At 38.4% G+C, this 72089-nt stretch overlaps 3 protein-coding genes and 1 long non-coding RNA gene across 9 annotated transcripts in view; 3 read left to right on the forward strand and 1 right to left on the reverse strand.

Moving 5' to 3' along the window:
- Window positions 1-9305, reverse strand: part of LOC125263514 (SLAM family member 5-like) — a 20511-nt gene extending 11206 nt beyond the window's left edge. The window contains exons 1-2 of one of the 2 annotated variants that reach the window (XM_048182510.1): window positions 9063-9305; window positions 2315-2653 (exon numbers count right to left, since the gene is read on the reverse strand). In XM_048182510.1, the coding sequence (XP_048038467.1) occupies window positions 2315-2653; window positions 9063-9096 (373 nt within the window). In that variant the 5' untranslated portion in view covers window positions 9097-9305. The remainder of the gene's footprint in view (window positions 1-2314; window positions 2654-9062) is intronic. The other variant, XM_048182511.1, reaches the window with a different exon arrangement.
- A 14215-nt stretch (window positions 9306-23520) lies between these two features.
- LOC125262823 lies at window positions 23521-24431 on the forward strand. Its single transcript, XR_007183622.1, has 2 exons — window positions 23521-23947; window positions 24220-24431. It is a non-coding gene; the product is annotated as an uncharacterized LOC125262823 (long non-coding RNA).
- A 494-nt stretch (window positions 24432-24925) lies between these two features.
- Window positions 24926-55544, forward strand: LOC125263517 (E3 ubiquitin-protein ligase TRIM39-like). Of its 4 annotated transcripts, XM_048182518.1 has the most exons (9): window positions 25109-25236; window positions 25956-26033; window positions 28052-28593; window positions 28708-28800; window positions 44902-45088; window positions 45125-45171; window positions 49535-49673; window positions 52037-52072; window positions 52640-55533. In XM_048182518.1, exons 2-9 carry the CDS (start codon window positions 25967-25969, stop codon window positions 53185-53187), a joined length of 1659 nt encoding a protein of 552 aa, XP_048038475.1. In that variant the 5' UTR covers window positions 25109-25236; window positions 25956-25966; the 3' UTR covers window positions 53188-55533. The 4 variants fall into 4 exon arrangements, with proteins under 4 accessions (XP_048038473.1, XP_048038476.1, XP_048038475.1 ...); XM_048182516.1 differs by having other exon boundaries at window positions 24926-25236; window positions 44902-45171; window positions 52640-55541; XM_048182517.1 differs by having other exon boundaries at window positions 25136-25236; window positions 25915-26033; window positions 44902-45171; window positions 52640-55541.
- Window positions 55545-59805: 4261 nt separating this feature from the next.
- Window positions 59806-72089, forward strand: part of LOC125263516 (E3 ubiquitin-protein ligase TRIM39-like) — a 14399-nt gene continuing 2115 nt past the window's right edge. Inside the window, exons 1-8 of one of the 2 annotated variants that reach the window (XM_048182514.1) lie at window positions 59806-59923; window positions 60787-60872; window positions 61220-61770; window positions 61876-61971; window positions 63679-63954; window positions 68475-68616; window positions 69933-69959; window positions 70886-70912. In XM_048182514.1, the coding sequence (XP_048038471.1) occupies window positions 60806-60872; window positions 61220-61770; window positions 61876-61971; window positions 63679-63954; window positions 68475-68616; window positions 69933-69959; window positions 70886-70912 (1186 nt within the window). In that variant the 5' untranslated portion in view covers window positions 59806-59923; window positions 60787-60805. The remainder of the gene's footprint in view (window positions 59924-60786; window positions 60873-61219; window positions 61771-61875; window positions 61972-63678; window positions 63955-68474; window positions 68617-69932; window positions 69960-70885; window positions 70913-72089) is intronic. The other variant, XM_048182515.1, reaches the window with a different exon arrangement.

The following is a 72089-nucleotide window of genomic DNA, read 5'->3' on the forward strand; positions in this document are numbered from 1 at the left end:
GATTATATTGATAAAGCTGATCTTCTGCAGAATCACAGTGCTGCTGTAATCAATAATGTAAATCTAACTCAGAGATTGGGCTCTAAATGAGTTCAGTGATTCAGATCAAATAATTAGTGATGGCGAGATGAAGCCTCATGAAGCATTGAAGCTTTTCAGCCAAGTGGTTCACAAAAGGGTTCATTTCTCGAGGCTTCATTTGCTCACAATTCCACCTGGTGGTCAAAGTGTGTAAAACAAGTAGACACATTACAGATGACCTGATGTGATCTGATACACTTTATTTTGCGGCAGTTATGGCTTAGAAATAATGGTGAAGAAAAAAACACACATTTCCACAAAGACTTAAATATTTATTTTAATGTAATGTGTATTTTCTGGTTGTATATAATGATTGTATAACATAACTGTGTAATAATTTATTGGTTTTAAATTAATGGGGCTATTAAATGTGTGTAATAAATTCTTTGGTCATAACAGGCAGAAGGGGAGATATTATTATTCTAAAACCACACAATCTGTGGTGATCTCATGGGTTTATATATCTGTCAAAATGTCGCGCCAAGATTTGAACCGCATCCAGTCGAACCATTCGAACCAGTCAGGCAAAAGCGAGGCTTCGAACGTCATCAATGACGTCACTGATCTAAAGCGATACAAGCCTCGATAAGCGCTTCACTGAAAGCTTCCTGGGATTTCTCGACACAGACTGTAACGTCACTACAAATAATGATTATGTAAAAACATAACCAACACCTGATCATCTTTTCTCTTTGCTTGTCTGTCTGTTATAACTCAGTTACAACAGCCCAAACTAAATCTAATGTTAAAAAGTCAAGGGCCAAGAGCTCAACTAAAGAAAACACAGATCTCCATGATGGTGGCTTAAAATTAGGAATTTCTCCTTTAGTGATTCTGCTTGTTAAAAGATCACCTTTCTGGCACATTTAATGTGTTAAAATCATTACACAATGAATGTGTCAAAATTAACACAACGAGTGTTGTCCCTAAACTCACACACTGATGTGTAAGAATTTGAGTCGGTTTTTAACAAACGCTTTTTTACACATTCTGAATGTCTGTGTTTGACACAGTGAATTTGTCAAAATGAACACAAGTGTTGTCCCAAAACACAAGCACTGATGTGTAAGTGATGTTTTTTGACTGGACTTGACAAAGATTATTGCACCTCTGGTCTTCATGTTCAGAAGTAGCACAGGTGTTTTATTTTGTTGTTGTTTTCCATTTCCTTCAATGATTCTGCTTGTTAACAGCAGGTGTTCATCACTACACCTCTGGTTATCCTTCCTGACACATTTACTGTTAAAATCATTGACTCAGTGAATGTGTCAAAATAAACACAACGAGTGTTGTCCCTAAAATCACCCACTGATGTGTAAGAATTTAACACAGTTTGAGTCAGTTTTAACACATCCCTTCTAATCTTCTAACACATCCCTGAACTACTCAGACTACTGCAGAAATGGGATATCAGGAGAAGAGTCACTACTGTGAAATTTTACATTATTGGCAAACATGTTTTACTTCCATCATGTGACGCATTTTTGACTGAAACAAGATAAGTGAATACTCAGCTAACAGAATTTTGTTATAAGAACGTTCTTTAAATATTTACGTTCTGGGAACGTAAAAATATGTCCAGTTTTCTTGACGTTAGAGGAATGTTTTTATAAGGTATGATGTTCCTCAAATGTTTTTTTAACTTAATTTTGATTTAAAATTCAACATTGTAGGAACGTTGATTTGTAACATTCCAAGAACATAACAATGTCCAGTTTCCTTAATGTTAGTAGAATGTTATTTAAAGGTTAGTATGTTGTTCCTGAAACATTCTTTCAGAGGTGCTGCTGATATTAGTACTTTTTTTGAATAAAAAAGGTACAAAAATGTCCCTTTAAAGGTACTGCGCAGCGACAAGCTGCTGTACCCCTAAAGGTACAATTTTAACCCTTTTTTCTTCTGTGTGTATGACACACTGCATGAGATAAAACAATCAAATCTTGTGCCCCGATGCACATTATCATTTACGCATCACAACGACACCATATGTCAAATGGATCATGCCAAAAGGAATTTTGGTTTCTTGCTTTAAATTACATATAGCAGGCAGTGATTCAGATATCATTATACCCTTTACAATCAAAACCAGATACTGTGGGTTCAGCTTGCACAAGATAACTTGGCTAAATTTCTTGTCAGTTTTGCTGTTGACTGACATACAGTCTACTAGTATGGAACAATACTTCAATGCAATGAAGTCAAACTAAATGCGAACTCTATTTTAACTACTTACCAGAAACAATAATACTGAATTTTTTGGGTGGGACCTCTTTTCCGCCAAAGATCTGTAGTTCATAAAGTCCAGCATGTTCAGCTCTGATGTTTGTGATGGTCAGAGATCCAGTTTGATCATCCAGCTTCAGTCTGTCTCTGAATCTCCCATCAAGAGCATTGTTGTATAATGAGACCATATCGATCATTTTGTTGATTTGAGCTATACGAGTGCTGTCAGGTCCAAATGTCCACAGTATCAGATCAACTCTCTGTGTTTCAATAAGACCAGCATCTAGAGTGACTGAATCTCCCTCCGTCACTGATACTGACTTCACTGCATCTTCAGCACCAGACACACCTGAAGAACAAACAATCAGTTTCTCAAATTGAGATCATTTCTGTCTAAACAACTTCAGGAGACTTAAGGTAGTTTAAACAGTTGGAAGTCTCTCATCATTTGGGCCATTTTATGGAGTTTGTTGCCTTCATCCCAATTTGCATTTATTGTATGAAAAAGAACAACACGGATGTTCAGATTTCCCTGTGTTACAGGGATTGTTTTAAAGACATGCAGTTACAGCACAAAAAGAAACATTAAAATTAAGAAGTCAAGGGCCCAACTAAATAGAAGATTTGTATGAAAGAAACAAAGTCAGAGTGGTTTGTAATAAGTGAAGATGCAGAGATCTAGAGAGATCTGTTAGTGTTTAATGTTGTTTCTGTTATCTGAGTTTTGTGTGTCACCATTGTGCTGGAGAGTAGAGCCTGTGCTTCAGTCAGTGATGATCCAGAAACACTGATGCTCTGCTGTATGTTGCTTTATTTAAAGACAGTAATGGTGTAGATACTGATGCACTGATAGTTATATCAGCTCATGCATGTGTTGTTTTCAGCTAATTGTTAACTACAAGAAATGTACATTTTACAAAGAATGATTTAGGATATTGTACCTTAATTTTACAGTTTTTGTTTGGCAGACGCTTCTTGTCTTTTTTAAGAGTTATTTTCAATAATGGTAAACATTTGTCACCCTGTGGTGCCATGAATTTCACAGTTTTGTTGTTGTTGTTGTTTTTACAGTGTAGACTAGCTGTTGTTGTAGATTAATAGCGTGGGCACTGTGTGGGACCAATGTTCCCTCTAATTTTATTTCTCGCTGAGCAAAACTTTTCTCTGTTGAGCGCACATTTTGGCCACCTGAGCAAAAACATGCTTTATATCAGACCTGAACAATGAGGCCTTCAATGTGCCATTTCTATTTTATTTGACCCTTGATGTAACTTAGTGATTTATTAAATAATATGTTTGAAAACAAGCAGTTCAGTCACTAAATTAATGTGTTTAATGTGTAATTTAACGAATTTGTTTTCGTAATTTAACGACTTTTTTCTCGTAATTTAATGACTTTATTCTCAACATTTTATCTAAACTTTTTTCTCTAAATTTAACGAGTTTTTTCTCGTAATTTAACAAGTTTATTCTCAACATTTTATTTTGACTTTTTTTCTCGAAATTTAATGAGTTTTTTCTCGAAATTTAACAACTTTAATCTCGAGATGGTTTTATTTTTTTATTATTGCTAGGCCCTAATCCTCTTCCGTATTTTCATGTCTGTTCTCTGCGTGGCAATTATTTTTTCTGCAGCTTAGAGGGAATATTGCGTGGGACTAGTAAGGGCTTCCTGGAGGCTAAGTGAGGGCTGCCCATACAGGGCCAATGTTTTGCCAATGAACAAATTCTCAAGGGTCCTGGTAAATCCAAATGAATTGAATCTGATTGCAGATCTGTTTACATGTACTCTAAACTCTGTAATCTGAATCCGTTTATATGTGTTTTATATACATTCTGATTAAAACTTTTGCACACGTGCTGTGCGTGTGACGTCATATCAATCTCACAATAACCAGGGTTGCGTCAACAGACGATGATCATGTATCGACGATAGCGAGAGATATTGTTAAAAGCATCAAATGTTGGCAATATTAAGAGTATTTGGGATTTCCAATTAATGTAGGCCTATTTCATTACTATTAGGTTAGGCTTCTTTCTTTCATTATCAAATTAACATTATAATAAATTTGCCCTGCAATAATTTCATAGCGCATCACCGCATAACTGACGTGCTCTGGGGATAATATAAGATTAGGCTATTTGCTCTCTTTGAAAATGATTTAATTTTTTTAGGTCTTATACAATGAATTATAGGCCTATGAAATTATTAAGAGTGTAGGCCATTGTCATCAATGAAAATTAAGCGCAGCTTTACTTCAAGCACTGACTTTAAAAGACCAACAACCTGTTTACACGAAATACATTTGTTTCACTAGCCATGTACGGCCACAAGAGAAATAATGGAATAAAATTTAGACAGTTATATATATCGTTATCAGTATATTATGTTGAAATTCATCTCTGAGAGTGTCATGATCACCGTCTGTTCCTGTCAGTTCCCAGACTTAATTTCCCATAATCCTCCCTGCCAGTCACATGCACACACTCCACTCCACTCATCATCTGCCACATACACCTGAAGCTTGTTATCTGGACTATAAATTACTCACACACATACCATCTGATCACAAAGTCTTGTTTTCACTTGTGTTACATTTCTGTGTCTGTGATTGATCTTGCCTGATTCCCATTTACGACCCATTGCTGCCTGCCTCGATCTGCTGCCTGTACCCTGATTACGACTCTGCCTGTTCCTTACTGTTCCCGTTTGTTCCTGTTTTGACCCTGCCTGTACGACCACATCTACCTTTAATAAAACGCTGCATTTGGATCCCCTGCCTGAGTCTCCCTGCGTTACAGAGAGAATATGCTCCGTTAATGCAGCGTCAGACAGCTCCGTCACTTTTAACTTTCAATTTCTGTAGGCCTAGTGAATGCTAACTGAGGATGAGACTTTTTCAGCATCATAACTCTTGCACAAAGTTTGCACTTTGCTTCTTGTGTGATATCCATTGGCTCACATTCTTGTTTTAAAACGGAAAGATTTCCAATATTGTGACAAAGGGATACAGCTGCACCACTGCCTCTTGGCATACATCTTTACAACTAAAGACGTGAACGTGAACTTGCGCATGTGCCCCAGAGACTTCTGAATACAGTTGAGAAAGTAGTCGGATTCAAGCGTTTACATGGTCATTTTTTGCTGTTCGATCAGATTAGAAAAGAAATAAACCACCCCTTCCAATCTGATCGAAATTTAATTCGGATCGAATGTGTTTATGAGCTTCTGTATATGGAGTTGTTTAATCCTCCTCTGCTGAGATCTTGAGTGATGTAATGTCTTCTTTTATCTAAGGCTGCAGCTGAAGTCTGTAGTTCTAGTGTTTCGATTTTTTTGTTCTTGTTGTTTCGCTTTCCTTCATTGATTGTAAACAGCAGCTATCTTCAATAATTCTCAATCATCACTTAATTAATTACTTAATTATCTCATTATATATTACATATTAGATTTAACAGTCTGTAGTGTGCACTCTGAACAGGGCTCATTTCATCTGGGGGTTAAAATAGGGGTTAAGGGGTTAAAATATTACAATCAAAATTAGTGTACAATAATAATATGCTCACATTATTAGCATATAATAAATATTAGTTTGTAAATATAATGGCAGTCGGACAATTTAAGGCAGTTAGTTTCTGCAAATGAAATGAGTAAACAAAGTTTTAATTCAGTGCATGGTATCTTTACAGTAACAAACTGTAAATTACAGTAAATAACTGTACACTCTGGCAAGGTCTAACAGTGTGCATCTGACATTTTATAAGTTGATCTTATGTTAAGAGAAATGTCATCTGTTAGTCTTGACTGTGTATGATTGTTTCAATCAATCAAGGTGTAGTTGTTGGTAACACTTTTTAATGTTTACTGTATTGTAGATGATAGCATTACAAAGCGTTTGTGTCATCTAATCCAGTGTTTCCCAACCCTGTACCTAGAGGCACACCAACAGTACACAGTTTGGATGTCTCGCTTATCTGACCCATACATTTCAGGTCTTGGAGTCTCTTCTAATGAGCTGATGAGTTGAATCAGGTGAGTTTGATTAGAAAGAGTTGGAAAATGTGTACTGCTGGTGTGCCTCCAGGAACAGGGTTGGGAAACACTGATCTAATCATCTAAATTAAGTTTATGAAATTGAGATTTATTGCACTTTGTTTTGCCTCTGTGAATGCATTGTTCTATAGCCTGACAGTATTTGACTATAAATTAAATTACTACCATTTTTACATGTCTGTTTTATTTCAGTTTTGTAGAATTACAAATGGATGGTAATGCTTAATATTTTTGTTGTATGAACATTTAATTAGCAGATAATAATTTTCACTTCATGTGTTTAAATGACAAGTTTGTGTGTTAAAATTATCTTACACAATTTGTGTGTTAAGATGGATCACACATTTACTATGTGTTAAATTTGACACATGTGTAGTCCCTGAGCACACTCACCACGTGTTAAAATCCTGCACAACATGTGTCATTTTTAACACATCTCTTTTTCAAGTGTTGACCCTTGACTTTTGTTGAGTTGCTTCTTTATCAGCAATCACACACTGTAAAAAATGATCGTGATTTTAACAGTAAAAGACTGTAAAAATGCTGCGGTGAAAGTTTTTACAGAAAGTTTCCGTACTATATACGGTGAATAACTGTAATAGATCTAACGGTACATTTAATGTAATGTTACGGTAAAATACCGTTAAATTCACAGTTTTTGGAAGTGAAAAATAACAATTCATTGTAAAATTTACAGTGAAAAACCGTAAATTGACATTCCCACAATTCCCTGCGTGACACTTCACATTTGATATATTTTCATTGAAATAACTCTGTTTCTTCTTAGTTTTTCTCATTTTTTTCTAATCAGTTATGTACATTAGGGTTTTATGTTACATCTAATGTTGTTAAATTAATGTTTATTGCATTTTTAAAATGTCATGCATGTTACCATGATGGTGTTTAGTGTGTGTGTGAATGACACTGTGTGCACCTTCTATATATTAGTATTGTCCTCCTCAGCTTGTGGAAAAGCTGCTTGTGATGAACTTTGATTCATCATGTGACTCTCATCACCACTGTGTTTGGTGACTGTCAGTGTATTATAAAGGTACAAAACAGATATTAGTACTTCATTAGGTTGGTAAATTAACATTATATCAGTTAATGAAATATGTTATTTTACTGTAAATTTAACAGATTTTTTTTTACGGTAAAGTTCTGGCAACCACAACTGCCGTTTTTTTACCGTAAATTTTACTGGGATTATTTTTTACAGTGCAGGTGTTTTCAGAAAACATTTATGCATTGATAAAGCAGATCAACATGTCTGTTTTAATAAGAGACAAATGACTGCTTTAGAAAAGTATAATAATTTATACTTTTAAAATAGTATAAATCTGACAGTCATTTTTAACCTTCTATTTAAAACATGTTTTATGTCTTTGTACACTCACAGATATCAACATTTGGCATATAAAACACAACAATTAGTTTCCTGAACAAGTGCACACCCGAGTCTGTGTTGCTTTTAAATGTCATGTATCACAAAAAAGCCCTTAAACTGTGTAATCTTTTGAAGGTATTTTTTGACGATTAAGCCCCTTGTATTTTATTTCTTTATTTAATTTTCTTTAGTATTGTCTCTTTATTTCATTTATTTATAATTTTGTTATGCTGCTATTTGGACTTTTTGGAATTGTATTAAGATTTTTTTACTGTTACAAGTAATAAAAAAAGTCTGTGTTGCTTTCATATCCTCCTGAGACCCCGAAAAAAGTTATTATATTGTTTAGAGCATAAGAAACAAATTAAAAATAACATTTTTGAAAAATTATATTTTATTGATGTTACGCTATGTAGTGGACACCAGGACTAAGTTGTTTAAAAAATAACATGGCATGAAATTACATGCATAGGCAATGCAATAAAATAGTCAAACATGGATTTTCCCATTCAATGCAATGCATCTGTACACTGTATCTAATTTGCATATTAATGTGTTCTTGGAGCAAAATGCAATGAAAAAAGAAGTGTAATAATGGGAGTAATAATTGGCAACATTTTCAAAATAATATCTAATAATTAATAGGAATATTTATATATAAGTTATTTCCCTATTCACTTGTTGTATCTCCTAAAATCCCATGATTTAAGTCCTGGTCTCCTCATATTTTGATTTGAAACCTCATAACATTTTCCTGAGATGTTGATTGATATCAAACAATTTGAAAATGTATCTGATTTAAATGATAATTACGAAATATTGTCATATTTCCATAAGAGTGCTCATTTTCATTTTCAGTCATATTTAAAGACCAAGAAGTTGTTGTTGTCATGGCGAAACCAAAAAAAAGCGCTGAATGTGCTCTTTACAGGACATTAAAACTGTGACATGATGTCAGAGAAATTCACTAAAATATAATGTGCACTACAGAGGACAGACGTCTATTCCCGGGTCCCAGGAGGATATTCATGCGAACCGCGGCACAATTCGAGTACAAACGAGCTCAGACCACCTTCTTCAAGCAGTCTCGGGTTCACATGACAGCTTTGACATTAGCGATACTAACATCAGCATTTTAATGAGACTGTTGCCTGGGGACATTAAACCACCAAGACATTTTTAAATGCTACGGTATTTAAATGAAGTAGGCCTATATCTGTCAATAATCAAAGAATTTTAAAGTATTTCGTTTAACTGGCTTGAATCCAACTTTGCAAAATGAAAGCGAAAGTCTCAGATTTTAAATTCTGTACTCACCTTTCAAGAGTAAAAAGAAGATAAATGAAATCATTATGCTGATGTAGATCAAAATAAAATGTCATCTAAAATAAAGATGTAGTGCAGTAGGTCATCTGTGTTCTCGGAGTGTTTTTATCTTCAAGTAGCGCTGTCAGGAAGTTCCTCATGTAAGGATTAAGGATGCTGGCTCAAACACCTGTGACGAGGTTTTGAAATGACGCAGTGATTCTCACTCAAAAAAAACAAAACAAAAAAAACCTGTTGTTCGAGAATTCTCTCTTGTCTGTGATAATGCGTATAACCCATGGTGTAACCACGTGAACTTAAACTACCAGTTTCAATTACACTGTTTCAAGTGTCAGCAAAACTTAAGTTGTAAACAAACTGACAAACACAATGCAGGATGTCCATTTATGCAACTAAGCGACTGAAGGTCAATAACCACATGTAAAAGACGTGAGTACTCATAGAAGGTGCAGCTTTTTCAAATTATGAATTAAAGTTTATGTTGCTGCTGAAAGCAGTTAGTGAAGGCCAGCAGGGGGCGCTCTTTGTTTATATTTATATGTATATTTTTTATTTCAAATATATACAAATGTCATTTATATAGGCCTATTTTAGTCTGTCAAGAGATTTAGAGCACCGTTTTTGGAGAGTGCGCATGTGCGTAGCTACGCACTCTAGTACGCAAGAACAAGCATTTGATTTAATCTAGAAATAAAGCAAAATAACTGGGGAAAATGGGAATTAGTCCTCTAATGCCATGTCCGTAATTTATAGCAAAAAATCTTGCATTAATTCGATCTCAAACGGATTCATTTAAAGGAGCTCTATGTAGAAATGACACCCAGTGGTCGAAATAGGTACTGCAGTCCAAATTCCAAATATTGTTTGGCCCGCCCCCTCCTTCAAAGATGCGGTTGACCAGCTTGAGGACACACAACAATAGGGAGCGCAGTTGACAATGAAAGCTGAGGAGACTTACACACTGTAAGCTGATGAGTTGATTTATCTGTGTTTTAATATGCTGTCGCTCATAGAGATTTTTAGATGGATGCTGAGGCTTTTTAGGTCAGGTTTCCACGGCTGCAATACGCAGTGTTTTCCGCCAACTGGCAACCTGTGATGTCTAAATACTATTGGATAAACTGCAGCACACGGTTTCGCACAGACCAAAACAAAGACAGACATTCCGACACGGAACACACATTTCAAAGTAGAATGTCTGGCTGTAGCATTGTTTTTCTGAGAAACAAGTAGGTGAACTTAACATGTTTCCTAAATATCTGCAAACATATTGGGGTATTTTTATGCTTTATTAAAATGAAAATCTTACATAGAGCCCCTTTAAAGAAGTTATTACTCACCACCTGCATGACGTCATTCACCAACGTGGTTGAACGACATGTTTGCGAAAATACGGTTTCGGGAAACAGTCATGACTAGCTAGTTGATTTGTTCAAGATGCATCGTACTATAGTAGTAAAGCAGTGAGTTACATCGGTGTTTGGGAAACATTTTAAAAACAGAGTTGCGACACTCCCATAGACTTCCATAGGAACTGAGGAATGCCTTTTATTGTGGCCAGCCTAATGCACACCTGTGCAGTAATCATGCTGTGTAATCAGTGTCTTGATATGCCACACCTGTGAGGTGGATGGATTATCTCGGCAAAGGAGAAGTGCTCACTAACACAGAATTGTGAACAATATTTGAGAGAAATATGCCTTTTGTACATAGAAAAAGTCTTTCACTTTTTCTTCACTTCACTTCACAAAAACTTTGATGATGCATTTTAACGGTCTCGTAAATCCTGCAAAGTTTTTTATATTTTCATTTTTTTTTTTAAATGTATGTAAATTTATAACACTATATTTATTATTATATTACAATTGGATTAAATTACAAAAAAACTAGTTAACGCTGCTGTGAAGGTGTTTCTATAAGTGCAGCTGTGAGAGTGAGGGTAAAAATGACATCTTTCTCTCTTCTGACTGCCGTTATCAATCACTCTCTATTTTTACCCTCTTTTTGAAAATTGTGAAAACACTATTGTGGAGTTTTTCTTTTGCTATTTGCACAAATAGAAACACATAAAATAAATTTAATGTAGTCCCTCATTCACCGCTATATATGATGACTTCTATTTCTGAAAAGCACAGAAATGTGAAAAGGGTCTAATTTTATTTAAAAATAGGTGCTATTCATTTGCAATGTTAAGTGTGAAAAGACAGCAGGGGAAAACAGTTAAAGGGGGAAATATGCCAGCCAATAAGCAAATTCATGGAGAATCCCATCTTTTGTTACAGAAGTCCATTGTGGCTTAGATCATAATTTGGGAATTGAAATGATGATGAAATTGATGTGGATTATATTGCAGTGTTTTGGATTTGATGTGGATTATATTCCAGTGTTTTATATGCTCCTCTTCTGTTATCAAGGGCGGGTTTGACTCCTCTGGAGTGTCCCTTGTCTTGCCATTGGAACCTGTAAGAAAAAGCAGACGTATAGAAGGTGGTAAAAACAGGAAAAATGAAATGAATTAGCACTATAGCCGCCTTCACTACAACAGGCTAACTGATAATATTAATTTGTGATGCACTGAGGAATATTATGGTATAATTTGCAGAAAAAAAAAAAAAACCTCTCGGTTTAAAAAAAAGATGCGAAGAACAACTGTATTCATTTCTTTCACATCACATCCATTTTCTATAACTAATAGATTATAAGTTAAAGATAGTAAAACAAGTATTTCTTTGAAGGACTCAACTTACTCACATAGGCAACAACGCTGAACGTCTTTGAGATATTCTGTCCGTCGCTGGTGATTTGTAGTTTATAATGTCCATAATGTTTAGGTGTGAGGTTAGTGATGGTGAGAGACCCAGTTTTGTGGTCCAGTTTCAAACAGTCTTTGAATCTTTCTTCATTATATAAGTATTCCTCATTGTTCGTTTTATCCCACTTAGCGATGACAACAAATTCAGCACAATTGCGTTCTTCTGAATCAGCAAACTTCCAGCGTATCAGCTCGTTTTCCTGGATTTCAGTGACATCAGTGTATAGTGTGAGAGATTCTCCCTCAATCACGGACAATGACTTAATTTCATCTATCTCACTGAACACACCTGAAGAACAAACAGGATCTGTCATGTAGCTGTATGCAGTCACATTAGTGAAATTTCAGAGTGGAAAAGTTCATTGTCAGTAGAGTTGCAATGTATGAATTGAAGCTCACACAGAAGTCTCATTCAAACCAAGTAACTTTTTGTCCGTCAACACACTAATTTCAGTAATCAACTGAACAAGATGCAAAATTTGCGAGTGGAAATGTTTTGCCCCACGCAAAATTCCCAAATGGATTTCGCCAGCAAACACAGTACAACAGTAAATGTGACCAAAACTTTACTGTCCACATTTACTTTCAACAGTCATTTTAGATAATTTCATAATTTCTGTCGTTGACGCTAAATTCAATATATCCTGTTCGTTATAGTTTAAACTTTGCAGTTTTAAGATATAGTCAATTACTCATTATAGCCCAATAATTATCATCAGAGAAAGTAATTTTACCATCGTTTGGCTGAACACTGGGGATCAGTGTTTCCAGTAACTTTTCATGTTATGTTTATGATGGATGGATGTGAATGGATGGACTTTCTAGAGCTTCATACTTGTTGGTCCCATTCACTGCCATTATAAAGCTCGGATGCATCAGGATATTTAATAATATAACTCTGATTGTGTTCGTCAGAAAGAAGAAAGTCATATACACCTAGGATGGCTTGAGGGTGAGTAAATATTGGGGTAATTTTCATTTGAAAGTGAACTAATCCTTTAAGCCTTGTATGTGAAACGTAGGCAAAATATCTTCTTTTGTGTTCAGCAGAAGAAAGAAACTTATTCTGGTTTGGAACAACTTGAGGGGGAGTTTTTTCATTTTTCATTTACACTGCGTTCCAAATTATTATGCAAATGACATATCAGTAAGATTTCAGTAGAATAAACATTCAGATTTTAGTTTTTCTAAGAAAATGTTTGTTTGTTTATTTATTCGTGTCTTTTTAGATAACTGGTATCAATCTCAGACAAAATAATTTGCCAGATCTATGGAAACCCTACTTAGAGGTTGTTCCACATTATTAAGCAAGTCACAGTTCTCATGCAATATGGAGAGGAAGAAAGATCTTTCTGAAGATGAAACTCATGAAATGATGCAATGTTGTGCAAAAGGCATGAAAACAACTAATATTGTGTGAAAACTGAATGATGATTATTGAACTATCATAAGATTTGTGAGTGATTTAGAGAACAGCAGAACTCAGTCAGATAAAGGCTTATTAATGAAAGTTCCTGTCAAAAACATTCATTGTCTCTGGAGTCTCAAGAAGCTCTCCATGCTGGCTGGCAGTTGTGCGTAAAGATGCATTTTAGACACCACTAACCAAACCTCACAAAGAGAAACATTTACAGTGGGTGTACAAATACATTTTCAAACAGTTTTATTTATTTAAAACTGGCCATTTTAAGTTATGGTATAAAAAGGAGGATAGTGCCTTCTGAAATACAATGTACTATACACTATCCCATGCTGCAAAAAAACACCACAGCAATAAAAGTGTTTGAAAATGTATTTCTACACCCACTGTAAATGTTTCTCTTTGTGAGGTTTGGTTAGTGGTGTCTAAAATGCATCTTTACGCACAACTGCCAGCCAGCATGGAGAGCTTCTTGAGACTCCAGAGACAATGAATGTTTTTGACAGGAACTTTCATTAATAAGCCTTTATCTGACTGAGTTCTGCTGTTCTCTAAATCACTCACAAATCTTATGATAGTTCAATAATCATCATTCAGTTTTCACACAATATTAGTTGTTTTCATGCCTTTTGCACAACATTGCATCATTTCATGAGTTTCATCTTCAGAAAGATCTTTCTTCCTCTCCATATTGCATGAGAACTGTGACTTGCTTAATAATGTGGAACAACCTGTAGGGAGTTTTTAGCAAACGTTGACTTAGCATGAAAATTTGAACAAGCACAACTCACAGGTCACTCCCCCTTGCTCTCTGCTGCGCTACAGCCCTCCCTCCACAGCTCCTCCCCCATCACAACGGAGCCTGCCGTGAACGCGCAGGCTGGTAAGCAAGCAGGGCCACCGATGACGGCGGATAAACAGTAATGGCACATTCACTGGTACGGACGAAACATGAACAATATGATTTACATTGACTATGGCCTGCCCATACTTTGACTACAAACTTGGTCCTCAAAACATTACGTATTTTGCAATACATGTAATGTAACTATATGACGTTGCACTATTTCTATAAGTAATAAATAGTTAGTAAGATAATATAACGGTAACTAATGTTACAGTATGCAAGTAATTATTCTATTGATATGTAATGCTAAATAAGGTTTGCTAGTACATTATTTCAGCAACATGACAAGCCAGTGAATTAGTAGGTTTCAATAGTTGCTTTGCACAGTGCGTGACATTTTATCTGTATGCGACTTCGAGGAGTCAACGGGCGGGGAGAAGAGGAAGCATCAGGCAGGGGACGGGCAGGCCTGTTTTGAAATGATCTTAGTTGTGTAGTTCTTAAAAAATGAAACAAATCAAGCAGGGATAATGTGGCTAACTCTGCATCGGTTTTTAATCCTTTCAGGACACGTCAAGTCAAATTTATTTATATAGCGCTTTTTACAATTGGTAATTGTTTCAAAGCAGCTTTACATGTTAGAAGCACAGAAAAAAAAAGAGAAGTGGTTATAAATAAGCTGTACGAGCAAGCGTGGTAATATGTAACATATACAAGATGGTGCTACATTAAGCCAATGTCGGCTGACTCCCAGGGGTGGAAAAAACCCCCTAGGAGAAAAACCCAGCGTGCTAACACTGGGAAAGCTCCCTCCATCTTGGAAAAGCCGCTCCGATATTTACCCTCGTTTTATTTCGGGCTCTATCTAATTCTTTCTTTTTGGCTTTTTTATCATCGTCATCTGTCTTTTTCCGTTTACCCGTCTTTATTTTATGAGCAGGAGCCACTCGAGGAATTGGCAGTTTGGATTGTTTGTCCGCCATAGGCAAAGCTGCGGCACACCGGTAATCTTGAATTTGAACGCCTGTATGCACTGTCGCTGTGCATGACAGGAGTGTGATCAGCGCGCACACGAGCTTGATTGACACTGCTAAGACACTCCTCCTGGCTCTGATTGGTTGTTTCTTAGCGGGAGCGGTGTATTTCTGCAAATGGCAATAGGACCACTGGGAGGAGCCAGAGGAGCTTGATTTTTTCACAGATTATCTGTCTCATATTCTACTGTCAGGACATAATGACAGGTTTAACAAATATGTAAAAAATACATTTTTACAAAAGTTACCTACTGCAGCTTTAAGGAAACTCGACATTTTTATGCTCTTGGATTGTTACAAATAAACATCCCTACAATGTTGAATTTTAAATCAAAATTAAGTTGAAAGAACATTTGAGGAACATTATACCTTATAAAAACGTTCCTGGAACGTCAAGAAAACTGGACATTTTTTATGTTCCCAGAACAACACTGAATATTTAGAGAACGTTAACAAAATTCTGTTAGCTGGGTAAAGCTCAGTAAACAGATTCTGTAGTTAGAAATGCCCAACAGACAGCTTGTTTTCAATACTGTAAACTGAAAGAGGTTAAAATATAAGTGAAATTTGTGCCGCCCATTAATAGACCCTTTTCACAGACTGTGATGACGTGTTTTAATGGTCATCAGTATCGTAAATCCTGCAGTTTTTTTATATGTTCATTTTTTTTAAATTACATTTATAACACTATAATTCGTTTATTATATTACATTTGCAACAAATTACAAAAAAACTAGTTAACGCTGCTGTGAGTGACAGTAAAAATGACATCTTTCTCTCTTCTGATGGCCGTTATCAATCACTCTCTATTTTTTCCTTCTTTTTGAAAATTGTGAAAACACTGTTGTGGAGTTTTTCTTTCAAATGGAAACAAAAAAATATATTTAATGTAGTCTATCATTCACCGCTATAAAATTTACCCAACTATGATGACTTCTGCACAGAAATGTGAAAAGGGTCTATTTTATTTTCTTACAGTACATCAGAATCTCAAATTAAAAAAATAATATTCTCAATTCGTTATATCTTTTATATAAATAATGTTTATTTAAAAATAGGCACTATTCATTTGAAATGTTTAAGGTGAAAAGAAAGCAGGGGAAAACAGTCAAAGGGGGAAAATATGCCAGCCAATAAGCAAAATAATGGAGAATCCCAACAGAAGTCCATTGTGGTTTATTTCATAATTTGGGAACTGAAATGATGATGGAATTGATGTGGATTATATTCCCGTGTTTTGTATGCTCCTCTTCTGTTATCAAGGGCGGGTTTCACTCCTCTGGAGTGTCCCTTGTCTTATCATTGGAACCTGTGAGAAAAAACAGACGTACAGAAGGTGGTAAAAACAGGAAAAATTCAATGAAATTGCACTGTAGCCTCCTGACTACAGCAGGCTAACTGATAATATTAGTTTGTGATGCACTGAGGAATATTATGCCATGATTTGTACTATTCACAATGAACTGACACTGACAAAGCAGCCAGAAAAAAACATGTCTCTTAGTTTAAAGGTGCCCTAGAACTTTTTTTAAAAAGATGTAATATAAGTCTAAGGTATCCCCTGAATGTGTCTGTGAAGTTTCAGCTCAAAATACCCCATAGATTTTTTTTAATTCATTTTTTAACTGCCTATTTTGGGGCATAATTAGAAATGAGCCGATTCAGGGTGTGTGGCCCTTTAATTCTCGTGCTCCACGCCCCAAGAGCTTGCGCTTGCCTTGAACAACATAAAAAAAGTTCACACAGCTAATATAACCCTCAAAATGGATCTTTACAAAGTGTTCGTCATGCAGCATGTCTAATCGCGTAAGTACAGTGTTTATTTTGATATTTACATTGATTCTGAATGAGTTTGATAGTGCTCCGTGGCTAACGGCTAATGCTACACTGTTGGAGAGATTTATAAAGAATGAAGTTGTGTTTATGAATTATACAGACTGCAAGTGTTTAAAAATGAAAATAGCGACGGCTCTCTTGTCTCCGTGAATACAGTGAGAAACAACGGTAACTTTAACCACATTTAACAGTACATTAGCAACATGCTAACGAAACATTTAGAAAGACAATTTACAAATATCACTAAAAATATCATGTTATCATGGATCATGTCAGTTATTATTGCTCCATCTGCCATTTTTCGCTATTGTTCTTGCTTGCTTACCTAGTCTGATGATTCACCTGTGCACATCCAGACATTCTGCCCTTGTCTAATGCCTTTCATAATGTTGGGAACATGGGCTGGCATATGCAAATATTGGGGGCGTACATATTAATGATCCCGACTGTTACGTAACAGTCGGTGTTATGTTGAGATTCGCCTGTTCTTCGGAGGTCTTTTAAACAAATGAGATTTATATAAGGAGGAAACAATGGAGTTTGAGACTCACTGTATGTCATTTCCATGTACTGAACTCTTGTTATTTAATTATGCCGAGGAAAATTCAATTTTTGAATCTAGGGCAACTTTAAAAAAGATGCGAAGAACAACTGTATTCATTTCTTTCACATCACATCCATTTGCTATAACTAATAGATTATAAGTTAAAGATAGTAAAACAAGTATTTCTTTGAAGGACTCAACTTACATAGGCAACAACGCTGAACGTCTTTGAGATATTCTGTCCGTCGCTGGTGATTTGTAGTTTATAATGTCCATAGTGTTTAGGTGTGATGTTAGAGATGGTGAGAGATCCAGTTTTGTGGTCCAGTTTCAAACAGTCTTTGAATCTTTCTTCATTATATAAGTATTCCTCATTGTTCGTTTTATCCCACTTAGCGATGACAACAAATTCAGCACAATTGCGTTCTTCTGAATCAGCAAACTTCCAGCGTATCAGCTCGTTTTCCTGGATTTCAGTAACATCAGTGTATAGCGTGAGAGATTCTCCCTCAATCACGGACAATGACTTAATTTCATCTTTCTCACTGAATACACCTGAAGAACAAACAGGATCTGTCATGTAGCTGTATGCAGTCACATTAGTGAAATTTCAGAGTGGAAAAGTTCATTGTCAGTAGAGTTGCAATGTATGAATTGAAGCTCACACAGAAGTCTCATTCAAACCAAGTAACTTTTTGTCTGTCAACATGCTAATTTCAGTAATCAACTGAACAAGATGTAAAATTTGCAAGTGGGAATATTTTGCCCCACGCAAAATTCCCAAATGTATTTCGCCAGCAAACATAGTACAACAGTAAATGTGACCAAAACTTTACTGTCCACATTTACTTTCAACAGTCATTTTAGATAATTTCGTAATTTCTGTCGTTGACGCTAACTTCAATATATCCTGTTCGTTATAGTTTAAACTTTGCAGTTTTAAGATATAGTCAATTACTCATTATATCATCAGAGAAAGTAATTTTACCATCGTTTGGCTGATCAGCATCCCCAGTGTTTCCAGTAACTTTTCATGTTATGTTTATGATGGATGGATGTGAATGGATGGACTTTCTAGAGCTTCATACTTGTTGGTCCCATTCACTGCCATTATAAAGCTCGGATGCATCAGGATATTTTTTTTCATAGTTTTTTCATTTTTCATTTACACTGCGTTCCAAATTATTATGCAAGTGACATATCAGTAAGATTTCAGTAGAATAAACATTCAGATTTTAGTTTTTCTAAGAAAATGTTTGTTTATTTATTTATCCATGTCTCTCTATATAACTGGTATCAATCTCAGACAAAATAATTTGCCAGGTCTGGAAACCCTACTTATGCTGCGTTCACACCAAACGCGAATAGAGCGTCTGGCGCGAATGATTTCAATTTTAAGTCAATGTAAAGACGCGTTTACGCGCGTCTGGAGGTCTCGCGGCGCGAATGAGGCGTTTAGCGCGGCGCGGAAGACGCGAATTCGCTTCATTCGCGCGTCTAGTTCGCGCGAATGACGCGAATTGAGCGTTTCGCGCGATACGCGCGTTACGCGCGAATGGTGCTTTTTGTGCATTTAGCGTTTGACGCGAATTCGCGTCTGACGCCCGAGTTGAAAAATTTGAACTTTGGCGTAAATTCGCGCCGCGTTAACCAATCAGGAGCCTGCTTGCTGCTGTGGCGGCAGGCCCGCCCGGAGTCACTCATTCAAAATGGAGGAACGACTGATATTATCAGTGAGCAGTCACCCAGAGATTTATGACACAAGTTCATACTTCAGACAGGAATAAAAAGGACCTCGCTTGGAAGAGTGTCGGTGAGGAGATTGGGCTACCTGGTAAGTTGTAAATAACTTACACATTTCACTTTTGAGTCACGTACACGTTTATCGACCCGCAGCCTTCCCGCGACGCTGACCCCTACGCCGCTGTTCTGCTCTCCAGAGCAAATACAAAGCGGTAGCTCTCTCGATGAATGCACGATCAACATCAGCCATCTTGCAAACAGACAACCGTCTTGTCTTGCCCCTCCCACAAGAAGCGGATTTCGCCTCGGACGCGCGTCAATTTCGCTTCAACGCTTGTTTTTTACGCGCGTCTATTTCGCTCTAGACGCGCGAATGCATTCAAAATGTTCAAGCGGCAAACTAGACGCGGTAGACGCGAATTTGACGCTCTGTTCGCGTTTGGTGTGAACGCAGCATTAGAGGTTGTTCCACATTATTAAGCAAGTCACAGTTCTCATGCAATATGCAATATGGGGAGGAAGAAAGATCTTTCTGAAGATGAAAAGCATGAAACGATGCAATGTTGTGCAAAAGGCATGAAAACAACTAATATTGTGTGAAACTGAATGGAGATTATCGAATTATCATAAGATTTGTGAGTGATTTAGAGCACAGCAGAACTCGGTCAGATAAAGGCTTATTAATGAAAGTTCCTGTCAAAAAAATTAATTGTATTAAAAGGGCAGCTATAAAAAAGCCAGTGTTGAGCAGCAAACAGGTATCTGAAGCTGCTGGTGTCTCTGGAGTCTCAAGAAGCTCTCCATGCAGGCTGGCAGTTGTGCGTAAAGATGCATTTTAGCCACCACTAACCAAACCTCACAAAGAGAAACATTTACAGTGGGTTTAGAAATACATGAAGACTTGTTTTTTAAATAGTTTTATTCACTGACTAATGCCGTACTACAATGGATGGTCTAAATGGATGGATTTCTGGATGGTTGATGAATTGCCACCACGTTCCAACAAGACTGCGATGTCAGCAGGGTGCTGGCGGGTGATGATTTGGGCTGGAATACTGGGAAGTGAGATGTAAAGTCCCTTTAGGGTCTCTGAGGGTATTAAAATGACTTTTGCAAGATATGTGAAGTTCAAAACTGGCCATTTTAAGTTATGGTATAAAAAGGAGGATAGTGCCTTCTGAAATACAATGTACTATACACTATCCCATGCTGCAAAAAAAACACCACAGCAATAAAACTTGAAAATGTATTTCTACACCCACTGTAAATGTTTCTCTTTGTGAGGTTTGGTTAGTGGTGTCTAAAATGCATCTTTACGCACAACTGCCAGCCTGCATGGAGAGCTTCTTGAGACTCCAGAGACACCAGCAGCTTCAAATACCTGTTTGCTGCTCAACATTTGTTTTATTATAGCTGCCCTTTTAATACAATAAAATTCATCTTTACGCACAACTGCCAGCCTGCATGGTGAGGTTCTCAAGACTCCAGAGACACCAGCAGTTTCAAATACCTGTTTGCTGCTCAACACTGGCTTTTTTATAGCTGCCCTTTTAATATAATTAATTTTTTTGACAGGAACTTTCCTCAATAAGCCTTTATCTGACCGAGTTCTGCTGTGCTCTAAATCACTCACAAATCTTATGATAATTCGATAATCTCCATTCAGTTTCACACAATATTAGTTGTTTTCATGCCTTTTGCACAGCATTGCACCATTTCATGCTTTTCATCTTCAGAAAGATCTTTCTTCCTCCCATATTGCATGAGAACTGTGACTTGCTTAATAATATGGAACAACCTCTTAGTAGGGTTTCCATAGACCTGGCAAATTATTTTGTCTGAGATTGATAACAGTTATCTAAAAAACACGGATAAATAAACAAACAAACATTTTCTTAGAAAAACTAAAATCTGAATGTTTATTGTACAGAAATCTTACTGATTTGTCTCTTGCATAATAATTTGGAACGCAGTGTATAGAGGTGCTGGTCATAAAATTAGAATATCATCAAAAAGTTGATTTATTTCACTAATTCCATTCAAAAAGTGAAACTTGTATATTATATTCATTCATTACACACAGACTGATATATTTCAAATGTTTATTTCTTTTAATTTTGATGATTATAACTGACAACTAAGGAAAATCCCAAATTCAGTATCTCAGAAAAATCAGAATATTACTTAAGACCAGTACAAAGAAAGGATTTTTAGAAATCTTGGCCAACTGAAAAGTATGAACATGAAAAGTCTGCGCATGTACAGCACTCAATACTTAGTTGCCTGAATTACTGCAGCAATGCGGCGTGGCATGGAGTCGATCAGTCTGTGGCACTGCTCAGGTGTTATGAGAGCCCAGGTTTCTCTGATAATGGCCTTCAGCTGTTCTGCATTGTTGGGTCTGGCATATCGCATCTTCCTCTTCACAAAAAGGTCAGCGAAGTTTGCTGGCCAATTAAGTACAGGGATACCATGGTCCTTAAACCAGGTACTGGTAGCTTTGGCACTGTGTGCAGGTGCCAAGTCCTGTTGGAAAATAAAATCTGCATCTCCATAAAGTTGGTCAGCAGCAGGAAGCATGAAGTGCTCTAAAACTTCCTGGTATACGGCTGCGTTGACCTTGGACCTCAGAAAACACAGTGGACCAACACCAGCAGATGACATGGCACCCCAAACCATCACTGACTGTGGAAACTTTACACTGGACCTCAAGCAACGTGGATTGTGTGCCTCTCCTCTCTTCCTCCAGACTCTGGGAGCCTGATTTCCAAAGGAAATGCAAAATTTATTTCCATCAGAGAACATAACTTTGGACCATTCAACAGCAGTCCAGTCCTTTTTGTCTTCAGACGCTTCTGACACTGTCTGTTGTTCAAGAGTGGCTTGACACAAGGAATGCGACAGCTAAAACCCATGTCTTGCATACGTCTGTGCGTAGTGGTTCTTGAAGCACTGACTCCAGCTGCAGTCCACTCTTTGTGAATCTCCCCCACATTTTTGAATGGGATTTGTTTCACAATCTTCTCCAGGGTGCGGTTATCCCTATTGCTTGTACACTTTTTTCTACCACATCTTTTCCTTCCCTTCACCTCTCTATTAATGTGCTTGGACTCAGAGCGCTGTGAACAGCCAGCCTCTTTTGCAATGACCTTTTGTGCCTTGCCCTCCTTGTGCAAGGTGTCAATGGTCGTCTTTTGGACAACTGTCAAGTCAGCAGTCTTCCCCATGATTGTGTAGCCTACAGAACTAGACTGAGAGGCCATTTAAAGGCCTTTGCAGGTGTTTTGAGTTAATTAGCTGATTAGAGTGTGGCACCAGGTGTCTTCAATATTGAACCTTTTCACAATATTCTAATTTTCTGAGATACTGAATTTGGGATTTTCCTTAGTTGTCAGTTATAATCATCAAAATTAAAAGAAATAAACATTTGAAATATATCAGTCTGTGTGTAATGAATGAATATAATATACAAGTTTCACTTTTTGAATGGAATTAGTGAAATAAATCAACTTCTAATTATACGACCAGCACCTGTAGATCATGCTTTACAATGAAGTGTTAGAGAGCTACATATGGTTATTTATCTGTTCAATAAAATACCTTACTCTCCTGTTGAGTAATAAAAAAACACCATCTCCAGTTTACAACATTTCAAATCCCTCATTTCTCGACAAGCCAATGTTGATTCTTGTATTATTACAAGCTCTGCTGCGTTCTTTTTTTGCCAGCAGACTCTTAGAGGTTTGAGATTTATTTGCTCCATGTCAACCAGATAAATATATGAACTATTTTTAGACCCTTTTGATTTTTTTCTTTATTGGTGAACAAAATACATTTGCCAATATAATCCTGTCATTAAGCCACAAAAATGATGGCGAATCTTGATTTTGTCATATGTTCATTGGAGCAGTTGAAGTTTGCATCCAGGATCGTTTCTCATTAAATAATATGAGCACTAGTTAGGGTCTAATATTGGCCCTATAGAGGATGTTTTAGTGTCTATTTATAAACCCAAGTGTTGACACCCTATCTCAGGGCTGGGCAAACTCGGTCCTGGAGGGCCGCCGTCCCTGCAGAGTTTTGCTCCAACCCTAATCAAACACACCTGAACCAGCTAATCAAGGTCTTCAGGATTACACACAGGTGAGTTTTATCAGGGTTGCAGCTAAACTCTGCAGGACAGTGGCCCTCCAGGACTGAGTTTGCCCAGCCCTGCCCTATCTAGTCCACTGTGGGATTGATGTGCTGGTCGGTCTAGTGCACTAACCTCTGATGCTCTCTTCCTTCCTAACGCTGCCCCTTCAGCCCCTCTGGCATGTTTGATTATGACTTTTGAGTAAGTCTCAGTTTTACTTCCTGTTTCTCACTCCCATGTCTTCTGTCCGTTAGCTGAGTAGGGCCGTCCACGTCGTGTGGATGAATGCTGTGCTGCTTGCTTCTACCTCATCATTCGCAGATGTTGCTGCAGTTTTGATTTGGTTTTGTATTTATTTTTCAGCTGCATGCTTGTGGAGTTCATAGACATGTTGGGTTTTAGTTGCATGCAGAGTTTTAAATGGGTTCCTTAGTTTATCTGACGATGATGGAGTTGATTTGTTTTCTCCTTACAGATTTAACAGATAAACAAGAAACCCAGAGCGGTAAGTTCAGATGTACTTCTCTCATACACATATAAACAACTTTTTTGCTGCTAAATATATTGTTGAAGTTTGAATGTGCCAGATGATGTCACTACAGACCAATCAGTGATGACCGTATTTGCATATTCTGATGTTATCCTGCTTAATGTTAGAAATCTTTTGTTAATAATTTAATGTAAATTTAAATTGTCAAAGCTCTCACTCATATTAGCTCATCTCTTTATCCAGAGTGTTTTTCTCTGTGTAATAGTTTGATTTGTTTGATTCTGCAGGATTACTCGGCCTAACGGATCTCCTCAGTTTCACTCACAGACATTCACACAAACCTCTTCAGTCAGTCCTGATTCTCTCCGGTTCAGAACGTCTGGATCTTCCCCAGTATTTCTCCACTCTTGTGTTTGCTTCTTTCCTGACCGTAGTGAAGCTCTCAAGTGATTTTTAGTCTCTGATGGATTCAGATCCTGTTATCGCATAATATGTATTTCAACATGTTCCAGAACTGCTCATAATACTGGAATCTTTTTATTTATGATGTATCAGTGGATCCAAACCTTTCCCTCCTGCTTTTGGATATCCATTACTTTTGTTTTGTTAAACTTGTATAGCTGATGTAAAAGTTGGTCATGTCATTAGAATTTTTTTGTTTTTTACTTTGAAATAAAACCGAAATAAGACAATGATTTGATGTTTGGCCAGTTCTTGGATTAAAATAATTTGGACAACAATCATAATGAATGTTATTAAAACTAATTTGTAAAACTAGTATAATAAAACTAGTTGTTCAAACAAACACTGAGATTAATCTTCATGCCAAGAAGCTCCCAGCATTTAACTGCTGCTTTCTTTTGTGTTTGAGACGTTAAAGTCCATAGCCTTTTATCCAGAAATTGTAGTATCACTTTTGTTTTGAGCAAGTTCCCACAGACTAAACTCAGCCTCTATGAGAGTGACAGACGTCCCTTAACATATCAGATTTAACCTTCAGATTGTCTAATGATTCTTATGATTTTATGAAACAGCTAAGCAGCATTTGTCCTGGAAACTTTTTATAGATATCACCAAAATCAAGCTTTTTTAAGTCTGCTCATTTCTCTTGTTCATGACCTGACAGAAACATCAGACCTAATACAAACAGACACACATGACACCCAATACAGAGACAAATACCAGGAGGAGCTCTGACATCACTGTAGTTCAGAGAGATTCGGAGAGAGTGAAACTAACTTGATCAACAACGATATGGATGACTGAAGAGATCAACGACTTGTGAACACATCAGATACTCACAGGTAAGAAATATAAGAGAGATTGAGCTGAACAGGTTTCTAACAGACGTGATCTGGTTTAGTTGAGTTTATGTTGAACTGGAATAAGTTAAACTGAACCTTGTGCTGTTTGCATAAACTGGCAACTCTTACAAGCTTGTCACATTTTCTTCTATAAGACTGTTCATAACTCTTTTAAGTCAGCTACATGAATTTGATTAGATTGGTTGTGAAGTAAATTTTGGCATTTCTGTCATTTTGCCACACAAGAAAAAAACAGGAAGTATGTATATAACCCTTACTGAGACACAGAAAAACCTGCTGAACCTGCTACAGTGTTTGCTGCACATATGTGTCACACCTTATAAAGAATTAAGAAACATGAAGTATGACTGTCTGAATGGAGATGCTTGACAAGATGAAATAAGACTTGAAATTCAGTTTATTTTGTGGTAAGACTTTTTTGTCAGAATATTTCTAAAAGATATGTTTTATGTTATGTTATTTAATATAAACAGCAAATTTCTTTGCATGTTTTTCTGAGCGTGCTCATTGTCTACCACAAAATAAAATGTTTATTATTTCATTTGAAGTACACTGCAGCTTAAAATACATTTACCTAAAACAAAATTAAATTTAACAAACTATGTTAATTTTGAGGGGGAAAAAATATTTTCTGTACTTTTCCTTTAATATATACAGCAGTTCCTAGTTAAGATGCTGTTGTTGTTGTTGTCATAAAGAGTGAAGAACAATGGAAAAATCTTCCCCACCACTACCAAAAACACAAAAAAGGAGAGGGAGCATGGATGATCCTCCATGTGAGTCAATAATCAAATCTGTCTTATATTTTATCTAATTGAAACCCAGCCAGCAGAGCCATGTGGGGCCCAAATGGGTTTGACCTGGGCTATCTAACTGGGACCCAGCCAGTTTTGCACCCAGTTTCCATAGAGGCCCCACATGGGTTAGCCCAGATGAACTGAACACTGCTCAGTGTGCACACTACAGGCTGTTAAATGAAACACAGAAACATGCTGGAGTTAATGAGATAATTAGGTGATAATGAGCAGAATCACTGAAGGACAGAGAAACAAGAAGAACTATGACTTCAGCCACAGCCTTCGATGAAATCAACTGAAGATAAAAGACATTCAATCTCTGAAGATCTGATTAAACATCTCCACAAACAGCATTACCAGCTTCACTTATCACTAACCAGACTGACTTTATCTCTGACATTCATCTACAAAAGTTGTTATTGAGAATTACCAGAGGTTTAGATGTTGATGATTTGTTGAAAATAAGTTTGGTTTGATGTCACCGTGATCGAGGTCAGCGCTTACTTCAGTTAGGCAGTTTGACTCTTAACTATAACTTTTAATTTTTTCTCTGGCTGTTCGTTATGGCAAGAAAAACAAGAGACAATGTGGTCAGCTGCTAACTGATAAAAATATAGTCGTCATTTAGTGGTTTAATTCATTGATCTAATGGCTGAGCTTTTTATGAGCAAAATGTGATTAACTTTGTGCTGGATCTCTTCTAGAATTACAACAATAAAAATGTTTCAATCAGAAAATTTGAAAAACACATTGTTCACTAAACACTTCAAACCTCCTGCAAGATTCACTTACACAGACATCAAGAATCAGCGTATGATTCTCAACAATGGTGACATGCTTCATGCTGCAATGCATTCTGGGAGCCATGGATAAGTTTCGTATGATGCTCCCAGAATGCATTGCACCATTGAAGCATGTCACCATTGTTGAGATTCATATGCTGATTCTTGATGTCTGTGTGCGAGTAAAACTCACAGGAGCCCAAAATATGTAAATGGTGTGTTATAAATCGTTTGATGTTCTGATTAAATTCTATTATTCTCTTGCTGTAGAATCATAACAATAAAACAGAATTAATAACATGCTACCCGTATAAACCTCCCACATAATATCAATGAGTTAAGCCAATATATGATGATTATATTCTTATCATCAATCAGCATCTGATTATATTTTCTCTTGCTGTTCTCGCCATAACAAACAGACCCAGCTGTCAAGAGAAAAACTAATGTTAAAAAGTCAAGAGCCTGACTAAAGCACACACTAATCGCCACAATGGTAACATCAAATCAAACTATTACTTTCAAATAAGTAATCAACATCTAAGCCTCTTCTTAATTCTTAATACGAACTTCTGTAGATGTCTGACAGAAATAAAGTCAGTCTGGGGTGCGTTTCCCAAAGCGAACTATGGTCGCAAGTTCCGTCGTTACCAATAGAGTTCAATGGGACTTACGACCATGGTTCACCAACGATGCTTTCGGGAAACTCACCCCTGGTTAGTAATAAGTGAAGCTAATGTTGTTTGTGGAGTTGTTTAATCAGATCTTGAGAGATGTGATGTATTTTATCTTCAGTTGATTTCATCCAAGGCTGTGGCTGGAAGTAGTTCTTGTGTTTCTCTTTCCTTCAGTGATTATGCTTGTTAACAGCAGGTGTTCTTCACTAATACAAAATCATTATTCAATCACTTAATTATCTCATTACCTCCAACACTGATTAAGTGTTACATTAAACAGCCTGTAGTGTGCACACTAAGCAGTGTTCATTTCATCTGGGCAAATCCATGTGGGGCCTACATGGAAACTGGGTGCAAAACTGGCTGGGTCCCAGTTAGATAGCCCAGGTCAAACCCATTTGGGCCCCACATGGCTCTGCTGGCTGGGAAGTAGCCACTCATTGTTTTGATTCAAGCTCTGCAGATTCTGGACATTCTCTCAACAAGCTCTTGCATTACACTCTAGTGCAGGTGATATTTTTATAATTTCTCTTTCCAGCGGTGTCATCCTCCAGCGGCCCACTGACTAAGGAGCTTCAGTGCCCTATATGTCTGGACGTGTTCACTGATCCAGTCAGCACTCCATGTGGACACAGCTTCTGCAAGACCTGTCTGAATATGTGCTGGAACAACAGCCAGACCTGCAACTGTCCATATTGTAAAGAAACATTCAAGATCAGACCTGATCTCAAGATTAATACCACACTCAGAGAAGTTGTAGATCACTATAAAATGAAAAGTCCTGAAGTTCTGTGTGACTTCTGTGAGGAAAGAAAGCTGAAAGCCCTGAAGTCGTGTCTGGTGTGTCAGAGCTCTTACTGTGAAACTCACCTGGAGCCTCATTTGAAAGTGGCAGGTTTAAAGCAACACAAACTGATCAATCCTGTGAGGAATCTGGGGGACTATATATGTCAGAAACATGTGAGACCTCTGGAGCTGTTCTGTCGAGATGATCAGACAATCGTGTGTCTGTCCTGCACTGACGGAGATCACAAGAACCACAACACTGTTTCTTTAGAAGAGGAGATTGAAGAGAAAAAGGTAGAAGTTACTGACAAAACTGTTTTTAAAGGGCTCATATGAATCACTTTTTTTTTTTTTTGAGGGGAAAAAAAATCAGTTATGAAAACATATTGTGTTGTTCTCTGTCTATAGACTCAACTAAAAAGACACATAGATGTGCAGCAGATGATCCAGGAAAGAAGCAAGAAGATTCAGGAAATCAAACACTCATCAGAAGTCAGAAAAGTGAGTTAAAAATAATTAAATTATATTAATCTAAGTATGTATTATACCTAATTTAGTGCAGTCCTCTGAGAGTCCTGATATACAGTACAACAGCACTGGTACTTTCATTGTTTGTCTCTACGCTTGTCTGTGTTTGTTTTACTGTGTTTTAGTGGTGGGGATTTTAAAGTGACTCTTTCTGCAGGTTACATCGATAGACCAGTAGGTGGCGGCAAGTAACTGTCTTTATGGGTATTTTTGATTTTGATTTATGCAATCAATGATTTATTCAAAACACTGATTCATTCAGGAATGAATCACTACAATGTGTTGTGACTTTGATTTTATTCTTTTCGGTGGTCGGAGCAAATACAGACAATGACTGAAAATAATTTGTCTAAAATGTAAGTTACTTTATTATAGTAACTTCTTTATTTAATTATTGTTTAAAAACAATAGCTTATCACACTCACAATCACGCTATTGGTCTGAATATCAACACGGCTGTGATTACCTATGGCCTTTTGCACAAAGCTAGCTGAACAAAATCGAGGGAGCGAGGGTCTGTCCATATAAACTTCCCTCGTCCACTTCACGAAGTGGAACGCACTTCAAATTGGCAGCAGGGATTCCCCCAAGGGGAAGTACTTAGGGAAGTTTGTGAGTGCATGTCTAAAACTGGAGTGGAATGCAGCCTATGAGTTTGGACATACTACTCTGTTCGCATACTGTTTTTCTTGTACTATGTAGTAGAGTAGTATTCTATTTCGGATGCAGCGTTAGTGTGTCCCAAATCATAGTATGTTGAAATGAGTATTCCAAATATACCCGGATGGTCGACTTTTTCCGGTTAGAATCTGGAGTGCAGATCTGTGCACACTCTAGCATCTAATAATGCCCATTACCCATTGCGCTGTAGACGAGGATTCACTTAGAACTACAAATATGAATAAAAAATGTTTTAAAAAAATGAGCAAACATAATGTTCAAGACCAACGGTTAAGTAAAGCAGTTAAGATAAAGTGGTTTGAATGATTAATAATCAGTATCTAACCTGACAAAAAGTTATCCACATTATATTTCATCTGCAACAGCATTGTTTTTAACTTTTATAACAATGCGATTTGGTCATCAACTTTTAAATGCATCATTATGCAAAGATGAGGAGGGTTCTCCGCATAAAAGACCCATGACTGGCAGATCAACGTGCGTCTACATTTCTCTCCGAAACTGTAGGAAATTAAATTTAAAGTTGTCATGAAATCAAAATTGACCCTATTTACTTTGTTAGCACATATTACTAGTACTAGTCTTGTGGTGAACAATTGATCCGTGCAAGTTAATACACAGAAAAAAATAGTTTGTTGTGGTAATCTTTAATCAAAATCTGAACAGTTACTTCAGGTCTGGAATGGCGTTCCTTTTCTGATGACGTCAGTTTGACGGCTTGTGTTGAACCACTCCCCTCCAACCAATAAGGCTGATTTATACTTCTGAGTCACGTGAACGCTGTAGCTACAGAGTAGGCTGTGTGTAGCATGCATAGCCTACGACGTAACTTGACCTGCACCTCTTCAAAAATGTAACAATGCGTCAATTCTACGCCGACCGCAAGCGCTGTGATTGGTCTGCTAGAACCGCTCCCTCAGGTCAAAAAACTGCGGTTGCAGTGAGGGGAGGAGTGAAAAGAGTGCAGGCAAGACAGACAGTTCTCTGTTCTCGTATGGATCAGACACCTATGAGATCAAAGGTGGATATCACAGGAATCACACTCGACACGTGCGCTGTGTTGCTGATAAACTAGATGTAATTTAAGTTCTGTTGCTTTTATATGAAAATAAACATAATGAACAAGACACCCAAAGTACTTGTTATTTATTTCCATTCAAAAGATGTGAGTATCACTCATTTTAACTTTAATTATAGACATGTTTTGACATGTTCACATAACCCATCGCAGATTGCAGTGTCAGAGAGTTTGCGAATATTTGCACATTATTTTTACACATAAAAACATGGTATTACCCTAGTGAAAAAAAGTATACTTTATTGTATTTTAAAGGTCCCGTTCTTTGTGATCCCATGTTTCAAACTTTAGTTAGTGTGTAATGTTGTTGTTAGAGTATAAATAAAATCTGTAAAATTTTAAAGCTCAAAGTTCAATGCCAAGCGAGATATTTTATTTAACAGAAGTCGCCTACATCGAACGGCCAGTTTGGACTACATCCCTCTACTTCCTTCTTTAATGACGTCACTAAAACAGTTTTTTGACTAACCTCCGCCCACAGGAATACACAAGAGTTGCGTTTGTAGAGTGTGTTTGTCGCCATGTCGTCGAAACGCTGTTATTTTCATCCCGCAGTCCAATCACCGGGTCTGATCCCGGCTCAAATTGATAGGGTAAAATTAAAGACATGTTTACAATAACACTGAGCGCGTGCATCTCCACGTTATGGTAAGAGGCGTGACCTTTCCGGGCAAGATTCGCTCAGAGCTGTCGAATCACAACACAGGAACCGCTGGCACAATCAGAACTCGTTACGTTTTTCTGAAGGAGGGACTTCATAGAACAAGGAAGTCATCAGCCCGTTTTTATGACAGTGGAAACAGCGGTATACAGATAAGTAAATTATGTGAAAAATACTGTGTTTTTTTACACGCGAAACATGAACACATGTTATATTGCACACTATAAACACAATCAAAGCTTCAAAAAAACACGAAAAACGGGACCTTTAAATATATTCCCTTTTTCTATAGTACACTGCAAATATACTAACAAAAAATGTACTATCATTAAATATATAAAAAGTATATTAGTATCATATTTTCACAATGCAACTTTTAACACACTTTAAAATAATTGTACTTTTGTATATTTTCTAAAAAATATATTTTAGAAAAATATACTTGAAGTGTAAGTTCAGTTTATTTTTTAAAAGTGTATTTATTTGCACTTTATAAACATATATTTGAGGTATATTTTAACAGTGTGCTGAAAATGATCATTGTAACAATGCACTGAAAGTATATTTAAAAATACATTATTTAATATCCTGAAGTTGTAGTGTATCTAATGTTAAATTTGAGTATATTTTTTAAGTTTACTTCTTCATCCTTGGAATTCATTATATTACTTTTGCTATTTATTTCAGTATGAATGCATTACAAGCCAATTTAGTATATGCAGTGTAGCCTATACAATTTCCAAATGTGTGTAAATGTTTATTAAGTTTACACTGCAGAATCATTTTACAATCGTACACACAAATCTATATTATACAACACACCAGCAGCACAAGTAAAGCCGCGGTCACACTAGACTTTGAACCAAGCGGCAACCTCCCCCAGTTTCTCGTGAAGCCAGTACAGAAGTGAATTAAACTGCAATTCATCGACTGGCCGCTAGGGACAGGCTGCAGAAGTGAGCAGAATCTCATTGACCATCATGTTAAATTAGCCAAGTTTACAGCAGAAAAAAACATGTTTACAGTCTGGTTCATATTGTGGTTTTGGTCTATACTCCGAATTTTGCCCTTCATGACAACTCTGAGGGGGGTGAATTTTTTTATAGCTCATCTGTTTAAATTATATTAAGCCTTAAAGTTCTGCATAATTAAGGGCGTGGTCACTTGAGTGACAGGTATGTCGCTGCTGTCTGTGAGCCGTCATGTTACCTCAGCAGCTCATTTCAGCCGCTGAATTTGGCATCTCAGTCGTATTTGTGCTTTTTTCTGTATTATTTTATACAATATATGGCTTGCTGCATACTCGAGACAGATGTCAGTCTGTGTACATGTGCTCACATGCGGAACACAAGTTGTTGGATCGTCGTGGCATTGGCTAAAGGTTTTGTTCCTGAGATTTACTACAATGACAATACCAGGAGGATATACAACTCCGACAGCACTGCTTGGATATAACTAAAACTGCTGCACTATTTTGAAAAATTATACTTTGGATACGTGCTCATTAGTTTGAGAGAACATTTGAGAGATATACATCTGGTACATATATATTTTACCCAAGTGCCACGGATTGGATTCATCTCGCGATCTCTATTTCATTATAAAGGTATGAAATCCCATTTGATTTGTGTTATTTGCACACCCCACACAAATTAATTAGCCTATTGGTGTTGGAGCATAACGTTATCGTAAAAAAAATCACCGTAGATTGACAGTAATCCTTTAGTACTTTCTAATGATATTGCTATCTTTATTAATATGTTAGATAGTATCTAAGATAGATAGCTAGGGCGGGCGTGGTTTCAGCAACAAGTCGCATGGGCTCCAACTTCGTTCCGCCTCTTTAACCCATTTTCAGTTATCCGTGAGTGACGTGCGGTCACGTGCAGCTAAGATGGCAGCGGCCTCATTTACGCGTCAAAACTGCTGTTCAGAACTCTATGGGTGACATCACGGACACTACGTCCATATTTTTTTACAGTCTATGCTTTGAACGTGCGAAATTTATTCGGATGCTGTAACGGTCGTGATATGACGTAACGGTCTACAACGTCTTTTTTATAAACATGAATTCAACACATAACTTAAAGCAATACATTCAAAATGTAAAAATATAGAACCTACTCGACTTTACTGCAAAAAATATAATTCTTTTAATTCAGCCAAGAGGTCATGCCGTGACGAATTGATCTTCTACTGGTTGCACATCTTCACGTGATGCGAATTCGCAGGTCAGAGTTCACTAAACTTGAACTTTGGAACGCAGCGAAATGCGAAATTCTTCGCACGAGTTCACGGACAAGCCACGCAAAATCGCGTTCAGTATCGAAGATGAATCGACTTCGATAATGAACCCGATTTTGCGTGGCTTGTCCGTGAACTACGGCTCTGTCTATTAAAAGGCGCTCCATTTGAAAGCAGGTGATGGCGATTTAGCGGTAATCAGGGAACCGGCTTTACTGACGAAATGCGCGTGAGAATCGCATGCGATATATCGCCCAGCCCTTGTATTTGTGTATAGAGGGTCACCATGGTCCAATATACAGTACAGTCCAAAAGTTTGGAACCACTAAGATTTTTAATGTTTTTAAAAGAAGTTTCATCTGCTCACCAAGGCTACATTTATTTAATTAAAAATACAGTAAAAAAAAAAACAGTAATATTGTGAAATATTATTACAATTTAAAATAACTGTGTACTATTTAAATATATTTGACTAAGTAATTTATTCCTGTGATGCAAAGCTGAATTTTCAGCATCATTACTCCAGTCTTCAGTGTCACATGATACTTCAGAAATCATTCTAATATGCTGATCTGCTGCTCAAGAAACATTTAATGTGTACAATTGTACAAAATATTTGTGTACAATATTTTTTTTTCAGGATTATTTGATGAATAGAAAGTTCAAAAGAACAGTGTTTATCTGAAATCTAATCTTTTGTAACATTATAAATGTCTTTACTGCCACTTTTGATTGATTTAATGCATCCTTGCTGAATAAAAGTATTAATTTCTTTAATTTCTTTTCAAAAAAATAAAAATAAAAATTCTTACTGACCCCAAACTTTTGAACGGTAGTGTATAATGTTACAGAAGCTTTGTATTTCAGATAAATGCTGTTCTTTTGAACTTTCTATTCATCAAGGAATCCTGAAAAAACACAACTGTTTTCAACATTGAAAATAATCATAAATGTTTATTGAGCAGCAAATCAGCATATTAGAATGATTTCTGAAGGATCATGTGACACTGAAGACTGGAGTAATGATGCTGAAAATTCAGCTTTGCATCACAGGAATAAATTACTTAGTCAAATATATTTAAATAGTACACAGTTATTTTAAATTGTAATAATATTTCACAATATTACTGTTTTTTTTTTTACTGTATTTTTAATTAAATAAATGTAGCCTTGGTGAGCAGATGAAACTTCTTTTAAAAACATTAAAAATCTTAGTGGTTCCAAACTTTTGGACTGTACTGTATATATATTTTTTCTTTAATGAAAAACATGGTAAGTTTTGCTGAATCTAAGTTTAAATAAAAACTATTGGATTTGTCAATGAAATATGTCTCTTCATTAGTGATGTTGTTACATTTTATTTATTTTAATGGCCTTGAAAACAAATGCATTCAACTTTGGGAAAATGTGTTAAACTGTATTTAAATAGTAGCACAACTGTATTATGTGAGATTATGTAATTCAAAGTACAGTAGTCAACATTTGAAGTGGATCAAAAAAGTTAGGACAACTTTGATTAAAGGTTTTGATCCACTTCAAATGTTGACTATAGTATAAGTAATAACAAAGTGTATTGTTATTGACTGCAAAGTGTGTAATATTTAATATTTGGAATAAGCCAAAGGTACTGAGCATACAGTATATACTATTACCTGTAAAATAATATATTCAGTGTATAATGCTTGTGTTTTCTGAAGACACTTGTAATTATTTTGTAATGTACTTAAATCACAAATAAAGTATACTTATAACACAAATAAAAGTATACTTATAACAGAAATAAAGTATACTTATAATACAACGTATATTATAACAAAAAAATATATACTTTTAACACAAATAAAGTATACTTATAACACAAATTAAGTATACTTTAATATCACTAATCAAGCATGTAATTAGTCCCTACACAGGCATATACTTAAAGTGTACTAAGTATACTTGAAGTTGTTCCAATTTAGCACACATAAGTATACTAAATATACTTAAAGTTGTATTTTAATACTACTTAATTTCAACTTAAATATACTTAGTACAAAATTAGTTGTTTCAAAATAGCACACTTTAAATGAACTAATAATTAACACACTTGAAATATACTAATAATTAGTCTTGCTGCAAGTATACTTAGTATACTTTTTTTTCACTAGGGTAAAGTTTTAAAATCAAACATTTTAAAAGAGATCAATACATCATGGTTGTTTAAACCAATAAGCTTTAAACTGTGTCATCAGGAAGTCGTTTCCCATCGTGCTTTTGGTCAGCGCAGTCAGTGGAGAGCAACTGCGCTCAACTGCAGAATCCGATGAGGCCGCCTCGCCCTCGCAAGACTTTTGACACAGTCTATGTTTTGACACAAGTCGGCATGACATCAGAGCAAGGCGGCCCACCCTTGGACACATTTCTAACCGGCATACATCTTGCGGTGATCACCGGTGATCGGTTCTGCGCAGAATTTGCTCATCTCAAACAAGCCTATTTTTTACCAGGTTTGTAGTAGGATCTAATATAGTAAGACAGTGATATTAAAAGACTAAATTTAATATACACCTTATTGATTATGCAAACTTTGTACAGGCAAACAAATGTACACAGAATATTAATGCAACATATTAATGAAACAAGGTTTCTCGTTAAACGTTTTTTTTCCCATCAAAACCCATTATAAAGAAAACATCTCAGGTTACGCATGTAACCATGGTTCCCTGAGAACAGGGAATGAGACTCTGCGCTGAATCGCGCTATGGGGACGTCACTCGTGACCCGTGTTCGAAGTGCCAAAAATCACAACACTCCAATCCTATTGGCCGGCGACAGCCAATCACGTCAAACGGCGCGAACTGTGACGTATAAAGGGAGCGCCTGGGGTAACAGCCAACATCACCCAGAATCACAGAATCACCCCCAATGCCACCAAGGAGGCCTAGCTAGACTTAGCGAAAACCAAGCCCAGCCTGGCCAACCCTGTCTGATATACAGAATCTCCAAGCGTAAACTCCAAAAGGAGAGCAGGAAAGAGCGACTGCAAAAGGCAGTAAGCACTCAAACCCACACGCAGAGATGGGCATCCAGGAGAGCGGAACTCAGCTGAACACTATTAACCCTCGTATGAGGGGAGTACAACCACTCATCCTAGGATCTACTCAGCTACTGACAAAGTGCTGAATAGGCTGTGCGCTAAGAAACCCTGATACAGGGGAGCACAAACCAGCCTGGGGCCAGTCTGAATGGGAGACTTCACCGAAGTCTACAACCAATGACCAGTTTAGGGAGCTAAGCACAATTACACAGTCAACCCAAAGGGAAGTACGAAGCTCAGCCTAACAGACAGACCGTACTGTGGGTACATAGTCATGGAGGCCGGAACAAAGGGCCTACAACATAACTAGAGTTCTTAATAATGAACTAAACATTCTACAGAAACTAAACACATGAGGTGATATTACGGGATGGCCCGTAAGGCCAGGCACCTGAAAAATAGCATGCTGGAAGCATGACCACCAAGTAGTTAAATAGCTGTGAGTGCCCACGAAAACAGCCCGTCCAACACAAACCAACGAGCAGTGTACTCGGTAAAACACCTTTCCACTCTTTAAGCAAGAGGAGTACAGCATACGCCATCACATGCTAAAGAAGGCCCCATGGGCCTATAACCTCAGCAGACACATGGCATCAGCTCGTGGCAGTGTTATCATGGTTCAGGCTAAACAGACCGACTACAAAGGAGGTCATTAGTCAGCCCGAGCCCCGGCCAGCCAGCGACACAAATCCTTTTACTGCTTCAGTAAAATAATAAGGGAGAAAACCTTGAAAAGGTGAATGCCAGCATGCTCCACAGGAGGCCCTTAAGACCTACCTGTCGCACGCGGCGTCAGCTAGCGGCCACTAGAGTTCTAGGAGCAGAATAGAACCGAGTAACAGACAGGGTAACTATTTAGCTCAACTAGAGCTAAAGGAAACAAATGCACTCAGAAATGTACTCAGTAAAACACCTTTTACTCTCTAAGCGGGAGGAGTACAAAGCCAAACTCCGGCGTGATAGCAAAGGAGGCCTGTAAAAAGCCTACGACTTCATAAAACACGCGGCGTTAGCTAGTGCAGTCATAACTCACCCATGGTGAAGAGACATACAAAAACCCATACAGGCTGTGCCAACATGCTCACTTTAACACTGAAAGGAGGCCCTAATAGGGGCCAACAACTTCCATGAACACGTGGGAACCACAGGGTAACACATGACAGATGCTGACCAGACAGCTAGTACTCGAGAAACCATAGGAAGGAGAAGTACACGCTATACCACACAACCCAACGAAAGGCCTGATCAAGGCCTACTCGTACAGAGGGGGAAGGGGCGTGGCTGATGGCGGCATGTGTCATGAGACATGATTCAACCATGGCATGAATCTGTATACGACCAGCCTAGCTGGGCCAACACAGAAGCTACAAATGAGGCCTGGTAAGGCCTGCTACCTTAAGCACCATGTGGCACCAGCCTGTGGTCATAACAGGGCCCAAGCTCAAGGAGGGCCAGTTCCAAACCCTAAATGGTAACTTAAGGGTTAACTAGCTACACAACCTGAGCCTAAGCGTACACATTCCAACAGGCAATGTAAAAGTATGCTAGTATGCATGATCTAAGGAAGGCCTATAAGGCCTAACGCCACAGATAACATGAGCATAAGCCCGAGGCAGTGCTAAAAAAGCGTGAGCAAACTAAAAATCGTAAACCAACAGCGCTGTATTTCCAAAAACAAGCTGTATAACAGAGAGGTTATAATAATAGCCAACAATCTAACAGCAATGAAAACCAGCTGCTGCGGTTATAAACGACTGGGAGAGGTCGAGGTAAAAAACTATTCTAACCAGAATAGGAATCCCTACACTCACTCTGAGTGTGCAATCCAACAGGTGATGCACTCAGTGAAACACAGACCCTAACCGGGGAGTACAACAAAACACCACATTCATAGACAGAGGCTAAACCTAGCCTGCTATCACAGAAACAGGTGTAACCTGTGGCAGCACAAAGTAAGCTCACATGAATATGCAGGGCTACAGTCTAAGAACCTTAAAGCAACGAAAGACTTTAAACATACATGCCATCCATACGGATAAATGTTTTTCGTAGGACAAATAAGATATTTGTACTGAACCCAGGAAAACGGGGGCTAAGAAGCCAAAACACCATTAAATCAAACTTGATTCACGTGAAAAACATAAAGCATGAAAGTTTCCAAGCAGCGGGGCCTAGCGTAACGCACAACTTATCTCCTCGGAGATAAGGGCCTGCTGCCTAAGACAAACAGCATCATGGAGGCTAATAACAGCCTAAACCCCAGCTGTTTATCCGACTAAAGCGCCTACATAATAAATATGAAGGGGAATATGGGCAAAAACGGCCACCGACTCCCTCAGGAGGAGGCCAGAACTAGGAAGTATACAACCGCAAGGGGATAGTATTAACAGGGGTGATGTAAACAAACAAACACCTAGCCTAGCTCTAGCCTAGCCGCTAGCTAAGGCCTATAGAGACCCAGCCATGCTCGGGCTTCACTATTCCTGAATATAAGAAGAAATGAAGCAACACAAGTGACAGCATCAGATGGCCGAAAAACTGGCCAATCTGACACAAATAACTGAAATAGCGAGTGCTAGCTCTAGCTACAAACAGTATCAGCCGAGAAGCTACACAAGCACCGGAGGCTAAAATAACAAAGCGGCCATCAGCTGCCTGCCTGTAAAACAGCCAGCCTAGCATTCAGTTATTTGCCCAAATAACCCCTTAATAATAATAATAACAACAACAACAACTATATGCACGGGAAGCTATACAGGAAAAGCAAGGTCTACATTTAGGAAATAAAAATGGACCTGGCTTACCTCCTGCGGCTCGTAGAACGCAGATTTCTCCTTACTTCTTCCACACGGAAAAAGGATAAAATCCAAAGTTCTTTTAAGCCTAAAAGCACTTTCACTATCAAGCCAGATGGCGGGCCGTCAGAAAAATATTCATCATAGGCCCACATTGTCAGCCCGACTGTCAAAGCCCGTACCATATAGATGTCAAAGAACGCTACCGGGAGGTGGAGGAAGAAGGAAGAGCGAGGGCGAGAAAATGGCCCTCGCGAGAGAGGAGATCGATCATCGGCGCTGCTGGCACCGATTCTCGATCACCTCCCTCAGATCCTGCTTCTTCCTCCTTGCATCCCGCCGTCTCTGCGACTTACTCCGGGGAGGAGGAGGCGCACGAGCTGCGACACTAGCCTTCTGGGCCTGCCTCTGAACCTTAGCTCGAGACGGCCCGGGCTGTCTCGGGTGTCTGGGCCCAGAACTGGATCTGAGCGGGATGCAAGATCTAAATGCAGCGGAGCGCGCCTTCGCCTCCCTGAACTTCTCAACCACCGCCTGCACGGAGGTGCTGAAAAGTTCAGTAGGCGAAACCGGGGCATCGAGGAGAAAGCGGTTTTCTTTCTCCCCGATGTCCGCACAGTTAAGCCACAGATGCCGCTCCGTGGCCACCATGCCCGCCATAGATCTACCGATCGAGGTGGCAGTTTGCTTGGTGGCCCTCAGAGCGAGATCCGTGGTTCGGCGCAGCTCCGTGACCGCCTCAGCGGACAAACCCTGGCCCTGATCCAGATCTGTAAACAGATCAGCCTGGTACGCAAGCAGCACTGCCATTGTGTGCAATGCCGCACCAGCCTGACCTGCAGCGGCGTAAGCCCTGCCATTCAAACGTGACGTCACTTTCAGCGCTTTGGATGGCAGGGCCGGAGCTTTCAGTGTCGGTGCACTCCCTGTAGCAAGATAGTTCGCAAACATCTCATCTATAGGTGGCATCGACACATACCCATGCTGGCCCAATCCCTCAACATCAGCAAAATTAGCTTGCTGATGTCGATGAATTCGGGCCGAGAATGGGTTCTTCCATGCCCTCTCGATCTCAAAATGCAGATCGGGAAGGAATGGAAGGCTTGCCGGAGTTACCGGGTTATGGCTAGAAAGAAACCGATCGTCTAACCTGCTGCGAGTGGGCTCCCTTCTCACGCGCTCCCGCTTCCACCTCGAGTAACTCCGAAAACGCCGCGCAGGGCGGCCCAGGAGGAGCCGCGAGCTCACTCGCTTCTCCCTCCTCGGCCATCTCCTGCTCTTTGGGGCTTTGAGCCAAAAGAGCACTCGCCACTGGATCTGAAGATGTCAGAGACAGGACATCATCATCCTCCAGAAGCGCGTCCTCGTCAGTCGCTTCGGCATGAGAAAGATTTACACCCCTCTCAAACTCCTCAGCGAGCTCCACCTGAGAGCCCCATGATTTCAGCTGCCGCTCCGCTTCAGCAAGAGCGGGGCCGGAACCAGCAGGCAATGGTAATGACGCCTCTCCCCTCGAGAAGAGGGCCAAACGAGAATGGAGCGTTTTCATGGACAAACGCTCACAATTAGAGTACTGTCCGCGCGTGCTCTTTGCCCAGACACATAACGCACAGGTTGTGTGTGTCCTCTGGTGTTAGAAACCTGGGACAAGGATCAGCACACTTCCTGAACGATTTCTCAGACATTTTAGCAATGCAGAAGTTCTGTGAGTAAATGGCAAACGAACAAAACAGTCCCAAAAAGACAAAAGGATGTTGGCTGTTTCCCCAGGCGCTCCCTTTATACGTCACGGTTCGCGCCGTTTGACGTGATTGGCTGTCGCCGGCCAATAGTATTGGAGTGTTGTGATTTTTGGCATTTCGAACACGGGTCACGAGTGACGTCCCCATAGCGCGAATCAGCGCAGAGTTGAAGTTCCCTTTCGAAAGGGAACACGTTGTGTCTGGGGTCATCTGCTCGTCTGTATATAGTAGCCTATGCATCATCAAAAAGGGTTAAACTAATACCACTGTTTTAGTACATTAAGGCATTTTAAGTGTGGGTTGCACTTATGATTCTTTAGCCTGACGTCGGTTCACCCTCCGCCTATGCTGCTTGATCAGCCCTTTATTCTAACGGTCTTTCTGCGTAGTTAATCTGTGTTTAAAATTAAGTGGTGCAACAAAACTCGATTTAAAATAAAGCCAAGATCAACAAATCCTTGATTAATGTTAAACCTTGCTTAATTTAATCCTTATTGGTGCAACCCACCCTAGTGTTTTTCACATTTAAAAAATCGTCCTGCTGTTTTTAGTGATTGAAATCACTGCAGGTGCTGTATATGGATCAAAAGAGCCCAAAACTTACATCTTGTTCACATATTTTACAGTTCTTCAGTTACATGGCTGTTTTTGCCCTCCAGGGCTCTGCGACAGTTGCGTGACTAAAAACTATGTATTGTATGTGGAGGATTTTAACTGTGACAAGATGATTGACAGGACGGTTTAAAAACGGTTACAGGTTGCATAACAGAAAGTCTGCAATTATGACGAAGTACTATGTCTGAAAGCTTGCATACTCTTCTGCTACACACTCAAAAGTAGCCTATATACTTTTTCTTCACAAAAACAGTGAATTAGGACACAGCAAGAGTCTCTGAGATAAGAAGTGGATTATCCTTCACCTGAAATGTTCGTCTTTTCATCCTGAAATGCAAGGCAAATGTTGGATCACAATAATTGACCCTTTGCTAAGCCACGCCCGAAAACCGCCACAGGCCAATCGTGGTTTAGCAACCATAACTAGGCATGGGAGGTCTGTCAAGCTTTCGAGCGAGGGAAACATGCCGAAGCGTTGTGTGTAGGGATTGTGTAAATCTGCTACCCGGTATCCTAAAAGTTTGGACGGGGTGGTGGAATTTTTTCCCTTCCTGACACCTAAAATCCAAGGGGAGAAATGCCGGTGTTCTGAAAATTTGTGCTAGGCCTGCCCTGTCAGAAATGCTATCAGATTGTGCTTCCAGCATGATATGAACGTGGTCTATGTCTTTATTAACAACTACACCTACCCCAACCCTAAACCTACCCTTATAATAATGCAAGTACAGTAGTGGTAGCATGATATAGCATTAAACGTTAGAACAAGTATAAATCGATAGTGAAAAATGCTACCTATCAGATTGTGCTTCCAGCGTGATATTAACATGGTTTATGGCTTTATTAACATCTACACCTACCCCAACCCTTATAATAATGCAAGTACAGTAGTGGTAACACAATATGATATAGAATTAATCGTTAGAACAAGTATAAATCGATAGCGAAAAATGCTACTTATCAGATTGTGCTTTATTAATGTCTACACCTACCCCAACACTAAACCTACCCCAGTAATTTTGTGTTATTTATCATAACAACAATGATTAATGTGATTAATATTGATGTGTGCACATGCAGTAAGCCCAGGTAGGACAGTCTGACGGGTAGGTTAGCTAGCTAGCTAACTCAGCACATCATTGCTTGGACATAACGACGGATCTTTGTTCATAATGCATATATTTGAACATAAAATAAGATTATTAAAGGCAAGACGGAGTAGCCTGGCGCGCTAAACATATAAGCGGGAGAATGTTATCATTGCAAAGTGGTCAGGCTAATGTCTTGTGTTTATTCCACAAGACTTATGGATAAGCTGTTTGATTTATAATTATTAGGTTATTTTCACAAATTTCACTTAACCTGCTGTGGATGAACAAAGCTGTTCCTCAATTTGTGTGTTTCCCATTTGAATGGTCAGCATATGAAGCGGCTGCAGCTTGCGCTGGGACCTAGGCTTTAGCTTCAATTTTGATCAAATTATTTTCTAATCGGTTGCATATTATGCCGTGGATATATCCCTCGAATGTATACTGTAGTTCCTTTTGTCTTTCTCTCACAGATATTTCACCTGTTCGCCAAAAATGACCAATTATCTCCTTGGAAATGTCTGACACCGGTGCAAACATACTGTAATAGACTTGCCAGGCGCGAAAGCTTGACAGGCGTACCAACAGTAACTAAGGAGGGTGGGGCTTAGCGAAGGGTCAATTAGCAACCACAGTTTCCACAAATCCCTTCACTCAATTGGGATGTTCTCTTTTATTCTGGACGGCAAGGGCAGTGACTGTAACAACAAGCATATTTTTCAGTATTAAACACGTCATTTCATCAGGATCCAAAAAAAAATAAAAATCTAAAAAAAGAACAGAAAGAATGGCCTTCTCAGCTGCCATAGTTGCAACTCTTGCGTCATCAGACCAGAGTTTTCAATGCATAGACATTATAATAAACACTAGACACCCTATCCACAAGTTTCCTATGCCCCATGAGGCCTTGCGTCAAAAGTGGGAGTGTCTTCCGTTTCGAAGTAAACAAGCTGGACGAAGCTATTTATTTAGTTTGTGTCACAAGCTAATCCTTTGTAGGGTCTGGGAGAGTTAGAGCTAAATGCCTTTGAACAGAACTGCTTTGCAGAGCTTTTTTCTTGAGTTGTCACTCTGTAGTGTGTTTAGTTTGGCAATTTGGTGCGTCCTCAGTTTGTGAAAGACAGACACAACTAATGACAAGAGAGAAAAATTATGGTCTCAGCTAGGACAGCAAACATAAGCTGTCGACCCAAAAAAAGCAAATGTTTATTAAGGACACAAAAGTGGATAGCTACAGGCAGTGAGACAGAGCGCAACAGCTCATATTACAATAAGAAATACATTGGAGAGGAATGTAATCCGTGACAGTTTATGCTAAACAAAAAAAAAAAAAAGAACATTATTTTTAACCATGTCAAAGAATTATTTCACCTGTTGCCGAATACATTCTCCTCCAATGTATTTCTTATAGTAATATGACCCCTTGCGCTCAGTCTCACTGCCTGTATCCACTTTTGTATCCTTAAACAGTTTATTTTGGGGGTCGACAGCTTATAAAAACTTAGCTCTGGGTTTTTTAGCTTGTTTGCTGTACACCATGTCACATAGCAGCTTTTAGACATTGTTCTATTTTTTTGTTATAAGCCAGAAATGACAAGAAGGCAGCCTCACGCTGTATAAAGTCAATGGGAACTGTTGAAGTGTTTTTCCCCCCGGTGGGCATGGTTTTCAGATTATGATGCGTGTTGCTCTGTCTCTATGCATGCCACTTTACTCACAGCTGATTGGTCCAGTTTTGGTTTGTGATCTCTAACCCAAAATAAAACCTGCTATGGAGCAGGTTAGCCGTGTAGCGTAAATTAGGCTACCATGGAACCCGCTAAAAATCAATCCTCCTTCTTGAGCCTGAAAAAACAGAATTTGCTCAAACTAATCTCGAACTTACCTGGGTAGCAGCTGAAACTGGCTTTGTGCAACAGGCCACTGATCACTTAGTAAAGTAATAACACATCTCTCCTCAACAAGGCACACACATTCATTGCAAACAGTGCAGGATGAAGGTACTTCAGTTGTGGGATTATGAGGAAACCCCCCTAAAACTCTGATTCTTGTATTAAACACCAATAATAATTAGTTGATTGTCCTGTTGAGCAGAAAAACACAGAGGAGAAGAAAGCAGCTCGTGATGAGCTCTTCACTGGTCTCAACCTCTCCATTGAGAGATGTCAGACTGAACTGCTGGAGATGATGGAGGAGCAGCAGAAAGCAGCAGAGAAACAGGAGGAAGAGCTCATTGAAGAGCTGGAGCAGGAGATCACTGAGCTAAAGATGAGAAACACTGATCTGGAGCAGGAGATCAATGAGCTGATAAACACAAAGCTGGAGCAGCTCTCACACACTGAAGATCACCTCCGCCTCCTACAGGTCAGTCAACATCTCTTTGGCTCTGTTTCCACCTGGTATTAAGATGTATTCTGGTTGATTGGATCACAAGTGGACAACGCTAAATACAGATGTAAACGGGGTGTAAAACGTTTTGAGTTTGTCCATTTTTAACCACTTCCAGAGGCAGCATTCAACCGGATTGCTTTTGTAGTGAAAACGCTCATGTGGTCGAATGTGAACAGCCGCTAAAAAATGCCTTCTATCCTCCAACTGACACAATAAACATTATGGGAAGTGTGCTAGCTGGCTAAAGCCGGTTTTGGTTTGAAGACGAAAAACATAATAAGCACAGCAGAAATGCTCTCTGTATGTTTTGCTGTTGTCTCCGGTCACGTTCATATGCAAATTGTGCACTGATATTTCACCTATTAAATCAAAACTTCTGAAGAAGACCATACATTTACCTGCCCATAGATTCTCCCCTCGAGAAATCAGGACATAAGTGGTCGAAAGTGGACAAAAGAGATGGATTAAAACACCAGGTGTAAACGGGTAGGCTATGTGTCTCACTCGTCTAGATCCGATCGAACAAAACTACCAGGTGCAAACAGGGCTGATAATGCAGTAGGCTATATGACACCATAAAGCCTGTTAAATAACCATTTAACAAGTGATATACTAATGTATCATTACTGCTTGGCTTAAACATGGAAAATTCATAATTTAAGGCCATAAGGGCTGGGCGATATGGCCAAAAAATCATATCTCTGTATTTTTGGACTGAATGCTGACGTATAAACTCAGTATTTTGTACATTTTTCTAATTGATTTTTTTTTTTTTTTTAAATCTGTATTTAATTTAAATTTTTTTCATTTTTCATTATACACTTTATATAACTTGAACCAAGCCTTCAAAATAAAAGTAGTGCAACTTATAATAAATAAAATAATGTAACAACATATAAATAACAAACACAACTTAAATTCATAAATTATGAAATTGATTTTAGAAAACAAAACAAAGTTATACATAAATTATATACACAATATAATGGCAGCATTTACACGGAAACCATAGAGATTACATTGTAGTGCCTGCAGTTTGAAAAAAAAATCTTTGAATGGAAGTCTATAAAAACACTCTGGGCAATTCTCGGCCAGAGTGAAATCGCCCCCAAGAAGAGGTGGTACTCCACAGAATGTGACTTGATTGCGCTGATTGGACTATATATCCAGAGGCAGAACAAACAGTCTAGAGTAGTGATAGCTAGCGTAACACTGTGGTTGAATGTAATCGAAAAAATCAGTCCCTTTCGCACTTTGGTGGTTTGTTGCCCTATTGCCCTAACAAAGAAACCACCCCTGGTGTGTTTGGCCCCCTTCTCACTAAAGAGAGTCTTTCTGCTGGGGCCTCCGCTCATTTGAGCCCTATTTAGGCCCTGTCCCAAATGGCACACTTCATGTGCACTTTCGGTCTTGTGGAATTACAATGGCTGCTGGGTGCGCATGTCCGTTAAGTCCACGAGACCGTAGGGTGTCCCATTCGTCATTTAAGCTTAAAGAAGGGTGCTCGTGAGCGCCCCCTTTGTGGCTGCTATGCACCCTCGATGCGCACTTCTGCTGAGCCAGCAAGACTGTGAGCTACGCAGAGGAATTTACCCGGCAGTCAAAGCGGCATTACGTCGTGAAAGTGCGGACTCAGAGGAAGACCGTGAGGTTTTAGGGTGCCATTTGGGACAGGTGCCATTAGATTCCTTTCAAGTGCGGCCTTTTAGCCACCTTGATGAGTGGTCTATTTGTTGAGCGTGTTTGGCCTCCTCTCACTATTGAGAGTTCCTCTACATTGGCTGCCGCTCACATGGGTTCAGTTTAGACAGCGATATCAAGTGTTCGGCCTTCTGCTAGGCCGCCTTGATAAACTGTTTTAAAAAGGAGTGAGTTTGGCCTTTTTAAATAAAAAAGAAAAAAAGAAAGCAGCTTTTTGGATTTTTTTTTTTTTTTTTGCATGGTTAATTGTCATAAATTGTCATAAGTCAAATTCATTAAAAAATGTATATTCAGTAGGTATGAAATATGATCAGTATCATATCACTGTTAACGAGAAGACAAGCTCTGGACTGCAGCAGGTTAGTTGGGAAATAAATTTATTTATTATTCAGAATGCACATTTGGATGGGAACATTTCAGCAGGTTCAAGATATGAGATGTAAGCTTCCTCAGTTTTGAAAGGCCTACTACACATGAAGGTACTCCCCAGGAGTAATATGTAACTCCTGCATATTATTTTAAAAGGACATTCATCCCACCATATCAGTCTCACCCACGCTTTCCTCAATTCTTGTTTTATTGGGAAATCCTGAAATCTGAGGTAAGGGTGTTGTTGTTTAGAATTAGAGCAGCCAAATCGCTGCATTAACACAAGAGCGAGTATTTAGCCATTAGTTTTGATTGTGTTGCGATGGGACCGGAAGTAGTGATACACTACTTCACTTACCAGGTACAGGAAGTGTGATAAAGGCCTAATGGGACACAACTGAAGACAATCATGGATGTTGAGACCGGGCATTGAGTCATGGGAAATGAGTGGCAATAGTCTGGGGCAGAGTGCCCTCTGGTGGCTATCAAAGGCACTCAAGCTGGTGATCGTGACAAAGATATTGTTTAAAGGTGCAGTATGTGATAATTTTATCCGCTAGAGGTCGCTAGAGGCCTGTTCAAAACAAAGGCGTAGCTTGATGACGCAAAGTTTGAGTGTGGAATCTTGGGACGTGGTCTCCACCTCAACAGACAGTGCAATAGGACTTGGGAAGAAAACATGTTAATGGATGCGATTATTAACGTTACTGTAGTATGAAGCAGAGCAGGAGCGAGTGTTGTGGGAGCTGAACGAGGAGCTGAAGCGATTGCGCAACACACGCCTCACGAGCAGCGGGACTTTTATTATGGCACAATCGCCGGCGCTGCTTCCGCTTTACCATAGGTATCATATGTATTGACAGCACAATTTTTATTGTGAGGTTATGATGTAAAATTATGATAACTACACTGTAGCTGCTACAGTAACTAACAAAATCAATCCAATACTGGATTTCGTAAGTGTCTGAAAAAGACAATTTTCACATGCCACCATTACATATTGCGTCATGCTATATTGCAATACAATACAGCAAATATAGTTTGACAGTAAATTATCAAATTAATTGATTACTGTTTAGTCAGATGATATGAAAACGATTACCACTTGTTCAACAAATATATACACTCGTGTACATTCAAACACAATAATTGGGCATACATAGCAAACGCGAGTTCAACGATTTGCGCGAGTAGATTACATACAAAGTCAATGCAAAGACGCGATCAGACTATGGATGAGACGCGATGCCCTGCGTTTGGCATGTATGCCCCATAATACTAATCGTGTTGATCGTTATAATGGCATACGTTTTCTGTAAAGATACGAATCAAAACAACTCACCTGTCGAGTAAAACACAAGCGAGATTGGCATCTCTTTCTAGGTTAAGTTTGTCGCGAAGCTCTCTCCATCTGGAAAATGCAACACCGATATTGATCCTCGCTCTTTCTCTCCTCTTGTCCCAAACTCTTCTTGGGTTGTTTGGTTGGCCCGTACGCTTACGTTTACGGGAGCTGTCCTTGTCGACAGAACCAGCGGCAGATGGTAAACAGTAATTATGTTCCATAAATAAGTAACAATCCACCATAAAACGTGCAAGAAGTAAATAAGGAACTGCTTGAAGCAAGCTAGTGGTTTGCTGGACGCTAGACACTACTTCCGCATTTGTCCACGACACTGTTGTCATGTGGTTTCTACGTCAGTAAAGGCGGTAACAAAGGGTAACTGACGTCATTGACAGGCGACTGCACTGCCCCGTGTCACTGTTTAGAATGGGAATTTTCTCATGATTTACAAGTAGTTGAAAACTTTATTTAGAATGATGATTTATGCATATATACTCTTTTAGTTTTTGAGTTTTACGAAGAAAAAAAAAAATCAACTATATAAATATGAATAGTAGCCATAGCCTACATATAACTTTGGTTTATAAAGAGCCAATTTTTAATGTGCATACTGTATGTATTTTTCCCAATCAAATAATTTCCCAATAAAATCTTTCAAAGACATAGTTGACATAAAAAGAAGCACTAGATTAAAGGTATGATCTGATGATCTGCCAAACTACTATTTCACACCATTACTTTCTGTTGGTTTGGAGGATTTTTTATCCAAACTGCCCCGTCATTTCAGAAAATAGTACAACGGCGATCGTGTCGACCATAAACGCCTCTGAAGTGCGGACTGTCGCGGTGCAGTGCAGGTGAAAGTATGAACAAGGCTTAACACTCCCCATGCTGAAGGATTTCTCCTCTCTCCTGCTGTAGATTTACTCATCCCTGTGCAGCTCTAGAAACACCAGGAACTGGTCTGAGATCAGTGTGAAGACTGATGACAGTCAGGAGACTGTGAGGAGAGTTCTGACTCAACTGCAGGACACTCTACAGGAGAAACTCACACTAACTGGTACGTCAGTACATATATTTTTCAGATAAATACATGATGTTGTACACAATTCTTTAAATATAACCTTAAAGGGGTCATAACACAAGGAGTCAAATATTCTTTAAATTGACATATTGTGCTTGTAAGATGTAATTGTACTATACAAAATACACAAGTATCAGACATGAAAAAAAAATAATTCTCACTGCAAAAATATCATTTGTTGAAATCAATTTGCCAAAAAGACTCGTTTTCCACTTCCATCCATTTGCGACGTCACACTAATGTTGTGTAACACTGGCCAGTGCAAGATTCTTATCTGTGGTTTTAATGTTTCAAAAATAATGTTATGGAATTATCTAATAAATCCATTTTTGTTGTACAAATTAACCCCACAATGTAATAAATCATATATTTGACAGCATAAAGTGAATTGTTCTGCAAGTAGCACATGACACAATCAACTGGCACGTCACAAGTTTTAGTGACACATGCCACTATCCACTGGCACATGCTAAAACTGACATGTCTCTTTATGTTGTGGCACCTCCAGTAGTGACACCTGCAGCTGTCTGCAAGAGTATAATATAGATCATGTAACATTAGCACTTAACTGCAGAAAGATATTTAATTAATACATTGCTGTCAAATATATATCATGGAGTTAATTTGTACAACATAATTTGATTTTATTCATTACATAATTCCATAAAAAATATTTTTTGAAATATTAAAGCAACACTAAGGAGGTCCTGCGTGACCAAAACATTTGTTGAGTTTTTAAAATGCACTGAGCACTTTCTTGCACTTGAATAGATAAATAAGATTGCTAGTATCTCAGCATGTAATCCTTTTTGGATTTGTAGCCTGACAAATGATTTTCAAGAATTTATTTTTTTACTCTTTTTGGAAGGACTTGAAATATTAAAGCCACAGATGAGAATCTTGTGCTGGCCAGTGTTTATCCTGACACCTTCCGGTGTGCATGCAGCATCATGCAAAAATAAAGTTTTACAGTAATGGATGCAACGGTTTATATGTTATTCATTGTGACCCATGATAGATTTATTTTGTGTCTTTCCTAGAATGGGAAGTTAGCTACTTTTTGCATGATAAACGACATACCACTGCTGGTATAATAAAACATTCAGTGGCACATGTGCCACCAACTGACAATATGTTTTAAAAAGATATTACCAACTTTAATACGTTTAATTTACATTTATTTCAAAATATCACTAAATTGGGCTATTTATTTAGGATTTTGTGTCACAATTACGTCAGTATAGCTGTTCAACTCATGTCAGTCACTACCGGAGGTGTCACAACATATTTCATGACAATATCAGTGACATATCCACTGGCACATGCCAATGAAGACCAGATTTGCCACCGGATGTGCCATTAAGCATAGCGTCAGATGCCTTGTCACTTAATGTTAAAACTGCCTCTCTCATTCGCTGGCTCATCTGTCATCTGGGGTCACCGTGATTTTGCCAAGTAAGACATGTTCCTGGATCAACATATTTTGTTGATCCTGGAACAACATTCCTGTCCGAAAATGTAGTCTTAACCCTATCGCTACCCCTAATCCTACCCATAACTTATCCCTAAAATCAGAGGGGAAAGATATGTGAATAACACTGATGTAGAAGCACCTAACCCTGTTTGCAAGCCTAAACTTGACATAAATGGTAAACTTGTCCCTCAAATCTGATTGGTTGATTGGAATGTTGTTCCAGGATCAACAAAGATGTTGATCCAGGAACATGTCATACTTGGTGAAATCACATTCACCGTGATCTGGACAGCGAGTCTTTGAGGTGAATCTAGAGCCACCGAATCCAGAAGGATGAACCACATCCAACAGGAATAACTGTCGATGCAAGAGGAAGCAGTCTGAAAGGGATGTCTGAATACAGATACCCATTCAGTTTCTGATGTACTCTATGTGCTTAAGTATCTGCTGACAACAGGACAAATGAAAAAGTAAAACAGTGTTCGTTTTGAAGCGTCGGTTTCAACAGCTTGTTTGCGTCTCTGTAGAGACTTCAGAAGGATCTCAGTGTCAGGAACAAGAGGATGGTTTATTTTTAAAGGCATTGGAGGGTTACATCATCGCAAACTGTACAAGGAAAAAAATGTCATAATGCTTTGTCTGTATATATCTGTTTTATATGGAAAATGTTTTCAGAATGCTTACCTGCAATAGTGAGTGGGCCTTGATACATTTTCCTTTGCAATGACATCAACCAATCATAACAGTGGCCTTTTACTGACATCAAAATCAAATTTATTAACTTTAGAAAAAGCAGTGACGTGACCCCTTTAAAATAATTCCACACAAGCATGTCAAAGATCTGATGATGTTTTATTGTCATTAGACTCTACAGATCTGAAGAGGATGCAGCAGTATAAAGGTACAGTGTGTGTCTGAACTACACTAGATTACATTCATATACTCACAGCTTCATTACTGACCTACAGGATGATTAAATATTACTGATTAAATATTTTAAAAAATCATCATAAAAAATCAAAACGTGTCCATTTTCGAAATCACTGGGACCATATTATCTACACTCGTTGTCAAATAGGTCACTCCAGACTAACACAATTTTTTGTTAATGGGTGAAGATCCTTTTCATTCCCCAGACAGTACTTTATCTCTGAATCATATTTTGATGGACTTTGGTGTCTTGAACTTTTCGTTCAAGACACCATGGTTTGAAATGAATGTTTGAAATGAAGTTAAGCCAGATTTAGTTTTAGATTTTTTCAAAGATAAACTTAATGTTTTTTTTGTTGTTGTTGTTGTTTTTTTAAACTTTTGTTCTTTTATATTATGTATTTATTTACTTTTTTATTATTATTATTTTTTGTCTTTTTTCTCACTATGAATATAATCATGGTAGCTGGCATGGTGTTAAATTAAACAATCATCACAAAATATCTGTATTGTGAAGTTGTGATTCATATTTTCTCAGTGGATGTGACTCTGGATCCTGATACAGCTCATCCTGGTCTCATCCTGTCTGATGATGGAAAACAAGTGAGAGATGGAGACATTGAGCAGAAACTCCCAGACAAACCAGAGAGCTTTAATCCATGTCCCTGTGTCCTGGGAAAGGAGGGATTCTCCTCAGGGAGATTTTATTTTGAGGTGCAGGTGAAGGGAAAGACTGAATGGGATTTAGGAGTGGCCAGAGAATCCATTAACAAGAAGGGTTTGATCTCACTGAGACCCAGTAATGGATTCTGGACTGTGATTCTGAGGAATGGGAATGAATATAAAGCTGGTGCTGGTCCTCCTGTCTCTCTGTGTCTGAGAGTGAAGCCGCAGCGGGTCGGCGTGTTTGTGGATTATGAGGAGGGTCTGGTCTCCTTTTATGATGTGGAGTCCAGCTCTCATATCTACTCTTTCACTGGTCAGTCTTTCACTGGGAAACTCTATCCATATTTTAGCCCAGGCCCTATTAATGGATGTAAAAACTCAACTCCACTGATCATCACACCTGTCAGTTACAATAAATGAATTTTCATACCTAATATGAAATACTAGATGAAAATAATGATTTTAATTAGGGATGTGCCTAAAGCCGAATACCATGTTCGGAAAGGAAATGACGTACAATGGAGCCCCTTAAGGGAATAAATATGAGATAGGAGGAACAAATATATTTCAGTGCTTTCTCTGGCAATTATAGTCTATAGTTGGGTAATTATAATGTATATAATTTGCCAGCATCAGGGAGCTGCTATTAATTAGCAGAGTATTGAAATCACGTTTGAATGCGCACTTTAAATTACATTCACTTTAGAGATTCACGATCACATGTACTGTGTGTATACTAGTGAGCGTCAGTAGCCCATTACTTACCACACATTTCACAAGGTTAGATATCTGTCAGTAGCGCTCAGGAACTGCAAACCATTCACCATTGTCCTATCAGCCATCTCTAGTAATATGGTAAGTAAAATCTGATGTACTTTAAGGTAACAGGCTCCTGCCAGCAAGCAGCTAACCATGTCCCTTTAGGTGCTCCATAGACTGCGTTTTTCTTTTTCTGTGCCTTTCCGAATATGGATTTAGGCTTCAGACACATCCCTAATTTTCATAATTAAAAATCTAAAAACATTAAATGTAAGGATGCACTGATGTTATCAGTATTGGCAGATAAAAGCAATTATTTTCCCTGCCAGCCAGTGGCAGATTGTTCAAGAACAGCTGATGATCAGGATCATATTACAAATATTAAGGGTGTAATCTATTATGTGTAATGGAGGCAAGCTAGTAAGAGCAGTGTGTGTAAACCTCACTCCTCTGGCCTCAAGAGGCGTGTTAGCGACTGATGTTAGAGACTGTGGTCATGAGGTGCGCTCACGTCATGTTGTAATTACTGTAACGATTCTGAACTGTAAAAAGCCTTCACATGCTTGTTGAATGTGTAATTACAACTTGTAAACTCATAATGTATTAGAGAGCTATGATGACCCTGTGGCCTCTGTACCACCTGACCACTGCAGATTTAAGGTGTGTTGGACTTGAAGTGGAGTATGACATCAAAGTGCTGTGAGAGCAATTCGAAAGCATATTAAGCTTTATTTGCAGTAATTACGACATGCTGTGAATGCAGAATTAGCATCCTTAAACGCCCACCCTCCATGCCCGAGATGCCAGTTCATATCCCGCTCAGAGTGGGTCGAGTAGGACCGGTTACAAATGCAATTAATGGATCCTCTAAGGCATCTTCATACAGCTGAGTTAAGACTGCTCTGTGCCTGCTTAAAATTCTGTGTAAAGATACAATGCAGCATAAAAGCCAGACTACATTATGCCTGCTCTGACCCACCTCAGCCCCTTGTATAAAAATATGCATTTATGCCACCTCTGAGCAGCATTAAACAGTTTGTGTTAAGACACCTAATTGCCACTTGAAAAGCACATGTGCCACCTCTGCAGTGTAAATGTGACTATAAGACGCTGTATGAAAAGAACTGCACACAATAGACACTGATTTTTTGAGTGTGTTTTCTGTTCACATTTATGAGTATTTTGATAACTTTATTTCTGTTTTCATTCATTCTATGAACTTTCCATGTGCGACATCTAACAGGATGTGCACCTTTCTAACAAGGTGAAATATATTTTGAAAGGTGGAGCTGTAACATCACTACATCGACATATTTTCTCTTTTCCACTGCTCTGTGTGCAGGCAAATAAATTCTATTATCATCCACTTTCCGAGTGCATACTTTCTTACTGTATCTGTATCGGTGGATGGTGTGTAAACACGTTCTTGTATTTTGGAATTGGAACTCAGGCCGAAAAAAAATATATATATATTGAAGCGTACTGAATCATGTCTGATTCATTCCAGTAACATATATTGCTGTGAATTCTAATCAGTAGAGAAATGTCCTTGTTTTACAGAATAAAACATTGTAAAATACCTGTTGTCAGTGTATTTTTATGTCATTGTTTTATGAGTGATAAAGTGTGTTTGTTGGCTGACAACCTTTGCTAGTGTTATGAAAGAATGAGTTGATTTGGTATTTGGTAGTTTGAGTGCATTTTGAATGTGAAAATAACTGCTATGCCAAGTTAAACGTTGAGATGAAAGTGACCCAAATATTGAAAAATGTGTCCAAGTGATTGTAAAAAAAAAAAAAAAAAAAAAGTTATCTGATCGAAACATAAGTCCTAATAAATACACAGAATACAAGAACAAATGTAAATGTGTAAATACAGGAGGAGCTCTGACATCACTGTAGTTCACTGTATAAAATTAAACTAACTTGACCAACAGCAATATGGATGTCTTTGAACAACAGAATTTTTGAGCTGTTCAAATAGTCTTGTGGACACATCTGATACTCACAGGTAATGATAGAAATATAAGAGATTGAGTTGAACAGGTTTCTAATGGAAGTGATCTGGTTTAGTAGAGTTTATGTCAAACTGAAAAAAAGTTGAACAGAACCTGTTTTAAGCATGTAAAATACTCAACTAGCCTACTTAATTGTTTACTGCACTGAAATGATATCAGAATTGTATTAGAAGTATGTCATTTGATTGGTTTTAAAGCAGAGTTTGGTGTTTCTGTCATTTTGGCCCTAGCTTTCCTATATGGCACACTTCATAAGCACTTTCGGTCTTGTGGACTTGATTTGCCGCATGCGTGTGTCCGTTAGTCTACAAGACCGTAGGGTGTCCCGTTAGTCCTTTTAGGTGTCAGAACGGTGCTCGCGAACACCCGCTTTGTGGTCGATATGCGCCCTCGATGCACACTTTTGCCAAGTGTGCTGTCGTGCCGATTAAACACAAAAGACAAGAATCCCCGAGAAATGGAACTCTTTAATCTCCAAGAGAAGTGACAGAAAATGTACAATGTTAGCATTCACTCGGAAGAGTTACCTCATAAGGAAAACAGCCATATACATAAACATAGTCCCCTCTTGTGGCATTATGTGCATTGCACTCCAACATTAACTATATTGCAGTAAGGATACCACACTAAGGCCGCACTGAACTGAGCTCCGCAGCAGGTCTTAAAGGGTTAGTTCACCCAAAAATGAAAATTCTGTCATTTATTACTTACCCTCATGTCGTTCCACACCGTAAGACCTTCATTAATCTTTGGAACATGTAGTGAACATCACATTCTAGGGCCCAGTTTATGGCCGGGCCCCTCTCTGTCCGTAACAGCGGACAAAGGTTTGCTACATTTTGATTGGATCTTGGTGGACTAACACAAACAAACTGTCCAACGCCATCAGATAAAGATGTAAGGACAACATCCAGACACCTCTTGGAGGGCAAGAAGAAATCCTCTTGTACCAAGCCTGGGAAGGACATGACTTCTCATTGGTCCACATGGAGTTTCTGCCCTTCACCCATCTAGAACTAGGTTGGCCAGAGACTGCCATAAAAATTCCTAAGGACCTTATAGCAGCAATGGGTGAAACAAAGAGAGATCACAAAGATCCATCCAAATCCATTCAAAACTATGTTTGAAAACCTTAGAACTGATGCAAACTACACATCCATTTCACACTTATTCACAGAAATAAGTATTCTCAGTGATAGCTATTTGTAGTGCAACATCTGACACAAATTCAGCTGTTAATGTACAATTGAATGACAGTTCAATCTTTTTCCATCATGTTTAGTCTCTATTTGTTTAGAATATTGCCAAAGGTATTCTGGTGGTGGTTTGGAAAGTAAGAAATGCATTGGTAAACTTTAAAGACACTGTAAATACTTCCAACTTTGTGCTTTATGCAAATGAGTTCCACAGGGGAGAGAAGGGTGGGTCACACTGTATGTGTCCCCTCTGCTGCCAGCAGCCAATCACAGCACTCGAATGGAGAAGCGCCAAAATGCAGTCTCCTCCTCATCGGAAAGGGATAAAGGTACCCTTTCAACAGACACTCCTTGTTCTGAGTCTGCCCGTCAAAGGGGAAAGACATAACAGATATACCGTTCTGAGTCCCGTTCTGAGTCTGTCTTGCACGGGGATAGACAATAACAGATACAACACCGTTCTAAGCCTCAGGTCCATCCAGAGAGACAACAACAGATCCCATGATCTGAGTCTACAGCTTGTGAGGAAAGAGACATTAACAAATACTACGTTCAGAGTTTCCATCCAGAGAGACAATAATGACATCTGCAACATGGTTAAGCTCAGGAGAGCAAACCTTCACTTCAAGGTACCTTCGTCTGCGTGTTCCAGATTGTTAAGGACCTTCTGCACCTACACCAGGGCCTCATCTGCGTGTTCCAGATTTTAGGACCCTTTGGTGCTCCAGGAGATCAGCATCCCACACAGCTTCATGTTCAAGACTGTTGAAACAGATTCTGGCTCCTCTCCCCACTGCATTGTCACCCAGCACAACCAGTGGAAGATGTCACCGTCATCGGACTCAACCAAGTGGAACGTAAATATCACTTAACCAAACCTCTTTCCAGAGACCTTGGCATTGTTGTATATTATCAGTATATAGTTTCCTAATTCCTATTAGATTTAATATAGCTGATGTTAGTTAATAACAAATAATCTCTTGTTTATTTGTTTGGTGCATAATAAGGACCTTATTATTTTCAGAGAAACAGTTTATCTTTCAATAAGATAACATAACTCCTCCATAGCCACACCCAACTTAATCACTTGTATTCTATGTATCTTATGCATCTTATTCCTTTTCCATTCATGGTATTCATTTAGTAGATGTGTTAGTTATTCTTGTTTATCTTTTTGTTAATAAAATTTATTTTATTACACTTGTGTCTTCCTTGTGCTGATAAGAGGCTCTACAAGTTAGCAATATCACCAATCTTTCAGATAAATCAGGTGACCACTTTACATTAATTCTAAATGAATGAAAGCCCCTGTTGGGAGTGTTCTCATACTGCCAAGGTAAAAGACCTTGACTGGTGCCCTGAACAAGGGAAAAAGGAGGAAGTGGTCGTCTGATGAACTCATAACCACACCTTAAGAGATGTGTGATCCAAAAATCACAACGTCAGCGGTGACGTTAGTACCAATCCCTATTTTACTTCACGTCCTTGGATGGACAAAGTAAAAATCATTACAAACACAAATTAAGATATTTTAGTTGAAATCCAATGACTCCGTGAGGCCTACATAGGGAGTAATGACACTTCCTCTGTCAAGATCCATAAAGGTACTAAAAACATATTTAAATCAGTTCATGTGAGTACAGTTGTTCAATATTAATATTATAAACCGATGAGAATATTTTTGGTGCGGCAAAAAAACAAAATAACGTCTTATTTAGTGATGACTGATTTCAAAACACTGCTTCAGGAAGCATCGTAGCATTATGAATCAGTGTATCGAATCATTAATCGGATCACGGTTCAAACCCGCCAAATGGCTGAAGTCACGTGACTTTGGCGCTCCGAACTGCAGATTCGACACACAGATTCACAATGCTCCGATGCTTTCTGAAGCAGTGTTTTGAAATCGGCCATCACTATATAAGTCGTTATTTTGTTTTTTTTTGGCGCACCAAAAATATTCTCGTCGCTTTGAAAAGTTCCTAAACGTAATTTAGGGAAGAGCGAGCCCATCTAATCTTCCAATCAACAGCCAGAGTATATAAGCAGCTGCTTACCTCTCTTCAGTCTCCGCTGTTCCAGCATCCCTCCACCTCCCCAAACTCCACCTTCAACTCAGGTACTCAGGTACCAACTCGGGGGGGGGGGGGGGGGGTTATTAGATTATATGGATTATATGGGCAAACAAACTTGTTAAATAATATTAATATTAAACCACTGTACTCACATGAACTGATTTAAATATGTTTTTAGTACCTTTATGGATCTTGACAGAGGAAATGTCATTGCTCCCTATTAAGGCCTCACGGAGCCATAGGATTTAAACTAAAATATCTTAATTTGTGTTCCGAAGATTAATGAAGGTCTTACAGGTGTGGAACGGCATGAGGGTAAGTAATAAATGACAGAATTTTCATTTTTGGGTGAACTAACCCTTTAAAACACGCTCTGATGCCAGAAGTGATCTCTCACACTCATTGACATATACATGCGAGAGATCACTTCCATCATCAGAGCGTGTTTTCAGACCTCACACACTGGATGCTCGAGGTTAAACCAGTTAGACATAGTAGTGTATTAGAGGTAAAAAATGAAATAAATACTGTTCGGTTTCTCACACAAACCGTTCGTTTAGTGTCTTAGGACATCAATGTGTCGTCACGAGCCACAGGGTTTAATTTGGATTGTCTGTGCATGTTTTTTTTTATGAAGTTCCCAATGTCACTCATTATACAACTGACAGACCACAACGGTTGGAGTTAAAAATCATCATTTGTGTTCTACTGAAGAAACAAAGTGGGGGTAAGCAGATAAACATCAAATTTTCTTTTTTGGGTGAACTATCCCTTTAAGAAATTAGATAACTTGCTTTCATACATAACTTTGAATGTAGGAGTACATTTCATGAATTCTCAGCACTTAAGACCAGCACTTGATATACGGGCCCTGATAAAAACATATCAATCCCAATACAAACACACATGAACCAACACCAAATACAGAGAGAAATGTAAATGTGTAAATACAGGAGGAGCTCTGACATCACTGCAGTTCAGAGAGATTCAGTGAAAGAGAAACTAACTTGATCAACAACAATATGGACACCTGAAACGAACAACCTCTAATCAACAGAAAATTTATTGAGCCGTTCAAAGAGTCTTGTGGACACATCTGATACTCACAGGTAAGAGATAGAAATATAAGAGAGATTGAGCTGAATAGGTTTCTAATGGAAGTAATCTGGTTTAGTAGAGTTTATGTCAGAATGGAATAAGTTGAAGACAACCAGGTGCTGTTTGCATAAACTGCTAAGACTACAAGTTAATCAAATGTTTTTCTTTAAGAATGTTTATAACTTTTTAAAAGTCAGTTACATATAAAAACATAGATTGGTCTAATTTGATAGCAAAAAGTAAGATTGATTACCCCAAACTAACAGCTAGTGGGTCATACTAGTTGTTAAGACACAGTTTTACCATGTTTATGCAACTGTTACTGGCCCCAAGGTTTAAGCATGTCAAATACTCAGTTGTTTCCTGCACTGAAATGGTATCAGAATCATATTAAAAGTAATTTGATTGGTTGTAAAGTTTGGTGTTTGTCGTTTTGTCACACAACCTAAACACTAAAAAGACAAAACCATGACAAACCTGCTGAACCTGCTCCAAAGTTGGGTGTGTCAGACACCTAATGAAGCATTAATAAACATTAATAAACAAAGTTTGACTGTCTGAATGCAGACCCTTGACAAGATGAAATCATTATTTTGTTTATTTTGTGGGAAGACATTTTTGTTAAAATTTAAGAAAGATATTAATATTGTTTGTTTGCATTTAATAAACAACAGCATCATTTTCAGGTTTTTATTAGTTCATTCACTGTTATGAAAGGAACTTTTCTCCTACAAATCCCATTTTACTTATAGTAAAAATAAATATTACTTGACCATACAAAATCTTGAATTTTTGTTTAATTTTTCCTTTAATATATATAGCGGTTCCTGCTTAATATTATTCTGTTGTTGTTTTCTTCTTTTTATTTGAAAAGGCATAAAGAGAAATGAACAATGGCAGACTCTCTCCCAGTGCTACCAAAAAGGCGAGAAAGGAGAGGGAGTATTGATGATCCTCCATGTGAGTCAATAACCCAATCAAATCTCTCTTATGTTTAACCTAATTGAAAGAAGCCGCCTGTTGTCTACTGTATCAGTGATTTTCAATTCTGGTCCTGCCCGGGACTCATCGCTCTGCACATTTTGTATGCAACTTTTATCTGACACTGATGAGTTCATGGAGCTCTTTCCTAATGAGCTGATGATTTGAATCAGGTGTGTTATATAAGGGAGACATACAAAATGTGCAGAGAGATGTGTCCCCTTCTCAGCACAACTGAAAATCACTGGTCTAGATTCTGCACATTCTCTCAACAAGCTTTAGATTTTACATTAGTGCATGTGATTTATCTTAATTTTCATTTCCAGGGATGTCACCCTTCAGCAGTCCACTGTCTGAGGATCTTCAGTGCTCTATATGTCTGGATGTGTTCACTGATCCAGTCAGCACTCCATGTGGACACAGCTTTTGCAAGACCTGTCTGAATAAGAGCTGGGACAACAGCCAGACCTGCAACTGTCCATATTGTAAAGAAACATTCGAGCACAGACCTGATCTCAAGATTAATATCACACTCAGAGAAGTTGTAGATCGCTATAAAAAGAAAAATCCTGAGAAAAAACCTGAAGTTCAGTGTGACGTCTGTGAGCAAATAAAGCTGGAAGCCCTGAAGTCGTGTCTGGTGTGTCAGAGCTCTTACTGTGAAACTCACCTGGAGCCTCATTTGAGAGTGGCAGGTTTAAAGAAACACAAACTGATCAATCCTGTGAGGAATCTGGAGGACTATATATGTCAGAAACATGTGAGACCTCTGGAGCTGTTCTGTAGAGATGATCAGACAATTGTGTGTCTGTCCTGCACTGACGGAGATCACAAGAACCACAACGCTGTTTCTATAGAAGAAGAAATTGACGAAAAGGTAGAAGTTAACAGTTTTAAAGGGCTCATATCATGAGGAATCACTTTTTATATTCATAAATTAATCAGTTATGAAAACACATTGTGTGTTGTTCTCTGTTTATAGACTAAACTGATAATAATGCAGAAAGAAGTGCAGCAGATGATCCAGGAGAGAAACAAGAAGATTCAAGATGTCAAACACTCATCTGAAGTCAGAAAAGTGAGTTCAAAATAATTAAATATTTATTGCATTTAATTTAGTTGGGGTCCTACAAGAGTTCTGGGGCTGCATTCACAAAATATCGTACTAAAAGTAGCTCCTAACTTGCAGATTTAGGAGAAACTCTTAAAATTAATGGGTGTGTCAATTTTAACAACTCCTACATTTTTGCTCTAAGAGTATTTCACAACATTTTAGCACTACAACTAGCTCCTAAATCTGTGAAAAAGGGGTAGTGAAAAGGACTCCTAAAACCAAATCACAAACGGTCCTAAAATGGTTTTTGCCAGTAATCCGCCTCAGTAATCCAGCCAAAGCCACTGTACACCATTGAGGCAACGGACGACAGAGCCTTGGGTGCTGAGCCTCTCCCTTTATAAATGCTAAACATTTTGATTTATAGATTTTAATCTCTAATTACATAACATAAAGGTTAATTTATGCAGGCAAAATGCATTGAATGATGGAGAATAAAACATTGTGGTCAAGTTGAAAATAATGTCCTATCGTCTGAGCTGATGTGCCTGAGCTGGCTTAACAACAACCTCATGCACTGACTTGTGCTAAACTGAACATCCAATCAGAGTTCCCCCTCTCACTGACGGCCCCGACAGATTCAACATGCTGGCAAACTGTCGCCGAGTTTCTAATGCCAGACAAAAGCTCACCGACCATTTGCTTGGTGTGTCCCAGCTTCAGACAGACATTCAGACTGTCTTTTAGGGTGCTTTCACACTTAGTTCGATTGCCTGGACCGAACCCGAGTTCGATTGCTCCCCCCTCCCCCTGCCCCCACTGGACTGTGTTCACATTATATTATTTGGGTCCGACCCGCGGTTCGTTTGCGTCATCAAACCAGCAGCTGTTTACTCCGTTGCTTAGTAACGACGGCGCAGGAGAAGGCGGCAAAATGCATAACGTTGCTCTCCTCACTTTCATATTTTTGTTTTTGAACCATTGGTTTTGTTCATAACGACACTTGCCTCTATCTGCCGCGACTGTAGTACGGAAGGTGAGCAGAAATAAGAAAGGCTACACTACAGCTCTCTGTTTGCAGCACGTCAGTCACGCTCGTTGGGAAAGTGAGTGAAACACACGCACAAACAAACATTTTTATCAAATAATACGGCATTAGCGGTTCACTTCCGCAATTTGGTACGTTTGCATTCATATCAGAAGCGAACCGTACTGGAGTTCACTTGAACCGCACCCCAGACCACCCTTTTTAAGCGGACTCGGGTACGGTTCGCGGGTGCGCACCCGAGTTCAGAAGACAGTGTTCACATCATCCAAACGTACCGAACTCTGACGTCAATCGATTCCGGGTGCACACCAAAAGTGCTAATGTGAAAGCACCCTTAGTGGTGGTGATTTTACAGTGACTCTTTCTGCAGGTTACATCGACAGACCAGTAGGTGGCGACAAGTGGCTGTCTTTATGAGTGTTTTTATTTTGATTTATTCAATCAAAGATTTGTTCAAAAACACTGATTCATTCAGGAATGAATCACCACTACAGTGTGTTGTGGTTTTGTTTTTAAACTCTTTTCAGTGATTTGAACAAACACTGACAATAATTCTAAAATGTGTTTACTTCGGTTGAGAGACTTTGAATCGCCTAAAGCACTTCAGGAAGAGCAGTAGTAAAACTGACTCTTCTCATAGCAAACACATTACTAATCATTAGTTGATTGTTCTGGTTGAACAGAAAAACACAGAGAAGGAGAAAGCAGTCCGTACTGAGCTCTTCAATGATCTTGCCCACTCCATTAAGAAATGTGAGACTGAATTGCTGGAGAGGACGGAGGAGCAGCAGAAAGAAGCAGAGAAACAGGAGAAAGAGTTTGTTGAATTCCTGGGTCAGGAGATCACTGAGCTAAAGATAGAAGAAACTGAGCTGGAGCAGGAGATCACTGAGCTACAGATGACAAACACTGAGCAGGAGCAGGTCTCACAGACTGAAGATCAGCGCCACCTCCTACAGGTCAGTTAACATCTCTCTGATCAATGATAATGCAGTATATGTCACCAGGCATAAAGCCTGACTTAGGGGCCATTCACACAAGAATGCGCCTTTGCATCTAAAAGCGTGAGACTCTGTGCAGCAGAGAACGCAAGCTCTCTTTATGTTGCCGTTAAATAAATCAGCTGCCATGCCAACTATCTATTGTAAACTAAAGCTTGCAATGCTTGCCCCGCCTCCGAGGTCTTCTGATTGGCTCAATGTTTTGGAAGTGCATTGATGAGCGGCGCTGTGTGTAAAAGTTGAAATTCTTTTAACTTGACACGCATCATAAAAACGCGGCACTAATGTGGAAGAAGCAGCAAAAGATGCGTGACGCGAGCGGTACGGCTATGCATGTCCGTCTAGCGCGTTTACATAAAAACAATGGAAAAGTAGCACATTGGAATGGAAAAAAAATGCGTACTGTGTGAATGGCCATATCCATTCATCCATCCACTCCACATTTAAAACTTTATTAACTATAATAACTAGCTTCCGACAGACGTCCGTATGCATCGATTTACGATGGAAGAGTAAACTCTGACCTAACGGAAGACATTACGACGAACACAGAAGCACAGAGGATAGAGCAAAACAAAACATCAGTCATGAATTAAGTCGAAAATTATAAGCTTTAAAGATAAATGTTAGAGGTTTTCAATATAAGGGAATAGGAGCTTAAGCTTGTTGCCCGCCCTCTTTGTTTGAACCGTGAGAAGCGTCAAAGCTTAAAGCAGAACTAAATAACTTTTTTTACCTTCATAAATAGTTTGATAAGTCCTTACAATGGTTAATTGACTTGTGGTGTGTTTGAGGCGTGCACTAACCCCCTCTGGCACGTCTATGCCAGAAAACAGCACTTGCAAGTTGAGCTGCGCCAACCTGACACAATCTCGCCTCGTGTTCACGTTCACACGAGAGTGACAAAATGCTTTATGGTAATTCAATATAGGCCTACACATAGCGACCTCACACACAGTATGTATATATTATGACTTTTTAAGACAATTTCGAAAATTACCCACCTCCATCAAGATTTTTTTTGTACTGTATTTGCAAAACTACTGCGCTGGTGAGTGTTGTAGTCGTTCATAGTCCAGAGCTGCGCTTGGAGTCCAGAGGGTATGCACGTGACGTCACCGTCGACCGTTACGACTGCGGTCACGGCCACTGAGTGGCAAAAGACTGAAGGAGTTCGCACACCGGATGCAAAGCTCAGCGCCTCGCCATGTCTTTAAAATTACTGGCACATGACGTTGCTGTAACGTTGCCAGTAAGTCATGGAATGACCATTATATATGTTGGCAAAATGTTATGCTAGCATAGCATATGTTTTTAATGATACTGAGCGCAAAACGTCTTGAATGCTTTTATTTTGTTTCGCTGTAGGCGATATGTTTTTATTTATAGTTTGGGTGTATTTCATTATTTTTATTTGGATTTTTGTTCATGTTCTGTGTGTTTTTCAAAATAAATGAATTGAATTCATTTTGAGCTCTGCATTCATTGTTCACAGCTGTTGGAATAGCCTTTAAATTAGTTTGGGCAAATGAGGACATAAATTAGGTTAAACTACTGCATGTCCGCCCATAGAAAAATAAATAAATATAAAAATTACCAACTGATTACCAACACACAACTATTGATAAACAACGTTGCCACGACGTCGCAGTTACTAACTGGCAACGTCACAAAGTTACGTTGTGGCAACGTATCCGGGAATTTCACTTTTCCGGTTGCCACAACGTAACTAGTTACGTCGCCACGACGAAAGTTTGGTCACCAAATGACGTTGCAGTTACGTAACAGTCACGTATTTTGGTTAGCTGGGTAATCACAGGCAGATTTGCTTTATGTGTCTCCCCGCCGTCGAAATCAGGCACATATAAATGTCAGGAAACACGACTCCTGGCTGCATGTCAATATCCATGGATTAGGTTTATTTGACAAGTTGTAAGGAACACATTCAATTCCAACCTTTAGTGTAATTCGTTAGTTTTACTCGCGTTTTCGCTGTTTCCCCTGTTAAATCCAGTCACACAGCAGTTCTTTTGCCACTCAGTCCAGCTGAGGGAGTGCGTTTTTGGCGGGAAAGTGACGTCGATGCATACCCTCTATTTACGACAGTGTGATTCACTCAAGGAACCTGTAGGGGGAGCTTCGCAAATCTTACTGAGTTCTGCTTTAAGCTACTCTTAAATCCCACATCATACACTCGTCACGGGTTACTCTTGCGGCACAAATCGTCTTGCGTAGTATGTGTTTGGTTCTCTGTCGGAAGCTAGTAGTTGATAAAGTTTTAAACATAGATTTTTTTCTTACTCAAATCTTTTATAATGGATGGATAAATGCATTTTTTTGGGGGTTCAAATTTTGGGCTGCCATTCACTGCCATTATAAAGCTTGGATAAGCCAGGACATTTTTAATATAACTCTGATTGAATTTGTCTGAAAGAAGAATGTCATAGACACCTATATGGCTTGAGGGTGAGTAAATCATGGAGTAATTTTGCATTTTTGGGTGATCTCTTTAATGACCTTATTATTATAAGGATCTTATTATTATAAGATCCATGTATGTTTCCCTTATGTGCTAACAGTGATGTAAAGAGCAAAAATAAATCCTGCTGCGTTGTTTGAAACCACACTGACGTCTCTAACCTGATTGTTGTTGGAACACTTTTGGAAGAATATTGCGAGGTACTGTTTCATTTTTGATGCTGCAAAGAAACAAGCTATTCTGCTTAGTTCAGTTGGAAATCAGACATATAGTCTGAGAAATTTGCTTAGCCCCAACCAACCAGGTGATAAAAGATTCAGCGAGTTAGTGTAATTGTTGAAAATCCACTACAACCCCAAACTGAGTGAGATTGTGCAGCATTTTAAGTTTAATTCTTAGAACAGACCATCAAATGAGACTGTGGTGTCATTCATGAAATCACACAACATTGCAATTACTGAGACAAGCTAAACAAAATGCTCCGTGACAGACTTGTGTGTGGAAATAAAGACGTGCTGGATTTGCAATATCAAAACAAGGCATCCGCGGACGTGCACGCTAAACAGTCAATGCAGATGGTGCTCAAGTTCGAAGAAAGGAACAAGTGGATGCATAAACAGCCACGCACTAACTTCTACAGGTGCGGTGGAGATCACAAACAGCATGAGTGCTGTTTTCTGCAAGAACAGTGCAGAAAATGTGCAGAGTTTGATTGCCCTCCACCAAGTCTAAGCCTAAGGGCATGGGGGGAATACAAGCAACAGTCTGGCACAGATAAACATAGATAAGCTCATCTCATCAGTGACATAGCGAAAACCACTGCCAGTGACAGGCAAGAAGTCTTCACTATGTATAGTGTGGTAGAAAGTTTCTACAATCACAATGTTTTTAAAAGTGAATGACACAGAGGTAACTTTCGAATTGGACACAGGCTGCAGTGTCACTATTATGTCTAATGCAGAATATGCCAAGTTATGGAGGGTAGGCAAAGTCCCTGAGTTGAAAAATTGTTCTCTTAACCTGAAAATCTACATGAAGGAGTCAGTAAAGACACTGGGGGCAACAGATGTGATTGTGCAGCATTGTAATCAGGTTAGAGAGCTGCCTGTGGTGATCGTGTCCACTGAAGGACCAAATCTTCTGGGACAGAGATGAATTAAAGAGCTAGATATGCTGGAGTTCTGTGAATCAAGTAAACACAGAAACTATGACACTTCAGGAGGTGTTGACCAGACATGAAGCTGTGTTGAAAGAGAGCTTAGGAACATAGACAGGTCCCCCAGCTAAAGGTTGTAGTGCTATGTAGTGCACAAAATACCCCATAGTTTTTTTTATTATACAATGTTTTAACTGCCTATTTTGGGGTGTAATTAAAAATGCGCAGAATCAGTGCATGTCCCCTTTAAATGCTTGAGCTCTCCGCCCCCAAGCTCGCAACTCTATAATACATTGCATAAACAAAGTTCACACAGCTAATATAACCCTCAAAATGGATCTTTAAAAAGTGTGCGTGATGCAGCATATCAGATCATGTAAGTATAGTATTTATTTAGCAATTTTTTTTTTCTTTTGCGGGGGGAAGAATGTAGTAGTAATTTGGAAATGTGATGTTCCAAAGGAATTATTTTTGTTTTGATTTAAGAGTAAACCAACAAAATGGTAATTTAATGTTCCTATGCTCATGGGTGAACATACAAAAAGAGGTCCTGCGTGACTAATGTAAATTTACCTGCTTGTGTGGATTGTGTGCAGTTTTCACTGCAACAGATGAGGTCATTTGGAAATACATGTTCGGTTTTAATACTATTTTAAGGTAGGGTAGAATTAAATGAACGGCAAGACTACGTTTTTTTCACGTACCCCCTTCTGTCACCTCATGTACCACAACGATTGTCGACTATAAACGGCTCTAAAGTGCGAACAGTCATGGTGCAGTGAAAGTACAGTATGAACAAGCTTAATACTCCCCATGCTGAAGGATTTCTCCTCTCTCCTGCAGCAGATTTACTCATCCCTGCGAAGCTCTAGAAACATCAGGAAGTGTCCTGAGATCTGTGTGAAGACTGATGAGAGTCTGGGGACTCCGCAGACAGTTCTGACTCAACTGAAGGACACTCTAGATGAGAAACTCACTCCAACTGGTACGTCAATACATACATTGATCAGAAAAAAATATATGATGCACATTTCATTAAATGTAACCTTAAAGGGGTCATGGCACAATTAATTAAATTCTTAAAAAATGTTGACATTGTACTTGTAAGATGTACTATAAAAAATTACTGTAAATTTCCGACCTGGAAAAAAAAAAAAAATTCACTGCAAAAATACCATTTGCTGAAATCAATCTGCCAAAATAACTCATTTTCCACTTCCATTCATTTATGATGTCACACTGCGAGAAATATTTGCATTTGACCACATCCATAGGTTATTATTTGATAAATATTATTATTATTATTATTATTAAGAATAATAATGATGATGATAATAATAATAATAAAGGAATTAAATGATTAAAAAGGGATTTAAGGGAATTCATTCATTTACATTATGAATTACATGAATCATAATCGCATATTTTCAGTTCAAAATGGCGAAATTTCATAAAAAGATTGCATCACTAAATAGTCTTATTACTTTTGGTCGCTGAACATTTTAAAAAACAGTTGTCTAATACTTGCATCTACTTGTATCTTTCCACAAACTCTCATTGCCTTCTTTGATTTGATTGGCCATCTCGAACATTTTGACATTGAGCGCTGAGGTAGAGCATCCTAAAATTTTATCAGCCTAAAAATGTAACTTTTAAAACTTTTTGTCATCCTAACAACAAACGGCTTTATTCATTCTACACTAAATGAGATAAGACAAATGAAAGAGTAAAAGAGTGTTAATTTTGAAGCATCAGTTTAAACGGCTCATTTGCGTCTCTGTAGAGACTTCAGAAGGATCTCAGCATCAGGAACAAGTGGATGGTTTATTTTTAATGGCACTGGAGAATTATATATTTGTTCAGAGAATTTGACAGCAGATAGTTTTGCAAACAAGGCACAGCTTAATGGAAACTTTTGTTAAAAGATGAAGCAGCCAATTGTATTAGATCTGACAGCAATGGCATTGCAAACCGTATAAGTAAACAATCTCATAATGCTTTGTCTGTAAATGTCTAATTTATATGGATAACATTTTCAAAACATTTACACACATGCAATAATAGCAAGGGGGCCTTGATACATCTTACTTTGCAATGGCGTTAGCCAATCATAAAGGAGTTAAAGGAGACGTCAAAAAACAAACAAACAAACAAAAAACTTTACTAACATTATAAGTGAACATAAACGACCATATTAAAATGAATAAAGCCATGATATGACCCATTTAAAGCTTGTCTGTGATTCCATAAATTAAACATGTCAAAGATCTGATGATGTTTTATTGTCATGTGTCTCTACAGGTCTGAAGAGGATGGAGCAGTATGCAGGTACAGTGTGTGTCTGAACTACACTAGATTACATTCATATACTCACAGCTTCATTACTGACCTACAGGATGATTAAACACTGATTATATATTAAAAACATCATCTCAAAATATCATAAGGTGTCCATTTTGAAAATATCTGGGACCAAATTATCTACACTCGCTAGGTCACTCCAGACTACCAGCCTGGTCTCACTGTTAATACGTATTAATACGTAACTTTCAAAGACACAAAACATACATTTTTGTATGTTTGGATAGATGCTGAAAGGTAAAATATATGGACGTATTGGCAGCATTTAAATGTAGCATTATTACATTTTCCAGTGAAAAAAATGTAAAATATTCACTAATCTTTAATTTTGTAAAGATATCTGTATAATTTCCCTTTTACCAGGATCCCCTTTTAAGATTTAAGATCCCCTAACCATACCCCCAAACCTAAACCTACCCATTTTATACAGAATATTAAAATAATAAAACATAATGGACAGAAATGTGTAGGAAAATGACCATTTTAGTAACAATACTGCATTAAAATTATATTTTGACTGGCTTATCCTACTTCTATCCCTAAACCCATAATAAACAGCAACATCACAAACCGTATAAGTAAACAATCTCATAATGCTTTGTCTTTAAAAATCTTTTATATGGATAATATTTTCAAAACACTTCACATGCAATAATAGCAAGGGGGTCTTGATACATTTTATTTTGCCAGTCATAACCGTGGTCATTTACTGACAAGCCTTAAAGGAGACGTCAAAAAACTTAACTAACATTATGTGAACCTTAAGGAATATATTAAAATGAATAAAGCCATGACATGACTAATTTAGAGCCTGTCTTGTTTTGTCTTGTCTTGTTATTCCACAAATAAAACATGTCAGAGATCTAATGTTGTTTTGTCATGTGTCTCTACAGATCTGAAGAGGATGCAGCAGTATGCAGGTGCGTTAATACTGATTATATATTGAAAAACATCATCACAAAATATCAAAACGTGTCCATTTTGACAATCGCTGGGACCATATTATCTACACTTGTTGTTAAATAGGTCACTCCAGACTACCAGCCTGATCTCACTGTTGGTATTAAAGTTGCCCTAGAATGTCAATTTCACAAGATGTAATATAAGTCTAAGGTGTCCCCAGATTGTGTCTGTGAAGTTGCAGTACAAAATACCCCATAGATTTTTTTATTATACCATGTTTTAACTGCCTGTTTTGGGATGGGAGGAAAAATGCTCTGATTTAGTGTGTGTACACTTTTAAGCTCGTGCTCCCCGCCTCCAAGCTCGCAACCCCATTAAACATTGCATAAATATTACAGAAGTTCACATTATAACTCTCAAAATAGATCTTTACAAACTGTTTGTGATGCAACATATCAAATCACATAAGTATGGCATGTATTTTGTGGATGTTTGTTAAAATTCGGTTCTGAATGAGTTTGGCTAAAGCTACACACAGTTGGAGAGACTCCCATAAGAATGAAGTTTCTTTATGAATTATACAGACTGCAAGTGTTTATGGGTTAAAAATGAAAATAACAACATGGCTCTGATCTCTGTGAATACATAAACCACATTTAACAGTACATTATCAACATGCCAATGAAACAGAAAGACAATTTACAAATATCACTAAATATATCATGATATCATGCATCATGAACAGCTATTATCGATCCATCTGCCATTTTTCGCTATTGTCCTTGCTTGCTTCACAATACCTGCAGAACGTCTGATGATTCAGCTGTGCAGCTCCAGACGTTAATATTGCCTTGTCTAATGCCTTGAACATGAGCTGGTATATGCAAAAGTTGGGGGCATACATATCAATGATCCCGACTGTTACGTCACAGTTGGTGTTATGTTGGGATTCGCCTGTTTTTCAGTGGTCTCTTGCATGAACAAAATGTGCATAAAAAGGAGGAAACAATGTTGTTTGAGACTCACTGTATGTCATTTCCATGTACAGAACTCTATTTTTTTCAATTATGCCAAAGTAAATACAGGTTTTCATTCTAGGGCACCTTTAATACGTAACGTACAATTTTTTACTTTTGTTGTTTTATATATATATATATATATATATATATATATATATATATATATATATATATA

The sequence above is a fragment of the Megalobrama amblycephala genome, linkage group LG2 (genome assembly GCF_018812025.1).
Source record: "Megalobrama amblycephala isolate DHTTF-2021 linkage group LG2, ASM1881202v1, whole genome shotgun sequence".
Lineage (NCBI taxonomy): Eukaryota > Metazoa > Chordata > Actinopteri > Cypriniformes > Xenocyprididae > Megalobrama > Megalobrama amblycephala.

Bases quoted from the DNA above. Each gene is read 5' to 3' on its own strand.
- LOC125263517 (XM_048182516.1), top strand. From the start codon at position 25,967: ATGGAAAAATCTTCCCCACCACTACCAAAAACACAAAAAAGGAGAGGG. The intron at 28,594-28,707 runs GTAGAAGTTACT...CTCTGTCTATAG, and splicing joins AGGAGATTGAAGAGAAAAAG to ACTCAACTAAAAAGACACAT. The intron at 49,674-52,036 runs GTACGTCAGTAC...TATTGTCATTAG, and splicing joins GGAGAAACTCACACTAACTG to ACTCTACAGATCTGAAGAGG.